This window comes from Saccoglossus kowalevskii, chromosome 9 (genome assembly GCF_978046115.1).
Source record: "Saccoglossus kowalevskii chromosome 9, keSacKowa6.1, whole genome shotgun sequence".
Classification (NCBI taxonomy): domain Eukaryota; kingdom Metazoa; phylum Hemichordata; class Enteropneusta; family Harrimaniidae; genus Saccoglossus; species Saccoglossus kowalevskii.
The window spans coordinates 25,451,811-25,523,899 of record NC_140649.1 but is presented as its reverse complement, the minus strand read 5'-3'; the positions used below and the strand labels follow the sequence as shown (position 1 = coordinate 25,523,899).

The 72,089-nt window shown below is 36.6% G+C and overlaps 2 protein-coding genes across 5 annotated transcripts in view; one reads left to right on the top strand and one right to left on the bottom strand.

The window, feature by feature from the left end:
• Positions 1–22,014: 22,014 nt before the first annotated feature.
• LOC102808514 (uncharacterized) lies at positions 22,015–52,497 on the bottom strand. Of its 4 annotated transcripts, XR_014930597.1 has the most exons (10): positions 52,447–52,497; positions 48,711–48,858; positions 46,351–46,506; positions 45,099–45,212; positions 44,396–44,509; positions 41,400–41,549; positions 39,994–40,330; positions 39,803–39,885; positions 36,927–37,079; positions 35,175–35,461 (listed from the first exon to the last, which is right to left on the bottom strand). XR_014930597.1 is itself a non-coding variant. In XM_085503793.1 (9 exons), exons 1-9 carry the CDS (start codon positions 52,492–52,494, stop codon positions 22,217–22,219), a joined length of 1,155 nt encoding a protein of 384 aa, XP_085359919.1. In that variant the 5' UTR covers positions 52,495–52,497; the 3' UTR covers positions 22,015–22,216. The 4 variants fall into 4 exon arrangements, 3 of the variants coding, with proteins under 3 accessions (XP_085359919.1, XP_077861666.2, XP_085359918.1); XM_085503793.1 differs by lacking the exons at positions 35,175–35,461; positions 36,927–37,079 and adding an exon at positions 22,015–22,221; XM_078005540.2 differs by lacking the exon at positions 36,927–37,079.
• A 13,783-nt stretch (positions 52,498–66,280) lies between these two features.
• The window catches only part of LOC146739018 (von Willebrand factor D and EGF domain-containing protein-like), an 11,293-nt gene continuing 5,484 nt past the window's right edge, over positions 66,281–72,089 (top strand). The window contains exons 1-6 of the mRNA XM_085504039.1: positions 66,281–66,728; positions 68,332–68,394; positions 70,664–70,956; positions 71,211–71,294; positions 71,612–71,935; positions 72,023–72,089. The exon at positions 72,023–72,089 is cut by the window's right edge and continues 7 nt beyond it. Coding sequence (XP_085360165.1) covers positions 66,281–66,728; positions 68,332–68,394; positions 70,664–70,956; positions 71,211–71,294; positions 71,612–71,935; positions 72,023–72,089 — 1,279 coding nt within the window. The remainder of the gene's footprint in view (positions 66,729–68,331; positions 68,395–70,663; positions 70,957–71,210; positions 71,295–71,611; positions 71,936–72,022) is intronic.

Sequence of the window (72,089 nt, the reverse complement as noted above, 5' to 3'; positions counted from 1 at the left end):
TATTTATGTTGAGAAACGACTGCCAACCTTACAGTAAAATTGTATAATTAGGAATATGACTATATGAGTTAAGATGACTAGTATTCTGAAATTTACCTCATGAATAAGTGCGATTATTGCTATGAGAACGTGCAAACGACGGAAGTTCATACTAAACTATAGAGCAGGCCACATCTTTTGTTTACTGTCGCATCACTGTTGGGTGTAGGTCAATAAACCCACGGAAAGAAACGCATATCGCGGACGATCCACTGCTACATTTATACCACAATCCAAAACAAGAACAAATTCGAGATCAGGCTGAAGTAAATCACTTTAGAGTGAACAGGCGCCAATATATGAACAGAGCAATACACCCCACCAAATTATTAATTAGTTTGAATTTTGTTGAAATTGCAGAGAGCGTGTTTGTCTTTAACTCGATGACTGTTGTAATTTCTTATTCGTTATTTTTTGTTCAAAATAGGGCAACGATGTGAGTTTGAACAACATAAACACATTTGCCTACGACTGGAAATAGCGGTTATGGCTGTAGTAAATAACAATTTGAACAACGTTTTTTTTAGAACGGCGTTCCATATAGTTAAATAAGCGTCACGAGTGCGCTCATATTGATTTGAAAGGATTTAGCCCACAATGCAAGCTTGTCTTTTTATTTTATTTTATAATTACGGAACATGATGAATGGTGTAGTGCTCATCATGTGACATTGGGTTTTTCAACAAATACGTCATTTGATTAATCATTAAACAAATCGTATATGTTGAACACTTCAAAGCGTTACTTCACTAAATTCTCGAAACATTCGGCGTGTGAGGATTTTTTCTTCATAAGTATACAATTAGATAAATCAATATCTGATCACACATTTCTAGCGCTTCGTCTGACGACGTTTTCTGGTTCAGTGATGGGCACATTGCTTTTTGAGTTAATTATTAGAACGTAGTAAACAGTTGTTCGCCCAGCTACCGGACAACCTTCACATGATATCCACTGAGCATTCTGTGGAGTAGTCACTGGTGTACATAAAATAAAATAACTTGTGAAAATGTTAATTAGCACTCATAGTTTTGTTTATCAAAATATGTTCAATTCTACGTGCCCGATTTTGTAAAATATGCGCATGGCGGTTTTAGTCTTCATGGTTTTTCATCTTCATGGTTTTAACTAAATAGATGTTTTCTAATGATTCTAAATGAAATGGAATACAATAGTGCGAGCCTTTCTTTGTGTGTGCGCGGCATTCACACGAAACGCGTCAAATCAAAAGCGCAGCCAGTGAAATGAGGCACAGCGGTAGGAAACTTGACAGCAAAGTTACCAGCACGCTGCTTTGAACCCAGCTATTGATTTTTCTATTTTATATTGAGAGGGTGTAAATTCCAATAATATACCACATTTTTTAGTTCGAGGATAAATAAGGTTTACCACAAGAAACGAGTAATGTAAAATATCCAGTTATGATAGTTGGTAGCGAAACTGCGTCATCTAAGGTGAAAATCAGGATTGATTCTACTTTTATAATAATTTCAACTGATTTGTGAGGACACAGTGCAGGTTATGTATAGTTTACAGTAACTTGAAAACATATCAACCTTATCTTACTGTAAACACCTTATATTTATTTTGAATAAAAAACACGAATATACCCTGTGAGTAATCATGACAGCATTTTAAATCAATGACCAATCAATGACATTATGTAATTTGAGTATACAGATTGTTAGTCCAAGATGCAAATATGACTAGGATTGAACAATATATAGAGTATACAATAGCCGTGGTGACTCAAAAGTAGATCTAAATAACAAAGTCACCTTTGCTCCAGAATATACCGCAGTCGACCTAGAAGATAAAAGAGAATATAATTCGCACTTCCTCAATTATTCACTCCAGGTTTAAGGTTATATGCGTAATGAGGTTTCTAAATTTATTCTTAGGTGCTTAGGCTCGGACTGGATTCAATATCAGTAATTTAATTGTAATTAGCTGATTGTGCAAATGATTGGCAAACAATAATGTAAAAATCCTTGTTATGTCAACGTTAATAACAAAACATGGCGGAAGGTATCGCCAGTTTATCTGGATCTGAACAGTCTTGCAGTGAATTTCGCTACGAGGTTTGTGCCGGCAGCAGAGCAACATGTTTTTGCCGACCTAAAACTCTCGGTCTATACCGCAGTTTACAAAATATATTTGTTATCATCATTGCTATCTGAATTATACTAGATAAACCAAGGATAAGTCCCGACCGCGTGTCTCTAACGCCTTAAGTAAGTTTGAATTATACCATGTATTCATCACTGAGCTTTGACGACGCTGGGACATCTTGTGTCACAGCGCTTCCATTCGCCCAAAATCTATATTTATTCATATAAACTAAATCCATTTATAAAATGCCATTGCGAGGTATAGCTTTGAATCGGGTACTAAGAGAACCAATCAGACTATACACATTATCTTTATAGTATGAAAGTTGTGCTTACATATCATGCACTTTCATATTCGGATTGGTGTAAATACACGATGATATTACTACATGATATTCGGTTGGATAGATAATGATTTGAATAATAGTCTGAGGTTGACACGTATAAACACGTCGTGAAGTATTTATTCAGTGGTAAATAGAAAAAAGAGGGACATTGCAATAAACATCGCTGTCTACAGATGATTCGTTAAAAACAACGTTACACTTGACACATTTGGCTTTATTATTATAAACACACAACCTTACAACAGAAAATGTCTTAGTCTTTGAAGTCCACGTTCCCTGAGAACCATTCATTACGCAACATGTGCCGGGACCAGATTTGTTTTAGAAAGAAACTATCAAATCAGATAACTGTAGCTTGCTTCCTAACATGACCCGCTTCTCTTACCTGAACCCACTGCTAGTTGAGATAATTATTAATTAACGGAAGCAGTTATCGACCGCCCTAGAGATAAGTATTCACTCCATATTTTTAGGTGAAATTTTAATTCTTTTAAACCTAAAATGTTTTTATTTGAAAAAAAAATAATATAATTTCCAGAAACTTCAATTACCGTGAAAATATATAACACATAGGAAGTGAAATGTGATATTCAATGACATGACATGACTAGATGAGTTAAAATGACTAGTATGCTGAAATTTACCTCATGAATATTCACGAAATGTTAGTTAATATTCAAATTCCCATGGAAACATTCGTATGTTTTTATATGTAAACATTCACTCCCTGGCGGTAATTAAGGCGTGGTAAATCGATTGTTGTTTACAAAGAAGTAAGTATTGTAAGGTGTTAATTGGCTTAATTATATAAGCTAAGTGTGCCACGCTCGGTAGTATTGACATAGACACCGTCGAAGTTGTGAAAATGTTAATTGACACGCATAATTATGTTTCTGGATACCCGATTTGGCGAAATATGCGCACGATAGTCACGTGGCAATCGTGAATTAGGGGTTTGAATAACTCAAACATTCTTTATTTTTGACAAAAATATTTCGTTTCGTGAACTACGATTTACAGTAAAGACTAAACAAATAAATATGTCTGCATAACGTGTCACACCTAGATACTTGTAATTGATATTTATAGTGATTGAGTTGGTTTTTATCTGGGGTAGCACTCTCAAAACAAGGGTGCGGATGGAGTGATCTATCATGCTTATGTTTGGGTTTTTTATTTTCGTTTTAGCCAGTCGCTAATGCGTTCAGGAGTTCAGCGAAGGTCAGAGAAAATGTTTTAGGTTCTATGCGTAATCCCCAATTTGTCTTCTTGCTTAGGCTCGAGCTGGATTCAAGATGGCAGCCGAATATAGAAAATATCGGTAAATTAATTGCAATTAGCTGAGTGTGCATAAGATTCGGAAACACAAAGTGAGCAGATGCCGTTGGCAAGCAACAATGTTAAAAATGTTGTTATGGCAACATTAATAACAAAACATGGTGGCAGGTATCGCCAGTTTATCTTGACCTGAACGGTCTTGCAGTGAATTTCGCTACGACATTTGTGCCGACAGCTGCGCAACATGTTTTTGGCCGACCTAAAACCCTCGGTCTCTACCGCAGTTTACAAAATATAATTTTTATCATGATTGCTATCTGAATTATACCAGATAAACCAAGGATAAATCCCGACTGCGTCTCTGACGCCTTAAGTGAGTTTGAATTATATCATATATTATGCACTGAGCTTTGACGACGCTGGAATATCTTGTGTCACAGACCCCCCCCCCCATTCGGCCTAAAATCTATATTTATTCATATATACTAAATCCATTTATAAAATGCCATTGCGTGGCATTGCTTTGAGTCAGGTACCAAGGGAAACAATCAGACTATACACTTTATCTTTATATTGTGAAAGTTGTGCTATACCTTACATTTCATGCGCTTTCATATTCGGATTTGTGAAAAGACACGATCGAGTCGTTACTGTATGATATTCGGTAGGATATATAGATACCGATTTGAATGAGGTTAACACGTATAAACACGTCGTGGAATATTTATTCAGTGGTAAACAGAAAAAAAGACGAACATTGAACTAAATATCGATGTCTACAAATAATACGTTAAAATCAACGTTTAATTCACTACGTAACATGGGTTGGGAACCGATTGGTGCCAAGAAAGAAAATCAGATAACTGTAGTTCTCTGGCATGACACGCTTCTTCTCTGAAGCCACTGCTTGTTGAGATAATTATTAATCAACCCACGGTAAGAAGTTAGTAAACCTCGACCGCCCTAGAGATAAACTCAGCTCGTACCTAGAAAGTATCCACTTCATACTTTTTAGGTGAAGTTTTAGTCCTTTTAAATTTTTGGAACAGACCAAAACAATGAAATGTTTTTGTTTAAAAAAAATCCAGAAACTTCAATTATCGTGAAAAATGTGATCTTCAAAGAGAATCATGATTAGATGAGTAATAATTAAGCTACAATTTACCTCATGAATAATTACGAAATGTTTGTGAAATGTTTTCATATGAAAACATTCGGTAGCTGGCGGTAATTAGAGCGTGGAGAAGCAACGTTGTTTAGCGAGAATTGTATAGATTTGTAGATTTGTTTCGTTCAAAATTCATAAAAGTTTTTGTATAATAGTTTCACGCAGTAATGAATATTCAATTGCGATAGTAAAGTATGCAATGGAAGATCAGGCAAAACTATAGAACATGACACGTCTGTATCGAAGTCGATCACTCTCGAGATACGGCTGAAGTAAGTCATTCTGGTGTGACCAGGCGCCAATATGTGAACAGAGCAATACACTATCGCCAAATTATTAATTATTCTAAATTTAGTTGAAACCACAGAGAACGTGTCCAATTGCAACTTGATGACTGATGTAAATGGTTATTTTTTTTTCGAACATGGCAACGATAAGTGTTTGCCAGTATAATGTGAATAGCGGTTAAGGGTGCAGTAAATCACAGTTTGAACAATGGAATTATTTTTATTTAGAACATCATTTCATATAGTGTTCGTATTAGTCGGAATAGTCAAAAACAAAAATAGTGAAATAAGCCGTCAGTTAATAATTCAGACAGAAAAACAGACAGATAGACATTGCATGGCATATGCACTTACTGTATTAGTCAATGTCTAAAATTTTATATGATGTACATACGGTAATAGTAGCATGCTTAGTTACTTTTAGAGACTTCCAGACAGACTGGTCAATTTTAAATTGATTTTCTGACTTTCAGTTTCTTTCACGATGGTTAAAAAGACACTAGACCACATAACTCTAATTCCATCTGGGCGAGTATGACTGTATTCATTGTGATTGTATTAGTATTGGTTAGTATGCTTTAGAAAGTGTCAAACACATGTGAGGTTCCATTAGATATACATTTTGAAAGAAACACTGTGTTTGCTGTGTACCTGGACATGCACTCACAATTTGACTGTAAGGATAGCAGTCGTTTCTCCAGTCAACACATATCCCAGCAAGTGAACTTGCAGGGATAGTCATGTCATAAAAACAATTCGAAGTAGTTGAATGTCCCATTTTACGACCAATAAACATGCCTCAGGACATCACTACCAGAGCTAGCGTGTTTTCAATCATTTGGATTTGAGATAAAATTTTGGGTTGAATAAAATAGATGATGCTTGTCCTACTTGTTAAGCACAGTATTTCATTTATATAATACACCTGTATCTATCGAACTGGCTAGTAAGCACCTTGTATGCAATCATTGATTTTAAGTTAATCATTAACCCAGCATAAATAGTTGTTTGCCCTGTTATTAGGATACCCCCGGGGATTGACTAAACACACAGCCATATAGCAGAAAATGCCATTGTCTTTAGAGTCCACGTCCCCGTGAACCGATTGGTGCGTAGCGAGAAACGATCAAATCAGATAACTGTAGCTCTTTGACATACATGATTTTTATTTAGAACAGCGTTCGATATAGTTAATACATATAATGAGCGTCACATGCTGCAAGCTCGTTATTTTGTTTTGTGAACTACGACTTACGGTAAAGACTAAACAAATAATTATGTCTGCATATAACGTGTCACACCTAGATACTAGTGATTGGCTTATTGTGATTGAGTTGTTTTTGTCTGGAGTAACACTCTTAAAACCAGGGCACGCATGGCGTGATTGATCATGCTTATGTTTTTTTTTTATTTTCGTTTTAGGCTGTCGCTAATACGTTCAGGAGTTCAGCAAAAGTCATGGATAATGTTTGAGGTTTTATGCGTAATGATGTTTCTAAATTAACTCTAGGTGCTTAGGCTCGGGCTCGATTCAAGATGGCAGCCCAATATAAAAAATATCGGTAATTTAATTGCAATTAGTTGAGGGTGCAAATTATTTAGAAACACAAAGTGAACAGACGCCGTTGACAAACAATAATGTTAAAATCGTTGTTATGTCAACGTTAATAACAAAACATGGTGGAAGGTATCGCCAGTTTATCTGGACCTGAACGGTCTTGCAGTGAATTTCGCTACGATGTGTGTGCCGGCAGCAGAGCAACATGTTTTTGCCGACCTAAAACTCTCGGTCTATACCGCAGTTTACAAAATATAATTGTTATCATCGTTGCTATCTGAATTGTACTAGATAAACCAAAGATAAGTCCCGACTGGGTGTCTCTAACGCCTTAAGTAAGTTTTGATTATACCATGTGTTCAGCACTGAGCTTTGACGACGCTGGGACATCTTGTGTTACAGCGCCTATATTCCGCCGAAAATTTATATTTATTCATATATACTAAATCTATTTATAACACGTCATTGCGAGGCATAGCTTTGAGTCAGGTACTACCAGGATCGGTCAGACTATACACTTCATCTTTATAGTATGAAAGTTTGTTATACCTTACCTACATGCGCTTCCATATTCCGGTTGGTGTAAATACACGTTACTACATGATATTCGGGTGGATCGATAACGATTTGAATAATAGTATGCGGTTAATACGTATAAACACGTCGTGGAGTAATTATGCAGTGGTAAACAGAAAAAAAGGAGAAGCATTGACCTAATTATCGTTGTCTACAAATAATTCGTTAAAATCAACGTCACACTAGATACATTTGGCTTTATCATTATAAACACACAATCATATAACAGAAAATGTCTTTGGAGTCCACGTTCCCTGAGAATCATTCACTACTCAATATGTGCCGGGACCCGATTGGTGTCAAGCGAGAAACTATCAAATCAGATAACTGCAGCTCCCTAACATGACCCGCTTCTCCTCTTACTTGAACCCGCTGCTTGTTGAGATAATTATTAATTAACGGTGAGCAGTTATCGACCGCCCTAGAGATAAGTATTCATTCCATATTTTTAGGTGACATTTTAATTATTTTAAATTAAAAACGAATCTAAAATGGTGATTTTTGAAACAAACCAAAACAAAAAACTGGTTTTATTTGAAAAACAAAAAATAATATAATTTCCAGAAACTTCCATTATCGTGAAAATATATAACATGCAGGTGGTAAAATGTGATATTCAAGGATATGAAATGACTAGATGAGTTAAAATGACTAGTATGCGGAAATTTACCTTGTAAATAAATAATAAGGTAACTAAATGTTAGTTAATATTTAAATTCCAATGGAAACATTCGTATGTTTTTGTATGTAAACATTCACTCCCTGGCGGTAATTAGTGCGTGTTAAAGAATTAAGTAAATATTTTTGACATACCTTTGAATGGATTTGTTTTTTCGTTCAAAATTCATAAAAGTGTTTGTATAATAGTTTCACCCAATAAATGATATTCAAAAGTAGGCAATGAAAGTTCAGAATAAACTATAGAACATGACACGTCTGTGTATCGATGTCGATAACTCTTGCAATGAGGCTCAAGTTAGTCTTTCTGGAGTGAACATGCGCCAATATATGAACAGAGCATTACACCACACCCAAATTATTAATTATATTAAATTTAGATAAAATCGCAGAGAACGTGTCCACTTGCAACTTGATGACTGATGTTATTATTTTTTTTATTAATAATAATTGAGACAGACATTGCATGGTATATACATGTCTAAACTGTTATATGATGTTTAGTCTATTATAGTAGCATGCTTGGTTACTTTTAGAGGCTACTTGACAGACTGGTCAATTTTAAATTGATTTTGTGCCTTTCAGTTTCTTTCACGATAGTTAAAAGACACATCTGGGCGTGTATTATTGTTACTGTATTTACAGATATTGATGTGATTATCTGAATATTGGATGGTTTGCTTTAGCTAGTCTCAGACTATTGTAAGGTTTTAATCGGCTTAATTGTATATGCTATGTGTTCCCCACTTGGTAGTATTGATATAGACACCGTCGAAGTTTACCGAACAACGGATATTCTACACACTTCGCGCTTCTTCGGAAATTGCGTATTCCTTTGTAAAACGGATCCGAACATTTTTAAAATAAAGAGAGATGCGTTTTGGACATTTTGACCTTTGCAGCTGTGTGAGAATTTTAAGAATCGACCAGCATTTAGGCGAGTTACAAGTAACTGAATGTCTTAGTATATACCTCAAATAGTTTTTGAATATATATTGAGCAACTTTGAAACGATATTTCTCAGTGTTGCAGATTTTGCGTAAGGTTTCCGACATTTTTTCGGGAAGGGCATATCACTGCGTTCGAGCGATCATACCACGTTGTATGTTAACAGTTTTGTTTTTGTGTTCAGGGGTGCCGAAACATGGGATAGCTAGAGTCACATACATGATATCTGTCAGTGTATGCGCGTTGGTCGATACTCCTGCTGTACTGTCTTTGTGCATACTTTGAGGTATCCTCGCAATAACCTCATATTACTATTATCGGAAATATTTACAGAAATATTAACACATATTACGTGATATCGGCATACAGTTGTTTACATTTAACATAGTCACTCTGTGGCTAAGATCATTGGCCGAAACGTCCAGGGCGGAAACGTCCATCCACCGTCAACATGGGACTCTGAATAACAGGTAGGGCCAGAAGATGGCGTCTCCTCACAGCATTAAATTCACATTACAATTTTATGTTTCCGAATAATCAGATATTTATCCTGGAGAACACAGTATACAAGGACTGGAAACTGAACAGTGTAGTCAAACCAGTAAGCCAAAGATACTATGAAGTTGACAAGTTGACAATCCCTAATATTGCTGAACCGTTGATTTTAAAACATTCTCAACTCAAACGAAAAACAAAGTTTCTGCCACTCACCGCGAAAGCCACTCATCGCGAAAGCCACTCATCGCGAGGCTACTAGTCAGGTCATAAAAACAATTTGAAGTTGTTGAAAGTTGCATTTTACGATCAATAAACATGCCTTAGGACATTACCACTAGTGCTAACGTGTTTTCAATCTATTGGATTTCAGATAATGGTTTTCGTATAATAAATGATATTCAATTGCGATGGTCATGTAGGCAACGCAAGCTCAGACTAAACTATAGAACAGGCCACGTCTATATCGATGTCGAACAATACGCGTTCATCAACCCACGGAGAGAAACTCATATCGCGGATGATCCACTGCTACATGTATAACACAAACCAATAGAAGAAACAAATTAGAGATGAGGCTGCAGTAAGTCGTTTTAGAGTGAACATGTGCCAATATTTGAACAGAGCAATATACCACAACCAAGTATTAATTATTTTAAATTAAGTTGAAATCTCCGAGAGCGCGTTCACCTTCAACTTGATGACAAAACAATGTTGTGGTTTGTTATTAGTTATTAGTTTTTTTTTCAAACTAGGGCAACAAAGAAAGTTTGAACAATATATACACGTTTTCCTACGAATATAAATAGAAGTTGCGGAACATGGAGAGTGGTGTGCTGCTTAGCGTGGGGCATTGGGTTTATCAACAAATACGTCATTTGATTAATTGTTAACGATCGCATCGTTTGAACACTTCATAGCGTTATTTTACTAAATCTTCAAAATATTCGATGTATGGACAACTTTCTAGCATAATTTCTAAGTATACAATTTATATGAATTGGCTTATATGACTGATTTAATCTACATATTTTAGCACTTCACAGCTAAACATTCGTTCTCAATTGTCTTTCCACTGACCGAGCTATCGAGTTCCCTTGTTCAGTGGTGAACACAGTTAATTATTGAGATTTTGAGTTAATACTCGTTAAGTCGTTGTTTGCTCAGCTGCCAGGGGATCTATAGAACATACTCTGAAGTAGTCAGTGGTGTACTTAAACAAAAAAAAAGTTGTGAAAATGTTAATTGACACGCATAATTTTGTTTCTAAATGCCCGATTTGGCGAAATATGCGCACGATAGTTTTCATCGGAATTCATCTTCATGGTTTTAACAAAATAAATGGTTTCTAAAGATCACAAAAGGAACGAGGACAACATGAAATACAAATCGTGGCAATAGTGAAGTAGGGGTTTGCATAACTCGAACATGTTGTGAATCTACTTTATTTTTGACAAAAATATTTCGTTTCGTGAACTACGACTTACGGTAAAGACTAAACAAACAAATATGTCTGCATAACGTGTCACACCTAGATACTAGTGATTGATATTTATCGTGATTGAGTTGGTTCTTATCTGGAGTAACACCTTTAAATCAAGGGTGCGGATGGATCTATCATGCTTATGTTTAGTTTTTTTTTTTATTTTCGTTTTAGTATACCGCTAATCCGTTCAGGAGTTCAGCAAAGGTCATGGAAAATGTTTTAGGTTCTATGCGTAATCCCCAATTTATCTTCTTGCTTAGGCTCGAGCTGGATTCAAGGTGTCAGCTATATCGGTAAATTAATTGCAATTAGCTGAGTGTGCATATGATTTGGAAACACAAAGTGAGCAGATGCCGTTGGCAAGCAACAATGTTAAAAACGTTGTTATGGCAACATTAATAACAAAACATGATGGAAGGTATCGCCAGTTTATCTGGACCTGAACGGTTTTACAGTGAATTTCGCTACGACGGTCGTGCCGGCAGCTGCGCAACTTGTTTTTGCCGACCTAAAACTCTCGGTCTAAACCGCAGTTTACAAAATATAATTTTTTATCATGATTGCTATCTGAATTATACCAGATAAACCAAGGATAAATCCCAACTGCGTGTCTTTAACGCTTTAAGTGAGTTTGAATTATACCATGTATTATGCACTGAGCTTTGACGACGCTGGAATATCTTGTGTCACAGCCTCCCCCCCCCCATTCGGCCTAAAAATCTATATTTATCCATATATACTAAATCCATTTATAAAATGCCATTGCAAGGCATTGCTTTGAGTCAGGTACTAAAGGAAGCAATCAGACTATACACTTTATCTTTATATTATGAAAGTTGTGCTATACCTTACATTTCATGCGCTTTCATATTCGGATCGGTGTAAATACACGATCGAGTCGTTACTGTATGATATTCGGTAGGATATATAGATACCGATTTGAATAAGGTTAACACGTATAAACACGTCGTGAAATATTTATTCAGTGGTAACAGAAAAAAGAGGAACATTGAACTAAATATCGATGTCTACAAATAATACGTTAAAATCAGCGTTTAATTCACCACGCAACATGGGTTGGGAACCGATTGGTGCCAAGAAAGAAAATCAGATAACTGTAGTTCTCTGGCATGACACGCTTCTCCTCTGAAGCCACTGCTTGTTGAGATAATTATTAATCAACCCACGGTAAGCAGTTAGTAAACCTCGGCCGCCCTAGAGATAAACTCAGCTCGTACATAGAAAGTATTCAATTCATACTTTTTAGGTGAAGTTTTTAGTCCTTTTAAATTAAAAACAAAATCCAAAAAATGGTGATTTTTGGAACAGACCAAAACAATGAAATGTTTTTATTTAAAAAAAAAGCCAGAAACTTCAATTATCGTGAAAATATATAACATGTAGGTGGTAAAATGTGATCTTCAAAGAGAAACATGATTAGATGAGTAGTAATTAAGCTACAATTTACCTCATGAATAATTACGAAATGTTTGTGAAATGTTTTCATGTGAAAACATTCGGAAGCTTGGCGGTAACTAGAGCGTGGTAAATCAACGTTGTTTACTGAGAATTGTATAGATTTGTAGATTTGTTTCGTTCAAAATTCATAAAAGTTTTTGTATAATAGTTTCACGCAGTAAGGGACGACGTCAAAAGATCGATGTCGGATAAAAAACTTAATTCCTTTAGTTTTTTTCCAAACCCCCCACTGAAACTTAATTGATAAATATTGATCATGGCGTCAGACTACATTAACCATTAAATGCAAATTGATAATCGGACAGTAGTATTGCATAGCAGTTGGTTGTCGGGTGGGTGTAACAAGATTTTACAAATGCACCTCATTTGACGCACAGATTTACACTCGAACCAAATCATTTTCCTGTTTTTTTCCCTTTTCGGTTATTTCTGTCCATGATTGGATAGAAAAAAACGAACTACAAATACTCCAAGATTTTTTTGACTTCATTAAAAAATAAAATCGTTTTTGTAGGATGGAAACTTTTTGAGGTCAAAACCCCCCACCCCCAAACTAAAGGAAATAAGTTTTTTATCCGACATCGATCTTTTGACGTCGTTCCTAATGAATATTCAATTGCAATAGTAAAGTATGCAATGGGAGATCAGGCAAAAATATAGAACATGACACGTCTGTATCGATGTCGATTACTCTTGAGATACGGCTGAAGTAAGTCATTCTGGTGTGACCAGGCGCCAATATGTGAACAGAGCAATACACTATCACCAAATTATTAATTATTCTAAATTTAGTTGAAACCACAGAGAACGTGTCCAATTGCAACTTGATGACTGATGTAAATGGTTATTTTCTTTTTCAAACATGGCAACGATAAGTGTTTGCCAGTATAATGTGAATAGCGGTTAAGGGTGCAGTAAATCACAGTTTGAACAATGGAATTATTTTTATTTAGAACATCATTTCATATAGTGTTCGTATTAGTCGGAATAGTTAAAAACAAAAATAGTGAAATAAGCTGTCAGTTAATAATTCAGACAGAAAGACAGATAAATAGGCATTGCATGGTATATGCATGTCTAAACTTTTATATGATGTATAGTCTGTTATAGTAGCATGCTTAGTTACTTTTAGAGACTACCAGACAGACTGGTCAATTTTAAATTGATTTTCTGACTTTCAGTTTCTTTCACGATGGTTAAAGACACTAGAGCACATAACTCTAATTTCATCTGGGCGAGTATGACTGTATTTATTGTGATTGTCTGAGTATTCGTTAGTATGCTTTAGCAAGTGTCAAACACATGTGAGGTTCCATTAGATATACATTTTGAAAGAAACACTGTGTTTGCTGTGTACCTGGACATACACTCTCAATTTGACTGTAAGGCTGGCAGTCGTTTCTCCAGTCAACACATATCCCAGCAAGTGAACTTGCAGGGATGGTCATGTCATAAAACAAATTCGAAGTAGTTGAATGTCCCATTTTACGACCAATAAACATGCCTCAGGACATCACTACCAGAGCTAGCGTGTTTTCAATCATTTGGATTTAAGATAAAATTTTGGGTTGAATAAAATAGATGATGCTTGTCCTACTTGTTAAGCACAGTACATGTTTTTGTATTTCATTTATATAATACACCTGTATCTATCGAACTGGCTAGTAAGCACCTTGTATGCAATCAATGATTTTAAGTTAATCATTAAGCCAGCATAAATAGTTGTTTGCCCTGCTATTAGGATACCCCCGGGGACTGACTAAACACACAACCATATAGCAGAAAATGCCATTGTCTTTATAGTCTACGTCCCCGTGAACCGATTGGTGCGTAGCGAGAAACAATCAAATCAGATAACTGTAGCTCTCTGACATACATGATTTTTATTTAGAACAGCGTTCGATATAGTTAATACATATAATGAGCGTCACATGATGCAAGCTCGTTATTTTGTTTTGTGAACTACGACTGATGGTAAAGACTAAACAAACAAGTAACCTGTAGAATGCTGTGTGGGTAATATTTTTATATTGATTTTTGTTGCATTTGCAGCAAATAGTTACCAAACAATGAGAAATCTATAGGATTGGATATACCTCTCAGCTGGCTTCACATGCATAGTTCAAGACTGCCTAACCGGTGCTTATACCAGGATTTAGTTGCAGCACTGTGGTCTGTGGTTACAGCTTCATTTTCCGAGTAATCACAAGAAATTGACATTACAATAGAAAATAAAAGACTGGCACTCCCATACAATTAATAGCAAGTGAAATTCCTGGAATTGAAACATAGATTTTGAAGTCACTGGTGTAGGCATTGAATAACTTCAAGTTGGCATAAAGACGAGGTAGTTTATTTAATCAGTGCTGAACTAGAGGTTGAAATTATAATTAAGTTCGTTGTCATATAATTTGTTTATTTAAATTTCTCCTGAATTCAAATAGAATACACTGGTGAAAGGATGTTTTTGAGGTATGGTTACATTGTGTATGGAGTGGTAGGGTTGTGTGTCATATAATTTTTTTCATTTTCAACTCTCATGAAATCACACAGAATTTCACTTAATTTATTTTCGAGGAAAAGTTTTCAAGCAAACGGTGTGAATCAAATTTTCACTGTGCTGTGTCAAGTCTCAATAGAGTATGAGGGAAATGGCATTTTCACTGGAATTTATTTTAGCGGAAAAATGTTCACAGTGAAAGGAAGTATTCCACATTATTACATATATACTGCAGTTTATTTTGATTCGTCCCTGAAATCAAAATCGGTACTTCCACACCCCATATGCAAATGAGGTCTGAGAGCGAATAAAGTAGTCCGTTCAAGAGTAGCGTTTTTCGAAACATAGCAGAAATAAACAATATTTAGAAGTACGATACTTTACGTTTGGGTACATGAATATATTTGCCGAGTGAAATGAAATTTGAACAACAGTAATGGTACTTCTAAGCAGTAACTTATTTTGACTAAAACTAATTTGCATATCACCCATGCAATGATGTTTTTGGTATTTTCACGGTCAATATGCAAATGAACATGGTATTGGCGATTCGCTCCACTTGGATTGCCCTTAAAATCACTTTAATTTTGTGTATCTGTGTGTGTGTGTGTGATTTCTAGTGTTTTCACGTATTAATTCTTCTGTGATTTGTTTGGCTTGGCCGATTTCGCTCAAACTTAGCAGGTAGGTCACACCTTCACCCTAGTTATCAGGAAATGTATCTCCTACAAATTTTGGATACAACACCTCAGACATAGCTCATTTTGCTCAGCTTGAGTGTGGGCACAAAATTACTATTGGTAAAATCTGAAAACAAATTCTGACCACCGTTTCCATGGAAACACCCAACAACTGAATTTTTTAATACCTTCACGCCAAATGTATCACACCCTACATTTCTATGATTAAAAAGCATGGACGTAGCTCATTCTAATCCGCTTGAGTGTGGGCAACAATTTACTGAGATTTTTGTTTGGCTTGGCTAATTTTGTTTATAATTGATAGGCAGGTCGTACCGTCACTAATTGGCAAAACAATCCTGGTCCACAGCTACCATGGCAACAGCCAAAAACTGTTTTTTGAATACTTTCGACCCCAAATGTATTACCTCCCACTAGTCTTGTATTCATGCCTTTTATTTTGGCTACGTTGCACACCGGTAAGAGATCACCGACACCGACATTGTTACACTGTATCAACGTAATCCCGACGCAACTTTGAACTTTGAATGAACTGTAAATGCTGCCTGCAATCTAGAAAATACTATCGGTTGGAAATAATAAATTTAAGGGATTGTTCAGTTACTCTGGCCTGGGGGGGGCGGCGGCAGATTCCATTTTGTCAGCTGTAAATCTCAGTTGACCCACCCCTATCAACAACAAAAAGTGGGCGACCCCCTAACATTATATTTTAAAACATGCTGACCCCCCCCCCGAAAAACAAAGAAACATTAACAGTTTTGGCTCTGACATGATTACAAAATGTATAATGTGCATTGAAAATATCGTGGTTTGCCGTAATTTTTAGTGTTTGCATTTAATAGACCAGTCACCTTAGGAGGGGAGGGGAAGCATAAAGCCAAAAAACGACTACAGAAAAGGCTGCAGGAAGTAGGGAAATCTATGCTGCTAAAGATAGTAAATAAAAACAAAGCTGTGGAGTACTCACTTGATAAACGCCCTTATAAGATAGGAAAAGAGGATTTGAATCTAGGCGGTTTGAAAACTAATTTGGATTTAATATATCTTTCATATCTTATAGACCAGGAAAGCTTTACACCTGAAGCACAGTCTGTGTTTATGAAAACAAAGGACACTTTGATTTTTGTATAAATTTGTGTTGGATTTTGGTATTTTACAGAGCAAAATATGCATATTTAAAAGTTAAAAAAACAAAAAAACTATTTATTTATATACATGAATCCATTTAACTTTTTTGATATGCTGAACAAAAACTGTCACTGCTCTTTGTACTAATTGCTGTGTTTTTCCGTCTCCAGCTACAATTGGATAAATCCAGTAAATATCTTATACAATGGTGACTTCAGACTTTAAATAAAATAATCTGATATCACATGGACTTGGGATGTGTTCAAAACTTAACTGTATAATTGCATGGGGCTTTGCCGCATTGCATAATCTGTTAGTTATTTTTCAACTTCAACCCCAAAATATTTAGCCTATAACATTTTTTGCATCAACAAATTTATAGGCAATATGGGTAATAGTTATTATTAAGAACACATTTGTACGATTAACTTTTTAATCTATTGTTCTGAAATAAAATTTAAAAAAATATATGCATAAGCGCGTGTGTGAATTGTGGAAAACAGGGTGACCCCCCCCCCCATTCGCAAAATCAAAAACCGGGTAACCCCCCTACTGATCCACCCCCAGGCCGAAGTAACTGACCAATCCCTAACAACAGCATACGTCCTAGCATGGAGGTAGAAAAGCATGGTCCTAGCAATAAAATAAAATGACTTCTAAGGACTGAATGTTTTTTTTTTGCGAACTATACGGTGCCCGGTTTTAGTTATAAACCGACGTTAGCTTCACGTTCATGTCCTACCATGGCAACAGCCGAAAACATATTGCTAGTTTTTTTTAGTGGAGTGGATCGCCAACCGGCTTGTTTTCATTGGCAAAATCGTTCAGCAACATGTTTGGCATAATAGGTGTACATCACATGGACTACTACGATTGAGAGAACTTTATGTATGTTGAATGAGTTTTATAAACCCCGAAGGGCTCTTGGAAGATCCACCCGCAGTAAAATTAGCGATTGCCATGGAGGCGCAACCATCAACATCAAAATCCCAGGAGGTTTCTGCTGGTGACGTTACCCAGTTCCATATAAAGATCACCAACGCCAAATAAGCAACATTTTAACCGGTAATCAAGATTAATTCAATCCACGGCTAACAAGCAACATCACAAGTGAAGTTGTAGCGTGAAGCTCAGCGACTACTGCTGACAACGTAAGTCATGCTTGCGTGCCTTCACCATTGTATTCAAACGAATCACGTGGTGTGCCGTTCTCTTTCAAACCCGGGATTCGATCAATAGGGGAGTTTCAGTAAAAAAAACACACATTGCAAATCATGCAAATTCAACATTTTCAAACCAGTATACTAAAACAGAAATGCTCAGCGATGCAAAAGAAGGATAGATGTTACTTTTCATTATACACATCTCTGTTGATACAATCCCTCACATATTCTATTCCCAGTTATACCTGCGTAAATGGATTAGCCTCTTTTGATGTTGACATTCAGACTAAAATCACGTGACAGGCTGTTAAAATTGGCTGTTGCATACACTTTCGCCGGTCTGGAAAATGTGTTTAGTTAGCTCTCATTCAAGTAACAATGCAGATTTCCCAGTGGGAGTGAAACTATTCGACTCTGCCATTAAAAAATAGGGGTGTTTTGAGCAAAAAACGAATAACCCTGGAGTGCACACAACACACTGAATTTCGGAACAAATCTTGCATTATTTACATCAGCAGAATACCACAGAAATATCAGACGAAACATGGAAACACTATATATATGTATTTCGGCCTGAACCCTCTCTATTGCAATTCCAGGAATTACCCCCCATATGTGCAACCATTTTCCACCTTGGTACCACCCAAGCCTGAAAACAAAATCTTAATACCACGCTGAAGCGTTTGGTAATAATTATGTCTGCATAACCTATCACACCTAGATACTAGTGATTGGCTTATTGTGATTGAGTTGTTTTTGTCTGGAGTAACACTCTTAAAACCAGGGCACGCATGGCGTGATTGATCATGCTTATGTTTGTTTGTTTTTATTTTCGTTGTAGGCTGTCGCTAATACGTTCAGAAGTTCAGCAAAAGTCATGGATAATGTTTGAGGTTTTAAGCGTAATGTTGTTTCTAAATTAAATCTAGGTGCTTAGGCTCGGGCTCGATGCAAGATGGCAGCCCAATATAAAAAATACCGGTAATGTAATTGCAATTAGCTGAGTGTGCAAATTATTTAGAAACACAAAGTGAACAGACGCCGTTGACAAACAATAATGTTAAAATCGTTGTTATGTCAACGTTAATAACAAAACATGGTGGAAGGTATCGCCAGTTTATCTGGATCTGAACGGTCTTGCAGTGAATTTCGCTACGAAGTTTGTGCCGGCAGCAGAGCAACATGTTTTTGCCGAACTAAAACTCTCGGTCTATACCGCAGTTTACAAAACATAATTGTTATCATCATTGCTATCTGAATTATACTAGATAAACCAAGGATAAGTCCCGACTGGGTGTCTCTAACGCCTTAAGTAAGTTTTGATTATACCATGTGTTCAGCACTGAGCTTTGACGACGCTGGAATATCTTGTGTCACAGCCTCCCCCCCCCCCCCCATTCGGCCTAAAAATCTATATTTATCCATATATACTAAATCCATTTATAAAACGTCATTGCGAGTTATAGGTTTGAGTCAGGTACTAAAGGAAGCAATCAGACTATACACTTTATCTTTATATTATGAAAGTTGTGATATACCTTACATTTCATGCGCTTTCAGATTCGGATTGGTGTAAATACACGATCGAGTCGTTACTGTATGATATTCGGTAGGATATATAGATACCGATTTGAATAAGGTTAACACGTATAAACACGTCGTGAAATATTTATTCAGTGGTAAACAGAAAAAAAAGAGGAACATTGAACTAAATATCGATGTCTACAAATAATACGTTAAAATCAACGTTTAATTGGTGCCAAGAAAGAAAATCAGATAACTGTAGTTCTCTGGCATGAAACGCTTCCCCTCTGAAGCCACTTCTTGTTGAGATAATTATTAATCAATCCACGGTAAGCAGTTAGTAAACCCCGACCGCCCTAGAGATAAACTCAGCTCGTACCTAGAAAGCGTCCACTTCATACTTTTTAGGTGAAGTTTTAGTCCTTTTAAATTAAAAACAAAATCCAAAAAAATGGTGATTTTTGGAACAGATCAAAACAATAAAATGTTTTTATTTGAAAAAACCACAAAAAAAAAAACAAAAAAAAAATCCAGAAACTTCAATTATCGTGAAAATATATAACATGTAGGCGGTAACATGTGATCTTCAAAAAGAAACATGATTAGATGAGTTAAGATGACTAGTGCACTACAATTTACGTCATGAATAATTACGAAATGTTATTTTATAATCAAATTGCTATGGAAATGTCATTTGTTTTCATGTGAAAACATTCGGAAGATTGGCGGTAATTAGAGCGTGGTAAATCAACGTTGTTTACCGAGAATTGTATAGATTTGTTTCGTTCAAAATTCATACCTGTTTTTGTATAATAGTTTTACACAGTAATTGATATTCAATTGCGACAGTAAAGTAGGCGAGGGGAGTTCAGGCAAAACTATAGAACAGGACACGTATGTATCGATGTCGATCACTCTCGAGATAGGACTGCTGTAAGTCATTCTGGTGTGACCAGGCGCCAATATGTGAACAGAGCAATACACTACCACCAAATTATTAATTATTCTAAATTTAGTTGAAACCACAGAGAACGTGTCCACCTGCAACTTGATGATTGATGTAAATTGTTACATTTTGTTTGTTTTTTTCAAACATGGCAATGATTATTGTTTGCCAGTATAATGTGAATAACGGTAAAGGGTGTAGTAAATCGCAGTTTGAACAATGGGATTGTTTTTATTTAGAACAGCATTTCATATAGTGTTCGTAACAGTCGGAATAGTCAAAAACAACAATAGTGAAATAAGCCGTCAGTTAATAATTCAGACAGACAGACAGACAGACAGACAGACAGACAGACAGACAGACAGACAGACAGGCAGGCAGACAGGCAGGCAGACAGACAGACAGGCAGGCAGACAGACATACAGACAGACAGACAGACAGACAGACAGACAGACAGACAGACAGACAGACATTGCATGGCATATACACTACTGTATTAGTCTATGTCTAAACTTTTATATGATGTATAGACTGTAACAGTAGCATGCTTAGTTACTTTTAGAGACTACCTGACAAACTAGTCAATTTTAAATTGATTTTCTGACTTTCAGTTTTTTCACGATGCACATAACTCTAATTCCATCTGGGCGAGTATGACTGTTACCGTATTTATAGATATTGGTTAGTATGCTTTAGCTAGTCAAACACATTCGAAGTTCCATTAGATATACATTTTGAAAGAAACACTGTTTGCTGTGTACCTGGACATACACTCTTAATTTAACTGTAAGATTGGCAGTCGTTTTTCCAGTCAACAAATATCTCAGCAAGTGAACTTGCAGAGATGGTCAGGTCATAAAAACAATTCGTCCCATTTTACGACCAATAAACATGCCTTAGGACATCACTACCAGTGCTAACGTGTTTTCAATCATTTCGATTTGAGATAAAATTTTGGGTTGAATAAAATAGATGCTCGTCCTACTTGTTAAGCACAGTATTTCTTTTATATAATACACTTATATATAAAGAACTGGCTACTAACCCCCTCGTATGCAATCATTGATTTTGAGTTAATCATTAAGCCAGCATAAATAGTTGTTTGCCCTGTTATTAGGATACCCCCGAGGATTGACTAAACACACCGTGAAGTATTCAGTGGTAAACGGAAAAAAAAGAGGAACATCGAACTAAATATCGTTGTCTACAAATAATTCGTTAAAATCAACGTTACCAGTCATCAACACTCGATATATTTGGCTTTATGATTATAAACACACAACCATATAGCAGAAAATGTCAGTCTTTGGAGTCCACATCCCCGTGAACCGATTGGTGCCTAGCGAGAAACGATCATATCACAGATAACTGTAGCTTTGAACAATGGGGTTAGTTAATACATATAATGAGCGTTACATGCTGCAAGCTCGTTATTTTATTTCCACTTTATTCTTAAGCAAATAATTGCAAATAGTGAGCTGGTGTGTTGCTTAACATCTGACTTGGGGATGGGGATATCAACATAAATTAAAAATTAGGATTGTCAGGAACCTTATCTTAACACCCCATATTTGTTTTGAATAAAAAACAAGACTATGTGTGTAAGATGAGAACATTTTAAATCATTGACCAGTCTATGACATACAATTTTAGTATACAGATTGTTAGTCCGGGTTTCAAATACGACTATATGAATCAGAAACAATATCCAATTGTATAGTATACAGTATCCATTGGTACGCCCTTGGTGACTCAAAAGTAGATCTAAATAACAAAGCCACCTTTGCTCCAGAATATACCGCAGTCAACCTAGAAGATAAAAGAGAATATAATTCGTAGTTTCTCAATCATTCCCCAAATGAAAAACAAATCGGGCTGAACATTTGAAGCAGGGGTTTGCATAACTCCAACCTGTTGTGAATCTTCATTATTTTAGACGGAAGTATTTTTTTTTGAACTACGAGTAACCGTGAAGATTAAAGAAATAACTATGTCTGCATAACCTGTCACACCTAGATACTTGTGATTGATTGATCTATTGTGATTGAGTTGTTTTTGTCTAGAGTAACACTCTTAAAACAAGGGCACGCATGGCGTGATTGATCATGCTTATGTTTGTTTGTTTTTTATTTTCGTTTTAGGCTGTCGCTAATACGTTCAGGAGCTCAGCGAAAGTCATGGAAAATGTGTGAGGTTTTATGCGTAATGAGGTTTCTAAATTTATCGAATTGATTAGGCTCGGGCTGAATTCAAGATGACAGCCGAATATAGAAAATATCGGTAAATTAATTGCAATTAGCTGAGTGTGCATATGATTCGGAAACACAAAGTCGACAGGCGCCGTTGGCAAGCAACAATGTTAATAACGTTGTTATGGCAACATTAATAACAAAACATGGCGGAAGGTATCGCCAGTTTATCTCGCCCTGGACAGTCTTGCAGTGAATTTCGCTACGACGTTTGTGCCGGCAGTTTACAAAATATAATTTTTATCATCATTGCTATCTGAATTATACTAGATAAATCAAGGATAAGTCCCGAATGCGTGTCTCTAATGCCTTAAGTGAGTTTGAATTATACCATGTATTCAGCACTGAGCTTTGACGACGCTGGGACATCTTGTGTTACAGCGCCTCCATTCCGCCGAAAATCTATATTTATTCATATACTAAATTCATTTATAAAACGTCATTGCGAGTTATAGCTTTGAGTCAGGCACTAAGGGAAGCAATCAGACTATACACTTTATCTTTATATCATGAAAGTTGTGCTATACCTTACATATCATGCGCTTTCATAATCGGATCGGTGTAAATACACGATCGAGTCGTTACTTAAACAATAATGAACGACCCGCCAACCTATAATGGGCGAAAGCTCACTTTGTGCGACATATATGGAGCACAAAGTGTGCTTAAGTCCATTATGGGTTGTCGGGGAGTTCATTATTGTTATTATTTTGTAGCGTTGTCATTACCAGTGGATTTGCTGCCTGTAAAAAGCGGAACAATTTGGAGAAAAATCTACAGTGAACGGTATAATTTCAAAGTCACTGGCCCGTGAATCTGAATAATTTAAAATGTCTTTCTGGAAATTGTTTCCACAATCTCATATGCCAAACTAAGAAAAAAACTAGTTTTAATCCATTAAATATTATTGTATTGAACTCATTTACATTGCGAGTGAATGATGTGTGGTGTGGAGTAGCATTACAGTGATCACCCGAGCGAACGTCACACCGTGACTGGTACGCCGCATCGGTGTCCGCCACTACGCTAGATCGCCGCCGTGGTCCAGCTGGATCGACTGTGCGTAGGGGTGCGTACCCGGGGTACATGTACGTAGTTGCATCGTTACCCCATCCCACTAGTGTTTTCAAACAATCAAGGTAGATATTATTGGCAACTGTCCTTTCTGTGTAATAGTTATTTTAAATTCCACGGGAGGGCGGGGATTTGACGAATACTTTGAAGCCAAACGTAGCGTAGCGGGCGAACGAACATGACCGGAAAGCTAGTGGGTGTTAGCCATCTATCATGATTTATATTTCAGTCAGTTTGACAGTGGTTGCCATGACATATACTGATAAATGTTAATGACAAGACCAGATGGCGAGCTGGTCGAAATCAACCAAAAACATCTTATGACTCTGCAGTTTTTAAGATACAAGACAGTAGCTGTAATTCTAAACCAATGTTGTTTGTGATTTTAAACTAAGGTAGTATCTTTGTGGAATGTTAGTGCGAGATTATTACCCCATCAATATTAGTTAGCGTTGACAATGTATAGAAATGTTTTCTCTAGACAGCTTGACGAGTAATTAATTGATTATGATGTGTAAGACTTTCATGTGATTGGTTGTTTGTTGGAAGGCAAGGCCTTGGAGTCTCTTATACTGATTGTAATTGGTTAATGGGTGACAAGAAATAAAGATGGATTTAATGCTGTCTCGGGTGAAAACCAGGGACTAGGCAGAGAATCGTTTTGGGAACATGAACGAAGCTTGTGTGTGTCTTTTGTTAGCCTAGCGTGGAAACGACCGAACGCCGGTTACCTAAGTGAAAGGTTTTAAACCATCAAAAATACCTATCACACATCCTAGAAGGAGGACCAACAGTGATTTTAATCTCACTGTATAAAATAAACAGATACACACCTGAGAACACGGATAGTTTCATTTATTTATACAAACTGTGCCCGGACTGTTACATTTACCGGGAGTCGACGCCGAGGAAATACAAGTCACGTCGGTCTTTCGTTGATCTCGTTTCGCAAATTTTGTAGTACAATAAAACAGAACAAATTCATCTCTCTGTACTCGTAGACATACACGGATCATATTTTCACCCTAAAAACAATTGTACATAAGTATCTAAAGCAAAATGGAAGATTATACACTTGTTTCATAGACTTCCAGAAAGCTTTCGATACTGTCTGGAGAAATGGTTTATTTTACAAACTTCTGAACAGTGGTATAGACGGGAAAATTTATAATATTATTAAATATATATACTTAAATACAAAGGCCTGCATACGATTTGGAAACAAGACTTCTTCTGTTTTTGAGACAACTAAGGGAGTAAAACAAGGCTGTGTAATCAGCCCTATGCTTTTTAACATCTATATTAATGACTTAAATGATGTATTACAGGATAGTTCAATAGACCATGTTTCACTAAGTGACACTAAAATTAGCTCACTCTTCTATGCAGATGACCTAGTTTTACTTTCCACAACAAACACTGGTCTTCAAAAAGCATTAGATATTTTATCAGACTATTGTTCTAATTGGAAACTTAGTGTCAATTTAACAAAAACAAAAATTGTTATTTTCAGAAAAAGAGGTTTAAAAACACATGATAAATTCCTATATCTTGGAAATCATATCAACTGTGTTAACTCCTATAATTACTTAGGTGTTACAATGCAGTCTAATGGGAAATTTACTGAAGCCAGACAAAACATGGCAGATAAAGCCAACAGAGCCTTATATGCAATGTTAAGACACATTCCACCTGAATGCAACTGTAAAACATTTATCTATCTGTTCAGAACATGTATTCTTCCAGTACTCATTTATGGTTCAGAAATTTGGGCAATTGAAGTTTTGGATGAAAACAAATGGGACAAAACTACAAGTGAAAAACTACATTTGAAATTCTGTAGAAATATTCTAGGCCTAAATAAATTTGGTGCAAATTTAGCTTGTAGGGCAGAGTTGGGCTGTTTCCCATTACTAATAGACACCAAGAAAAACCTTATCAAGTATTGGTTACGCATACAAGGGCTTCCAGATAAATGTCTTACAAAACAAGCATATTATGAACAAATGAAATTCAATTTACCATGGTGTTCATCGGTTCAGAATTTAGTTATTGACTCAAGAATTCAAACTAGTAAAACAGATTTGAATATGAAGAACATTGATAAGACTTTAAAAAAAAACTATATTACATTTTGGAAACAGAATGTCAATCAAGAAAACACAAAACTAAGAACATATGCAAAATTCAAAAACACTTATAATTTTGAGTCATACTTAAATTGTCTTCCGAAAAAACATCAAGTCTGCATGTCACGCTTCCGAACAAGTAACCATTGTTTGGCTATTGAGAAAGGAAGGCACACACAGCCAAAAACTCCCATTGAAAAAAGAATTTGTAATTTGTGTTCCCAGAATAAAATAGAAGATGAAGTTCACTTCCTTTTAGAATGTGAACTAAGGATGCAATAAAACTTGATTATGATTATGATTATGATTACATTGTACCCCCATTTCGTTTATCGCATTTGCTTGGATAAATTATCCTCGGTTAACCTCACTTCATCAACACGATAAGACGAACTAATCAGGAGACCACCAGGACAGCGGCATCAGTCGCGGAATCTAGAAGCGTGCGTACTAGATGGAACGCTTCGCCCGAACGCGCGTTAGCGTACAGAGCAGACGACGATGCCTTCAAAATATTGTCTGATTTCGATATTGAAATCCGCTGTTATTGGTTATGAACCGTTTTATTTGATGCCGATTTTGGTGTTAAATACTTGTTGTCTAACAATTTCTCTTCTTTTTCAATAGTTTTTCTTTATTCGTTTTCGAAATCAACATTGTATTTATATCCATGGGACAGGGCCTTGATGCTCAATAATGTAATACATTATCGCGAATAATCTGCTGCAATGACGACATAAAATCCATGGTATTGATAATGCTATAATATAATGTATGATATTCGGTTGGATATATAGACATCGATTTGAATAATAGTATGGGGTTAACACGTATAAACACGTCGTGAAACATTTATTCAGTGGTAAACAGAAAAAAGAGGAACATTGAACTAAATATCGTTGTCTACAAATAATACGTTAAAATCAACGTTTAATACACTAGATACATTTGGCTTTATGGTTATAAACACACAACCATATACCAGAAAATGTCATAGTCTTTGGAGACCACGTCCCTTAAGAACCATTCTCTAAGCAATATGGGTTGGGAACCGATTGGTGCCAAGGGAGAAACTATCAAATCAGATAACTGTAGTTGTCTGACATGACACGCTTCTCCTCTGAACCCACTGCTTGTTGAGATAATTATTAATCCACGGTAAGCAGTTAGTAAACCTCGTCCGCCCTTGAGATAAACTTAGCTCGTACCTAGAAAGTACTCACTTCATATTTTTAACTGGAATTTTAATTCTTTTAAATTATAAAAAATCTAAAAAATGGGGAATTTTGGAACATTCCAAAAAAAGTTATTTAAAAAACAAAAAAAACAAATATAATTTCCAGAAACTTCAATTGTCATGAAAATATATAACATGTAGGTAGAAAATGTGATATTCAATGAGAAACATGAGTACATGAGTCAGATGACTAGTATACTTCAATTTATCTCATGAATAATTACGAAATAGTTTTATAGTTTCACGCAGTAAAGGATATTCAATTGCGATAGTAAAGTAGGCAATGAAAGTTCAGACTAAACTATAGAACAGGACACGTCTGTATCGACAGCATTTTATCGGAGCCCTACGGCTCGAGCCGGCTCGAGCCAGCAAAAATGGCCGTGTATACGCGTTCGGCTCGAGCCGGCTCGAGCCAAGTTGGCTCCAATAAACCCTCGGGATTGAACTCCGATAGGGTTGAGCTCCGACATGGCCCCGACCGTGTATACGCAGGGCCCAACTATCGGAGCCCAAATCACGCACTCAATCGTCTTCTTCAACTTGAAGTAACCTCTCATTTCAATTATGGCGGAGACAATATCGTTCGTAACTTCACGCAATTTCCGATTTGACGAAGAGGTACGCGCCCTAATATCTATTTTGCAGAGTAAGGAAATACTGCGATAGATTGACAGGTCAACGGGAAACAGAAAAATGGCGTACGAAATTATGCGACAAAAACTTGAAAGAAGGACTGAACAGATCCAATGAAAATTGAAGATACTTTTTAAAGACACCAGAGATAAAAATCGTAGAAGCGGTCACGGTAAGGTGACATGTTCCTAGTAGGTTTAGATTGACAACTGTAACATATATCACAGCAGTTGAACAATGACAATAACCTTTAGAGAATAGGCTGTAACACATTTCAGCTGCCGTGTTTCCTGTTTATTCGAGATACTACATGTTGTATTACCTAAATCATAACACCAGACTCGATCGTGAGTGTTTATTTATCCCAGATCAACAAAATCGTGCCATGTAAAGAAACAACACAAGCTCGACACCAATATCGTTTTCAGCCATGTTTTTTCTCACACTAATTATTAGAGGGCACTGTTCCGTTATGCTCTGACCGAACTGAATCGATCTATGGCAGATCTCGACTCTTGTTCGGCCCCGACCGTATGAACGCATTGGAGATAATCTCCTGTTAATCGGAGCAGAATGATAGAATGATGCCGTGTGAACATAGCAGATGTCGATCACTCTTTTTTTACTGCTGCGCCACTGTTGCGATTTGGTCAATAAACCCACGAAATGAAACGCAAAGTAACGAGCACGCTATTTTGACCCCAGTTATTGATTTTTCAGTCATAACTGTTTAGGTGCGTAAATTCCAATAAACTAACACACGCTTACGTCAAGTATGCATCTTTTTATTAGTTCGAGGATAAATTAGGTTTATCACAATAAACGAGTACTACTGTAAAATGTACTGTTACTGCGTCATCTAAAGTAAAACTCAGGATTGTCTCTTCTTTCGAATAATTTCAACTGACTATGAGGACACTGTGTGGCGTATATATAGTATACAGTAATCTGAAACCATAGCAACCTTATCTTAACACCTCATATTTGTTTTGAATAAAAAACAAGACTATACGCTGTGTGTAACATGAGAGCATTTTAAATCAATGACCAGTCTATGACATTATGCAATTTAAGTATACGGACTGTTAGTCCGAGTTGCAAATAAGTATATAGTTTATAGTAGCTGTGGTGACTCAAAAGTAAGCCTACATAAAAAAGTCACCTTTGCTCCAGAATATACCACAGTCTACCTAGAAGATAAAAGACTGCATTATTGCAGGAGATTTTAATGTCCCCCTCGACCCGATTATAGACAAATACGGTAGCTGAATCGATAATAAAGGGCCTGCTAGAGGAACAATTTACAGCTTGATGAATAATTTGAAATTACTTGATTTGTATAGAAAATTTAACCCATCAAATTATCGGTTTACTTGGAGGCGTCAAATTCGGGTTCACGATTAGATTACTTTTTGGTCCCAGAACGGTTACAAAAACTGACCTTTGAAATTCCTGATTGTGGAAGAGGTCCCGGATTTTGGAAGTTTAATAATAGCCTTTTAAACGATGAAATTTATGTCGTGCAAATTGATGCTTTGATCATTGAAGTACAGAGAGAGTGTAACTGTTTGTGTTACAATGCTCAACAAACATTCGAATATTTAAAATTCAAAATCAGGGAGAAAACCATTATTTATAGTAAAAACAAGCAAAGGAATCTGCGTAACAACGAGAACAACTTAAATAGAAAATTACAACAACTGGAAGAGCGTACTGATGATCAAAGCATTTTGCTGCAATATGAGCAAGTGAAAAATGAACTGGAAAAGTTGATTGCGCAACAAATACAGGGGTCTATTATTCGGTCACGGGTAAATTGGTATCAATATGGAGAAAAGAGCAATAAATATTTTTCAAACCTAGAGAAAAATAACTATAAAAAGAAGTCCATTGACAAACTTAAGGATGGGGACACTGATATTACAGACTCCAAAGAAATATCGAACACCTTGCAAGATTTTTACGAGAATTTATATTCCAAACGAAATTTGGAAATTAATGAGAATAGTTATAGCTTCCTTGAAACTGCCCATATTCCAAGCAATCAAATATCTGCAAAGGAGAAATTACTAAAGACGAGTTATTTGAAGCTCTTAAGAGTAGTCCTAAAAATAAAACCCCCGGCTGTGATGGAATTCCGCCCGAATTCTATTTGCGATTTTGGAAAAATATCAGTGATTGTCTTCTGGCGTGCATAAATTTCTTGACTATACTAAAGCATTCGATTCATTGGAATGGTCATTTATGTATAAAGCCTTAGACGCATTTAATTTTGGGCCTTCATTAATAAAATGGGTACAAACATTCTATACAAACATTCAAAGTTGCGTTTTGAACAAAGGTGCCAGCACTGGGTGGTCTGAGGTACACAGAGGGGTCAGACAAGGATGTCCTCTGTCCACTGCTCTATTTGTTGTTTCGATAGAACTACTTTTAATTCATATTAGAAATAATGAACGTATTAGGGGTATTATATTACCCTCTGGATACCAGCGACAAATATCTGCTTATGCAGACGATACGACATTCATACTTAAAGACAGCTCATCCATTCAGATTTCCCTAAACATTTTATCTGATTTTAGTAATCAGTCCGGTTTGACTTTAAATTCCAGTAGGCGATCAGAATGGGGGATGGGTGCTTCCACGGGGCTTATCGCCGTCTTTGGGTCCCGTTAGGGTACTTGGGGTGTATGTAGGTCACGATTAATACGAAAATGAAAAACTTAATTTTTGGACAAAAATTAAAAAACATGAAAGATAAACTTCAGATATGGAAATCGAGGGATTTAACCCCACAAGGCAAAGCATTACTGGGCAAATGCTTCGGAGCCTCACAGTTAATTTACATTATGAATAGTATACCCGTACCAGTTAATGGTATTAAGGAAGCAGGTGCATATCTATTTAATTTTCTGTGGAAAAGGGAAAAAAACATCATATTAAGAACAATACCATGCTTGGCCACTTTTCTCAAGGTGGCGTTAACTGTTTAGATCTTGAACTAATGAATAAAGCATTAAAATTAACGTGGATAAACAGAATATTAGAATCACAGTCATCATGGTCTAATTTTCAAAACCATTATTTTAATAAATTGGGAGGGTTGGCCTTGCTTATGAATTGTAATTATTCGATTGACTCGCTCTCAGTCAAGATACCTATTTGTTGTCGTGAAATTCTTAGTCACTGGTCAGAGTTCCAAAAATCACAAAAGATTGCCGAACCTAAGCCAGGGATGCATATAATATGGAACAATAAGTACGTACTTATTGATGGAAAATCGATATTTTACCGAAATTGTTTTGACCACGGGGTGAAGTACGTAAGTGATTTGACTGATGAGAATGGGGAGGTTTTGTCATTCAATCAGTTCCAGACTAAATTCAATATCAAATCAGATTTTATTAAATATTATGGTTTAACGTCCGCAATCCCTACAAAATGGAAATCTGCATTAAAACGGCGTACGTCGCCAAAGGAGACGAGACTTATTTGCGAAAACTATAAGCGATATAGCAAATTCAAATGTAATGACTACTACAATGTTTTAAGAAATTACAAATTTGAGAAGGCCATTGCATTAAGCACGTTTGTTAGTAAACAATATACAGATGATGTTGACTGGCAGGAAGCCTGGAAACAAATTAAACAGATAACAATCAACGAAAAAATGCGCGGGTTTCAGTATAAAATTTAGCATCGTATTCTTGCGACAAATGTTTTTTTATACAAAAATAAGAAAATTGACGACGACAGATGCAAAAACTGTGACCTAAAAGAAGATTTGAAACACTTGCTGTGGGAATGTGAAGAAAGCCAGAAATTCAATACAATATTTGTAAAAAAGAGGTAATCTTTAATTCTGGTGGCAAAAGTAACTTTCAGGCCCTGTGGAAGAACTTAATTCTACTTAGGAAATACGAATTATATATTGCGAGATTCAATAATTCTAAACCGAACTTAAACTTATTCATTGAAAGAGTAAAACAAACCTTTAACCTAGAAAAATCGATCGCAGAATAATATAACAAACACGAAATATTTGTTAACAAATGGGAAAATATAATGAAATACCTCGAAAAATTATAATACTGTAAATATATACATATATAACATGAGCGACTTTTATTGTATTATTATTACAGCACATTGTATTATTATTACAGCAGATTGTATTATTATTACATCATATTGTATTATTATTACAGCACATTGTATTATTATTACAGTACATAGTATTGTTATTTCAGCACATTGTATTATTATTATTACAGTACATAGTATTATTATTACAGTACATAGTATTATTATTATTACAGCATATTTTATTATTATTACAGTACATAGTATTGTTATTTCAGCACATTGTATTATTATTACAGCATATTTTATTATTATTATAGTACATAGTATTATTACAGCACATAATATTATTATTACAGCACATTGTATTATTATTACAGTACATAGTATTATTATTACAGCATATTTTATTATTATTATAGTACATAGTATTATTACAGCGCATAATATTATTATTACAGCACATTGTATTATTATTACAGTACATAGTATTATTATTACAACATATTGTATTATTATTACAGTACATAATATTGTTATTTCAGCACATTGTATTATTATTACAGTACATAGTATTATTATTACAGTACATAGTATTATTATTTCAGTACATAGTATTATTATTATTACAGCACATAGTGTTACTATTACAGCACATTGTATTATTATTACAGTACATAGTATTATTATTACAGTACATAGTATTATTATTTCAGTACATAGTATTATTATTACAGCACATAGTGTTACTATTACAGCACATTGTATTATTATTACAGTACATAGTATTATTAAAAAATAAATAACAGAGATTAGCACACGGCCAACAGCCCTCGACCAATCAGAGTCGCGATAAAGTGAGGTTCTATTTCACCACGAATTCACTTAGATCACGGCTGAAAAAAACGGATTTTCATCGCTACAATTTATTTATAACAGAAAGATCAGATACAAAGTATCCATTAAGTTACGCTCGATTCAACTGACACTACTGGCAGCACGTAGGCCATCGTTGCAACATTTTGACAAAATGTAACATAATGTACTAAAATGTTATTTCACAAGTTTGATTGCTGTCTAAATGTCATCATTGATTGGCTAATACGAATCTTTTCTCGGGCTGATTGGCCAGTGCTAAGTCGGTTAGATCACGCCCCTTGATGACTATGAGAATTATTACTCGGGCCTACGGCCCTCGTTCAAATTCTTATAGTCACCTAGGACCGTGATCTAACCTATATATATATACCAAATCCGTACTTTCACAATCATTCTAAAAATAATTTTTAGATCAAAAATACATATACATTAGTATGTGACTAGCCTCCCCCCCACTGAAAAACAAATCATGGCAATCGTGAAGTAGGGGTTTGCATAACTCGAACATGTTGTGAATCTTCTTTTATTATCTTATATTAGACGTAGTATTTTTTGTGAACTACGACATACGGTAAAGACTAAACAAATAATTATATCTGCATAACGTGTCACACCTAGATACTTGTAATTGATTAATTGTGATTGAGGTGTTTTTGTCTGGAGTAACACTCTTAAAACTAGGGTGCGCATGGCGTGATTGAACATGCTCATGTTTGGTTTTTTTATTTTCGTTTTAGGCTGTCGCTATTCCGTTCAGGAGTTCAGCAAAGGTCATGGAAAATGTTTTAAGTTCTATGCGTAATTCCCAATTTGTCTTCTTGGGCTCGGGCTCGATTCAAGATGACAGCCGAATATAGAAAATATCGGTGAATTAATTACAATTAGCTGAGTGTGCATATGATTCGGGAGCTAAAAGTCAATGTAAAAACGTTGTTACGGCAACATTTATAACCAAACATGGCGCAAGGTATGGCTACGAAATTGGCTACGACGTTTGTGCCGGCAGCAGCGCATCATGTTTTGCCAACCCAAAACTCGCGACTACACGGCAGCCTTACAAAATTTACTATTTGTCATAATTGCTATCTGAATTATAGCCGCTTGGTATTAGTTTATTCAAAACTGTAAGTGTTGAATTGCAATTTATCTTGCTAACTGACTTTCTAATAATCCTCAACCACTGTATGTCCAAACGGTGGATAATACATTTTTATATGTGTAATTCAAAGTTTCAAATATTGGTGCTCTCCTTGAAAACCTTTAATTAGGTTTATCGATTATTTTGCCGGTTTTGCCATTTCTATTCACTTGTTTATCAGACACGCATCGTCATAATCTTACTTTTATGGAAAAAAAAATAAAAAGATATTTTCACTCGTGTCACATCATAAGCAATTATCAGTGCTGTAATCGAGAGCAAACTTGGGTCTCCCCCAACTGAGATAGAGGGCGCATAGTACATAAACATCAATTCATTCCTTCAAAAAATATACTTTATTACACTATTTTCCCATGTGCACTATTTTGTAAAAAAAATTTAAGAAATTTGTATGGTAAATCTTCCATAACATTCTGTATACTCCATCGGATTACTTTTTCTGCAGAATGAATATATATACGTTGAAGTAAAATATACGTTTAATCGGAAACGCAATAGAATAAAAGCCAGATACTGGCCATCTTTATGTTTTTTTTGTGCGTGTTTTTTATTGGTTCGTATGAATTGATTTTCTAGATCTGTTGTATAGCCTACGCCACGTGTAGTAAGTATGGCTGGTTCAGTTCGACTCGGAAGAAATTGCGTGTACTGAATGTACATGCCATGCAAGGACAGTTTTTTTACATAACTACACTGGTCTGGTAAAACAGCTATAAAATTACATTTTACAAATAGATATGCAGTAGTTTGGGGTTGGAAAACTGACACAACTCAAGGGCATACACATGTTTTCACATATTCTGTTTGAAACTTTTGTTTCAGCTAATAAAAGGATGTTTATATACTTTTTTCAATATCTTATCGTGACCGCAATTTTGGATAAATCACTAAATTATATTTGAGATAAAACAAGAATAAGTCCCGACTATGTATCTCTAATACCATGTTTTCAGCATTGAGCTTTCACGACACTAGAACATATTGTGTTACAGCGCCCACAGTCGGCCAAAAATACTTATTCATCCACAATATTCATTATTAAAACGTCACAGCTTTGAGTCAGGGAACTACACATTATTTTTATACTATGAAAGTTGTGCTATACCTTACCTTATATGCGCTTTCGTATTCGGATTGGTGTAAATACACGATCGAATCGCAACTATATGATATTCGGTTGGATAGGTTATTACCTGGATGTTCTATAATGGTTTTGCTTTCAGTTGTTCACCGAGTAGATGATTAGAAATAACCCATTATTTCTGATGAGGTGGACAGGGTACAACTTTTTTGAAGATATTGATCATGTTGCTTGTTACTCAGATGTGTAAGTTTCAATTCAGAAAGACATGAATTATTTTTATTCTCACCACTCCAGCGGAGTATTTTACTGATTTTGTGTCCTTTACTCGTCCTAATTTCATTTTGGTTTCATTGTTTTACAAACGGCAATTATAAATATTGTTTCATAACAATGTATTTATAAATATAAATGTTTTGAGCTGTCACCATTACAACCGTTGATTTAAAATCTGTGCACCGAGCTTAGAACATGTGGATTACTTCGTGGTCTCTGTCTCTGTATCTTCTGTATCTGTATCTATGACCAATAAAGTATCAAGTCATTGGTTAGAAAACTGCTTTATTTATTCAGATGTCGAGAAACTAACTAACAAACTCTAGTAAAGATGTTGAGAGTAAGAGTAAAATCACACCCACTAAACACTTTTAAGGTAGAAACCAACTCATAATTTCTGAGAAAATTGATTCGCATGACAATGTTCATTGGTTTATTATGTAAAATCATGAAAGTAATGTCCCATGGTACAATGAAATTATTCTGTGTGTTACGCTATTTTTAGAACAATTGATGGAACACAATGTTAAGGAAAAGTTACATTTTTTGAAATAATTCAGAACAACAAAAAGTACTCCATCATTAACAATATATGATTTTGAGATATTGAATAAAATTTCTGCCATAGGAACATATGGTAAAAGCATTATAATAGTGCCACAATGGCGACTTTCCACTAAAATACAACCATCAATTTCCTGAAAATAGAGCTGGTGAACTCCAACTTTTCTATGTTATTATACTTATATTGCCTTGGAGTACAGTTTATTGCAAAATGAATAAATTCTGGGTATTTTCATTCATGAGTAGGCTTCTACCTTAAGTTCTTACAATACATAAAAACTGTTAATATGCGAATACCTTTGTTTATAATTGCAATTGATGGCTTATTATGGTACACGCACATTCACGGTGCGTTTAGTAGTATGCTACTAAAATAGCGGGTTGCACTCTCGGTTCATTTCTAGTACAACTACAGTATGCAACGTTAAAATAAGTGGTCAGGCAGGTTACGCGCTTAGCGTGTCATAAAACCTCCCTAGATACTTGTTTTGTGTACACACGGCCCTGCCTTTTGTCATGTATTTATTTCCTCTTATCAATGATTGGACGAATAATACCACCAGACATGGTGTGGAGCTTTGGCTCAATATATGAAGAAATGCTTCAAAGGTCACGTTTCAACTGCGCATAGCTGTAGATATTGTGTATGCACAAAACAAATGCAACAGTCAAATATGACATTGCAGAATTTTGGTGTAAAATTTCAATAACAATTATAACTCATTTCCTCACATGGGTAAAAGTAATTGAGTCAAAATCACAGATTATAGAAATAAGCACCGAAACGTGAAATACCGAAGCTGTTCGACACGTTGCAAGCAATATATCGACTATTCTCAATTTTTCGATTCGTTGACTAAAAACCTCTTTGTTTGTGCAAATTTTAACATGCTTTAATTAGGAATTAAATTTGCAATTACCTAAAAATATTAATATATTGTTATACAAATATATAGTTTTCTCTAAATATCAGTGGATTTAAATTGAAGGCGGTATAAATACGTATAACACCTGTTTGGGGACGACGAAACGTATTCCTACACGAGGAAAGATTTATAATTTAAAACACAAAAACACACAAATAAAATAACATATTTGTTTTTGACGAAAAAAACGCAAATTAAAAAATATCGACGTCTCTTACATCTATTTACGTCACAGAAACGCTTTGTCGCTAGATGGCGCCATTCATAGGGACGGCGGTGTCATTATTTATGTCAAGGTATATATATCAACACAAACTGCCCTCACTGACACACGAGTCACTGCATGTGATCGGGTAGTATAATGTCACACTCTGACATGAAAAACAAAAATAACAGCATCAGTAGCATTAAAGTTATTTATAGTCCGGTTGATCGGCCACTCAATTTTATTATTACGTCATAACAACTTGCGAAGTATATGATTCATTTTTCATCTACCGTTTTGTTACCATGGAAAGCATTATATATTACCACTTATATAAACCAAATTTCCCCAGTGCCTGTATGTGTGGCCGATACGGTGATGGGACACAAACCAGACACTGTGCCAAGTATGACCACTACGATGATGCGACACAAACCAGACACTGTGCAAAGTATGACCACTACGATGATGCGACACAAACCAGACACTGTGCAAAGTATGACCACTACGATGATGTAACATAAACACAACACTGTGCAAAGTATGACCACTACGATGATGTAACATAAACACGACACTGTGCAAAGTATGACCACTACAATGATGCGACACAAACCAGACACTGTGCAAAGTATGACCACTATGATGATGCAACACAAACCAGACACTGTGCAGAGTATGACCACTATGATGATGCAACACAAACCAGACACTGTGCAGAGTATGACCACTACGATGATGCAACATAAACATGACACTGTGCAAAGTATGACCACTACGATGATGCAACATAAACATGACACTGTGCAAAGTATGACCACTGCGATGATGCGACACAAATCAGACACTGTGCAGAGTATGACCACTACGATGATGCGACACAAACCAGACACTGTGCAAAGTATGACCACTATGATGATGCAACACAAACCAGACACTGTGCAGAGTATGACCACTACGATGATGCAACATAAACATGACACTGTGCAAAGTATGACCACTGCGATGATGCGACACAAATCAGACACTGTGCAGAGTATGACCACTACGATGATGCGACACAAACCAGACACTGTGCAAAGTATGACCACTACGATGATGCAACATAAACATGACACTGTGCAAAGTATGACCACTAAGATGATGCGACACAAACCAGACACTGTGCAGAGTATGACCACTACGATGATGCGACACAAACCAGACACTGTGCAGAGTATGACCACTACGATGATGCGACACAAACCAGACACTGTGCAGAGTATGACCATTACGATGATGCGACACAAACCAGACACTGTGCAGAGTATGACCACTACGATGATGCGACACAAACCAGACACTGTGCAGAGTATGACCACTACGATGATGCGACATAAACACGACACTGTGCAAAGTATGACCACTGCAATGATGCGACACAAATCAGACACTGTGCAGAGTATGACCACTACGATGATGCGACACAAACCAGACACTGTGCAAAGTATGACCACTACGATGATGCGACATAAACACGACACTGTGCAAAGTATGACCACTAAGATGATGCGACACAAACCAGACACTGTGCAGAGTATGACCACTACGATGATGCGACACAAACCAGACACTGTGCAGAGTATGACCACTACGATGATGCGACACAAACCAGACACTGTGCAGAGTATGACCACTATGATGATGCGACACAAACCAGACACTGTGCAGAGTATGACCACTACGATGATGCGACACAAACCAGACACTGTGCAAAGTATGACCACTACGATGATGCAACACAAACCAGACACTGTGCAGAGTATGACCACTACGATGATGCGACACAAACCAGACACTGTGCAAAGTATGACCACTACGATGATGCGACACAAACCAGACACTGTGCAGAGTATGACCACTACGATGATGCGACATAAACACGACACTGTGCAAAGTATGACCACTGCGATGATGCGACACAAATCAGACACTGTGCAGAGTATGACCACTACGATGATGCGACACAAACCAGACACTGTGCAAAGTATGACCACTACGATGATGCGACATAAACACGACACTGTGCAAAGTATGACCACTAAGATGATGCGACACAAACCAGACACTGTGCAGAGTATGACCAATACGATGATGCGACACAAACCATACACTGTGCAGAGTATGACCACTACGATGATGCGACACAAACCAGACACTGTGCAGAGTATGACCACTACGATGATGCGACACAAACCAGACACTGTGCAGAGTATGACCACTACGATGATGCGACACAAACCAGACACTGTGCAAAGTATGACCACTAAGATGATGCGACACAAATCAGACACTGTGCAAAGTATGACCACTACGATGATGCGACACAAACCAGACACTGTGCAGATTATGACCACTACGATGATGCGACATAAACACGACACTGTGCAAAGTATGACCACTACGATGATGCGACACAAATCAGACACTGTGCAGAGTATGACCACTACGATGATGCGACACAAACCAGACACTGTGCAAAGTATGACCACTACGATGATGCGACATAAACACGACACTGTGCAAAGTATGACCACTACGATGATGCGACACAAACCAGACACTGTGCAGAGTATGACCACTACGATGATGCGAGACAAACCAGACACTGTGCAAAGTATGACCACTACGATGATGCGACATAAACACGACACTGTGCAAAGTATGACCACTACGATGATGCGACACAAACCAGACACTGTGCAGAGTATGACCACTACGATGATGCGACACAAGCCAGACACTGTGCAAAGTATGACCACTACGATGATGCGAGACAAACCAGACACTGTGCAGAGTATGACCACTATGATGATGCGAGACAAACCAGACACTGTGCAAAGTACTCACCGTCGTGATTAATCCCAGTTTCACAGAAATAGCGTTTTCCTTTGTAGCAATCATCATTGTCCCATCTATAACCGCTTCCTTTCCTGTAAAAAAAATGTACGATATTGTGACCGTTTTAGTTGTGTTTGTCACCGGTAGGCAGGTCTATTTCGAGCACATGTCTCAGTAAAATAAAGCGGGTTTGTTCTTACCACAATTGGACACACCGTTGAGCGGCCCATGGGGAGTTATCGTTAGGTTGACCGGGTGCCCAATTCTGATACCCAGTTAAGTCAGATCCATCCGCGACCCAGTCGTAGTAGGCCGGGTTGGCAGCGTTGCCTACAGAGTCACGAAGGCCTATCCATATATCGCCGAGGGTGGGGTGATTCATTTGTAGGTATTGTAGAATACAGTTCGCGGCCTCGGCATCCCGGATTTTGAATAACTTTAAACCGCTGTTTTCACATCCTTGTACTGCACCATCCCAATTGGAACCAGAGGGCGCTAATTCATACGTCACACATCTTATTGTAAGTATCGGGAAATCTGAAATAAATCGCATTTTCTCTATAATCTTAGTCCACTGCTCCCAGTACCTGACATGAAAGTTTCTATGACGATTTGATCTCACAAACTAATATGAGCATACAATATGTGTCTGTCCTTAAGCTTCCAGACCACACTTTTAAAACTATGTACGTTTGCATAAGTATTCTTTTTTTCTATATTATCAACTATGCATGGAACCCCCAGAGTTGTAGATATGTTGTTCTTTTTATGGAGTAAATTAAATATACACATCAAGAAGAAGTGTTCAAAAATAAATTACATAATTTACATGATTTGTCGAAGTTTAAATTAGTATTTTTTTCTACGATATTGACAACAACTGTTAATTTGTTGTTTTTGTATTTAAAAATATATTTTTATTGAGTGTAAAATGTGAAAAAAAACTGTATTTAAAGCGCTACAAACAATGTATTTTACACGCGTCGTATACGTCGCTATGAGTCCCATATCGAACAGGACGCGGCGCTTCAAATCTTTAGCTTTGAGTGAGATTGGCATACATAGACAAATTATTAATCAGCTCAAAAAAATATACCACTACTGGCAAGGTAGAACGCTGCGATAAAGACTCCCAATTTTCGATATTGTGAAATCCTTTCGTTTTTATGAAGTATTTTTACCAAGTAAAACCCTTATTAAAGTTATTGTTCATACATGAGTTTTTGAACACACTATATAGATTGCAATTTCATTCAGCTTCTTTCAGTCATAATTCAAGACAAATAAAATGCAATATTCTCGTGTAATCGGTAATTATGAAAATTATTTATAGTGCACAGGGAATTCCTGATATATATTTCTGAATTATCTTGTCAAAATCATATTTTTTCGAGGTTTTCCCTCACCAAAAAAACGAAAGAATTTCACAATGTCGAAAACGAAAAGTCTTTGTCGTAGTGTTGAAGTTGTTACAGGTTTTCTTCAGTGTATTACTCATAGTTGTAATAGTGTACTTCAACAGTTCACATAATCACGTGAGATAAATAACGTGCAATTCAAAAATACAATTACATTTATGTATATACGCATTGATTGAATTACATACTTTGTGTCTTGCATATCAAGTCGCATGCCATTTCGTCCAATTTCAGGTCATAGCCAGTGTTACACGAGCAATAACGTCCAGTGCCGTCATATGTTGGATGACAATTATGATCGCATCCACCATTATTAATGTCACACGACGGAGGGAGCACTGTGATAGGAGAAACAGTTAAAAGACGTATGTTAGTTTTGTAGTGAGCATCGTTAAACTCGAAAGTAGATAATTACTAGTATATACGACGCGCAAAACTTTCCTACCTACGTATAAAAAAGCAATAGGTCACACAACAGGTCAAAGACATCGAATAGTTTCACTTATTACATCACGCACTTATTTGTCACCTGACTCACAGTTCTCTGGGCCGGCGGCGGACGAGGCTAGATGTGGCACAGTTTTTAGCCGATTTTCGAATTTGATCGGGTAAACGACATTTTCTAGACATTCGTACTATGATATAACATTTGGTGTCTTTAAATTGGGGTCGTCTTTGTTGTACTTTAATAGTACAATGTTCAATTATTCAATCTTAAAATTATTTTTTGAAATCACGCGTGCCACCATAGTTACTCTTCATAAAAATTTGCTAAAAAAACATGACTCAAATCGCTGATTTTTTCATTTAATCATTACATGATATGGCTTTTATGACATGAGATTTAACGGAAGAACATCGACGCCATGGACCACCATTGTCTTGCGTTGTTGTTGTAAGAGAGTTCCATGTAAATTTAAAATCAACAAGTCATTGTGAATTACATAGTAACTGTTTACTTTCAGACTTTTAGTGACTGTGTCAATCAGCCGAGGCATGCCCGAGGAACATGCGGGACACAAGTGGGCGACAATTATGGCCATCTGTCGGCCAAATTTCACCAAAAGGCAAAACAAATTGACGTGCTTTAGTATACGAATATATTTTGTCTTTGTACCCACTTTTATTAATTGAATATAAAATGATCAAAAGAAATATATCTTGTAACAGTATTGCATTAGTGCCGTAAATAATTAGTGTGAATTGATATAATGTGCACATGAAATGCATGTCAGGAATGCGGCTACTATACGCATTGTATCAAACAGTATGGCGACCAGTTAGATGATAATGAATTGAATCCAATCAGGAAAAACAAATTACACACTACAGTGAACATCGATGACGTTCATTGTATGGACCAAATTGGAATTAAATCAGTTAATATTGTGTGATATATATGTGAAGTTTAAACTTGATTTGTCCAGATATGTCGGTGACGTGGATCGGACACTGCAATCTTTAAAACATAAAGGCCGCCTATTTAGCTTGATATGAAAAATAAAATGACGTGCATGAATGTCCCATTGTGTTTAATGTGTTTACCTTATTTAACCTAAATCCGTTCATACATGACTGAGATTTGGTTCGGGAATTTTGAAAATGTTTGATTTTATTGTATTTCTGGCCTTAAAATGGTTGCCATTCGGCCATCTTGAAACAAATGCATGAAGATAAGACAAATGTATGTGTGAAGTTTTAGCTTGATTGGTCCAAGCATGTGTGAGATATTGCTGAAAAAGGACGGACAAACACACGGACGCACGGATGTCAACCCATAAGTATACATTTCCGCCCGACAGAGAACTATCCACACATGCTATGCCATTACTCGTGATCATCTATATAGTACTGGTGTACAGAATTTCCACTTAATCGAACGATACATGATTAGTGAGGAAACGCATAGAAATGACTGAAAACAAAATGGCCACCGTGACTAATCGGTATTTTGTTACAATATTTAAAAATATGATGCGCACCTGTAACCATCATAAAAAGTGTGAATGAAATAATCCCAGTTCCATTTTAACAATGACAAATTATTAAATTTGATGACATAGTCCGGTGTCAGTCAGCCATATTTGACCAGATGACAAAGATAATGTGAGCGTATGATATGAGTCACCATACATTGTCCTTATATGAAGTTTGAATGGTCGTGCAATACGTTTGTTTACAACACAATTTTAAATAGCTGCATTGCTCATATGTTTATAAAATATGTATGCACTTTGCTTCAGAATCATCCGAAAGAAACGAGAATTCCGTAAAAAATACGTGTTCTCATGGTCCTCTTTTTTTAGCTTCATGGTAACATTAACGCGGATATATAATTGGTTCGAGTCCTTGTTTCATCGTCCGAATCGCACGGTCCCGTGTCTTCGACCTATATGCCTCTAGAAGATACTGCGCGCGATCGCATAGGCTAATTGCGTATCTTAAGTAGTGAGATATGATTGGGCGCGCCTCGAAACAAGGAGCCCAATCAGCTTGGACGTGCTAAATTATGAAACAAAATTCCACTCCCTGTTTTTGTCGCCATGAAGACATCCTTCCCACACAAAACTGCGTCGATTGCCTGTACCCGATGAGGCTTGAAGGCACCAACACCAACAACTTCGCAATTTTATCATCACAAATATCACGATTCATGGGCGCCGCCATTTTGTTTAAAATGAAACGCCAAAGAGGGATTTGCAACACGCAAACTGATTGGACAATGATTAGCCTCAATTGACTTGGGGCACTGTTAGAATACGCATATTTGATGGTCGTTTTGCCAAAATCTGTTTACAGGCTTGGCCGAATAAATTTAGACCTTGGCTAACGAAGATGCCTTGTTTGGGCTGAATTATTAATGAGCTGACAAGAGCCAGATAAAACAAAATCACACAGGGTAACACTTGGATTTTGTAAGTCAACGCAAACAACATATCGTCTGCATCTGAAGGTTCTATCAACACATAAACCCGCATGAATAATTCAAATGTATTCACTTGTATATAACATTGCGTGCCTTCTAAGGGATTCTGATTGGCTGACATTCACACTACAAAGGTCGTACACATTAAGATTTGTGGAATGCGAAAACACATTAAAGTATATTGTAGTAACATAGTAATATTACACTGATAACACCATCATGATAAATTTAGATAGTGTATTGGAGATTGGCACATACCTGTTTGACAGATGTCCCCTGTGTATCCTTCTGGACACGTACAAGTGTAGTCGTTGATTCCATCTTCACATACACCACCATTGAGACACGGATTAGGATCACAGTCGTCAATATCTAACAATAAAATAAAAATATTTACTGGTGTGTAAATGTTTCAACAATCCATTCCTTCTCAGGCGGCAAAGATTATGTTGACACAACAAAAATGTGAGAGGAGGTGTTGAGACTATGTCTTTCCCCTCTTCTTCATAATTTTCGATGTGCATATACGTATACCTGAAGGGGTAAATGTACTTGAAATTGTCTGTTATCATATAATGGCTTTGTTATAAACGAATATTTTGAAAGTGGGACAGTTTACGCGGAAACCCATTTTCACGGTAAAAAGGTCTCGTATCTCAAAATTTCGTTCGGTTACATATAGTGAGCAAATCACTTAAAATTTCTTATGAATGAGTCTACCGAGCGCCCTCGCATGACTACTCCCAGAAATCTCGTTCTGCAACTGCGAGGGCGCCGGACCTATATATTATTCATTCGGGGCCCAAGTTATGAACAGCAGCTTAAAATAAAATCACATTGTAAACTTCATTCAATGAGTATCTATCTTGATAGTAACCAACTACTTTAAGATACAGCAGAGGCATAATGATCATAAACTTTGCTTTCAATTTAGATAGTAATATTGGAGATTGGCACATACTTGTTTGACAGATGTCCCCTGTGTATCCTTCTGGACACGTGCAAGTATAGATGTTTATTCCATCTTCACATACACCACTATTGAGACACGGATTGGGATCACAGTCGTCAATATCTAACAATAAAATACAAATATTTACTGATGTGTAAATGTTTCAACAATCCATTTCTTCTCAGACGGCAAAGATTATATTGACACAACAAAAAAAGCGAGAAGGTGTTGAGACTGTGTCTTTCAGGAAATATTATTGTGAATAGTCGCAATCAAAATATCGACCACACCCCTAAAAACAATTTTGGTAAAATATAAAGTGGACGCGCACACGCTAGTCAAAATCGAACTCATTCAGGTCACATTAAAGAGTACTATTATAAAATAAATTCTATTAATTTACCGATTTACCGATTTGACTACTATTGTGTGGGGGCCATCTTCTTGAATACTAGTATGACCCGATTCCATCTTTTATAGATTCGAGTCGTATTCAAGATGGCGGCCCTATATAGTGAATATCGGTAAATAAAATGCATTTGATTTATTATCCATGTTTAAAACGTAAAGACTTATACGTACGTAATGAAATATCAGTATTTTAGTTCGTCATGCAATCGTCATGGTTCGAGAGAATGAAACATAGCGAGGGTCAAAAAACAAGATTTGCTGTGACGTAAAGCATTACGTTTATTACGGTACACATTTACTCTGTGTGTGTGTGGGGGGGGGGTATCTTCGTTCAACGTAATTGCAATATTTTTTTGTTCGTACAACCTAAATTGAAAAAAATAAATTCCGTAATTCTGTAATCACAGGCTAGACGTACAACGTAATCAATCAAATATTTTTTTCGTACACTGTAAAAATGTGTCATTTTTCTCGGTACTTACAAGAATATACATCCAAATAAAAAAGTCGTGAAGAATAATCCAGGGAAATTACATTTTCGAAACTGTAAAACGACTAGATGACACAATTCACTGCAAAATTCAATTTTCACTGTAAACTGTAAAAACGTCTTTTTTTCTTTGTAAATAAATTGTAAAAAGCTCTTTTTATTTCCCGTAAAACTGTACCAGCTACCCCCTTGCCCCCCTTCTTCTGTGATACTTGATTTACTTTCTATGTAAATGTTACTACTCTCTACTACGAGTTTACAATTATTTATCAAGTCTTGTAGTCGGTCATTTACGACTAAAGTTTAAGTCCCACAATTATTGCGTCACTAATAGCACAATACCACGACTCTTGCAATTACCTGTCTCGCACCGAATACCCTCGTACCCACTGACACATGCGCAGGTAAAACTCTGCGAATTGCCGGTACATGTACCGCCGTTAAGACACTCGTTACATATCTCTGGCACTACAGTCGTGTTGGGTTTTGTTGTAGTTGATATACGAATGCGACTTCCTGTGAAGAAAACAGAGTACGTTATAATTACATACTTATTTTTTAATTTAAAGCGGGAGGGTCGTCAACTGCGCACGCGCAGGAATTGAGTCTCAAGTGATGATAACAACACACGCTAAGAACGCAAAGGCTCATGGGTAGACGCTTGTTTGTAAACAATGGCACACTATGGCCACCTGACTATATATAGGTAGTTAAAAATATTCGTGTATTTTGGCAGTAGCGCATTCAATCTTCAATCAAATATTTAAGAATTTAATGTGATCAAACACAACTGTGGATTGCTATTCACCGTAAATAAAACATAAAACTGTGAATTAATAGTACGTACCAGCAATTAAATACGTAAGCACTTCAAATTGAAAGTACATACCATGAGTAAATATTATGCATGTACTTTGAATTGATACAACGTACCGTAATTAATAATTGGCCTAACCTCTTTAAATAAAGTGTTAACTAAATAAATAAATTCATCACACACGTACTCGGAATTAATAGTATGTAGCAGAATTCAATGCGCATTCATTGTGAATTAATAGTACGTACCAGTAATTTAATACGTAAGCACTTCAAATTGAAAGTACGTACCATGAGTAAATAATATGCATGTACTTTGAATTGATACAACATACCATACATAATTCAATACACATGCACTCTGAATTAATAGTACGTACCAGTAAATCAATACGTAAGCACTTCAAATTGAAAGTATGTACCATGAAAAAATAGTATGCAAGTAATTTGAATTGATACAACGTACCAGAATTCAATACACATGCACTCTGAATTAATAGTACGTACCAGAATTCAATGCGCATTCATTGTGAATTAATAGTACGTACCATTAATTCAATACGTGAACACTTCAAATCGAAAGTACATACCATGAGTAAATAATATACATGTACTTTGAATTGATACAACGTACTAGAATTCAATACACATTTCACTGTGAAATATTAGTACGTACCAATAATTCAATACGCATGTACTCTGAATTCATGTACGTTCCAGCATAGATCTTAGACAACTTGAACATGCAACTAATGTTTAATACATTGAAATGAATAAAATCCAACTCCCTGTGTGAAATCCCTCCCATCAGCGGTAACACAATGGCACAATTAAAACAGTAGAGAGAATAATGGCATAGTAAATAATAGCATGGACAATAATAGTGCAGTAGAAATACCCTGGGCGGTAAAAATAGCTACCTCAGCTGTCTTGTGGCAAGACATGATCAAATAAAAGTAAAGAATGTGTTTCTTTTAGCAATCATTGTGTAGTAGGAAATATCTGTATATTTGTAAACACGTTTAACATACTTTTTTCAAGGCTACAGAAACAGGCCCGATCTCCGATTTCGAGTGCCGAAACCTATCTCTGGAGTGTATCTAAATTCCCACTTTGTTTTGTTTTACATTTTGTTATTATTCATAAACAAAAAAAAACAGAACCTAAGGAAATAAATACAGAAATAAACAGCGTAAATTTTGTAAGCGCAATTAAAACTGTCTTCAGATGCATCGACAGGATTAACTGCATCCGGGAACTTTAAACCAAGCGACACAAATGAAGTTGAATATCGTTTTCTTCAGCATGTACGAGTCGAATGTCGCTGTTAATAAAGACTGTATTCAAACCAAACAGACACCCAAGCAGGCATAAACAGTAATAACTAATAACTATAAAGTGTATTTCCGAGATGAAATATTGCTATATCTTGGATGCACCAAACAAACACGAAATCATCCACAGTTGCGCAGTTTGTGTACTGTGTACAAATATGCACTTAGTAGTTTTACCAAGTACCTGAAGTATTATATGACTCCGCGACTTGCGTCCGGGTAACAACGGAATTTACCACTCGGCTCCGTAAACGTCATTTATCTCGCAGCAAATTCCTTGTGCTGAAACCGTAAATCTTTTTATTTATGGAGCACAACGATAGAGCTCTGTGGTCAAAGTTTCATTCAAAACATACCTGCGCATCAGATTCATCAGAACGTGGTTGTCTTCCACATTGCACCAGCAAACACATCAGACGGCAGTGCCGGTTGCACCGGGGAAGGGGGTTATCGCGTCCCCCCGGAAAAAATGCGCGACCACTTGCGCCTATGGAATGGTGGGCAGACCCCCTCCCCCTCCCCATGCAAAATTTAGTGCCGCCGCCTCTGGACGGCACTATCAGGTCTTACCTATTTGCTTATAAGCTGACGCTTCTGTTTCCTCGCTAGCAGTTGTACCAATAGCTCCTCCCAACGTCCCTAAAGCTGCTGTCACCGCCAATGATGACATCACCATGGCAACAACTTTTACTTTGCTAGTCCCCGCACTCACTGGAGGCTGTTGAAATTCAATGTATGCACGGTTATATATACATTTCCTATTTTATTTTGGTTTACTTAGTTAACGTTACGATTCAATGTGGATAATTGCCGCGTCGGTTAGGCATTTAAACAAATTGCAGGACAATATAGTACTACAACTTTTAAAATATTTTATGTCACGTCAAAGATTGGAGTTGATTGATGCTCTGAGCTGGATTTTGCCATTTATTGGCATGATGTGATGATCGTTGCTAGGGATATTCGACATTCCACCATGTTGTTCTTAAAATACCGGCGCTCGCAGTTGCCAAGTGCGCGGGAATTAATAAATGGTGCGATATAACCCTTCTGTATATTTACCATGTGTGTTGAATTGTTTTTATTTATAGCCCCAAATTCCCCTGTACTTCAAAATCCACCCACTTTTCCATTGCGGACATAACATCGTAACGCTGAGCCCAGCGTTGGCCATTTGTTTGTTGGCGATTCAATTTTGTGTCTACCTGTATGCATTTTTTGCGTATGCCGTCTTTGCGTATTCCTCTGTAATTTGTTTTAGCTGGGCCGATTTCGTTCAAACTTGGCAGGCATGTCACACCTTCACCTCAGTTGGGTGGTGAAATCTGAAAAAAAACCCATTGCCATGGCAACAGCCAAAACAAATGATTTTTGATATCTTTTTTCATTGCCGAGAAATTTGGCTCTGAATTTGGTGTAATTTATTGTCAGGAACGTTTTTTTTTTTAACTTTTCTGTGATTTGGGGGACTGGGCCAATATTGGTCTAACTTAACAAGTTTGAAAAAATAGTTCCGTCCTACTCTTGCCATGACAACAGCTAAGAACTTAAGGCAAATGATGATGCGCATTTTTTTTCATTTCTTTCCAAATTTCCGTGTGGCAATAAAATACAGTTAGAGACCGGGAATCTCAATTAAAGTAATCCGGGAATAGACTGCAATAAATATATTTACAAACATATATTACGTTGTTAGTAAATAAATATAAACTTACTTCGTATTTCCATATTGCTGAATTCTATCTAAATCCACGATCGACTGTTGTCAATTCCGGCTTGAAATATTTCTTTCAAGTTCTCTTTATATCTCAGAAAACTAAAATAATTCTATCGGTTGTTTTATATTATATTCAGATTATTTTATAAACATCTCCCGGGATAATTTCAAGAGAGCTATTTGAAGACCCGGTGAACGAACTTGAAACATTAGACCACAAAACACATGACGGCAGTGACAGGAACATTTCATGGGGTAGAATATCAATGTAGTGTAATAGACGCGGCCCGTGAATAATACTAGTATTACAAGGTTATAGGGCGGTAGTCGTCGCGCTGCGCATGTGCGACATTTTTGTTGATAAACATTGATTTTCCCATAATCCAATGCGCTCTTCTAATCATTGAAATCACATGTATGAGGTTTGACCTGGGTGCGACTTGCACTAATTACCGCCGGTGACTTCGATACCTTCCAATCACCTAACAATACCTAATTAAAGCTTGGTAACGCCTCAGTTTGTACTCGTTGATCTGCGCAACAGTCAAAGTCGCCATCTTTGTTTATATGCGCCCTACATATCTCGCGCTAGCATGCATGTCTATGACGTTGACGCGGAATATTGTGACGTCCACCCGGAATATTGTGACGTTTACCGTGCCGTATCCGCAGTGATCACGATATTCATATATTTGCCTTGGTCACCAGTATGATAAATATATATATTTCATAGATACCGGCGACCATTTGCGTCTGAGGTCAGCTGCTTTACAAGGTAACGAACTCACGTGCCATGCCATGCGGGAGAACGCGCTGAGAAATAACTGATGTTATTATACATCAAGTTCAAGGTGTTATAGACGCGTTTGAATGCTTTCCTTATTTGAAAATGTACGGTAACTTTTACGTCACATTCGAACCGGCAATCTCCCAGGCAGAGTTCTATTTCTACGAATATATCTCTGCCACCACGCGATCTTATGCTGGTTGCTGATTGGTCGATGCTTGTATGTAGATTCTGGCTGTTTTCGGAGTGAGAGACTCATTTTTTTATTTTCCGTAACACAAACGGTGTGATAGTAGGACGGTTTACCTGCCAATACCGCTAAGTGATTTCATTTCTTTATATGTCTTCGATTGGCAATCGACAGGACGGTCAGTTTGATGAACCGAGTAACACCTTAGTAACCGTTATACCGCGATGAAATTATTTTCTTTTGTAAATTATAACTATTTCACCCTTGACAGTGCATTTACAGAAAAAAAAAATTATCAGCTATCATAAAATATTTTAAAACTTGTTTTTCAGTAGGAATAAATCAGCACGAGAGCCCTCTAATAACAAAAATACGCGAATAATACGCGTAGTAAAAGTCTTGTGGTGTTTCACCACAAAATGGCGGTGTGTGATGGCAGAGATACTTTCGGTGATCTAACCGCAAGGAACTCTGGGAAGGAGAATAATTAGATCAGATGCTATAGCGCGTGACGGAAATTCCGTCACTTAACGCAAACATACGCAACAGCGCAAGACGTTTTTCGTTTTAATTTTGGGTTGTTCTTTCTCATTTAATGACTTCTACAATCAGAAAAAGAATGTAAAATAATTATATAATCACGAGGATACCGTAAATTATCCACTACGACAGTACGGCAACGCATGGAACTCCGCAACGCGTCGGTCTACATGATCGCCGTAACTTTCTTCGTTCACATTTTGCTGTATTCTCGTAATAACTTCATATTATAGAGACCTATAAATCAAAGTCGCGAGGCAGCGCGTTCGAATTTCAGGTTAACAAATAATATGAGGTTATTACGTGGATACCTCAAAGTATGTGCACGAAGACAGTACAGCTGGACAGCGCGTCGATCGATGTGACGGCGTACTGTCTGGTGGCAGCCATGTTTGTTTTTATTATTAGAGGACGCTTACGCGCGTAATCAACCCGTATTTGGAATTCGCATTTCCTTATATGGTAGGATGAAAATACCCCGTAAAATAACGCACAATTACGGCAAAATTACATATCGAAACTTATGAATATATATCCGTTGTTATAAGCACATACAGAGACTGCTTTAAATAAAGATCATTAAACCGAAATAGTCAAAGAAATTTACTACAGATTTTCTGTTTCCACTATTAAGAAATTCATTTGTTTTCATGCATACAAATCTGTATTTTTTCCCAGGTGAAATCATTTACTAAAAACACTTGCTACATAGTTCTATATTGATATCATCATCCTAGAATTTGGGAAATTTATCTTCCTCTGATCGAGATTGTAATGTAGCAATTAATAAGAAACCACTAAAAGCAGACGAATCAGAAAAAGTTGCTTGGTGTTATTCGAGTTGTGAACATAAATCTCCGTTGGAAGGACCACATTAAGAAAATTTGTAGGAAAGTTTGCGCTAAACTTGCACATTTTTGACGTAATTAATATTTACCAATTTCTACCAGAATACGTTACATATTACAACTAACATATTACCTAACTATAACATTATTAGGTAATATTAAATAGCATAATTAAACAAATCTGATTTTGATTTAAGGTGAGACAGGACATTTAAACTCTTTACCTCAGATGAAACCGGAGTTACCTCGCTGCTTGGGCGTATGCGGTTCATGGTTCCCGTGCAAAACTCAGTTTAGCTCTGTGAGTAATCAACACTGTCGATGACACCGCTGTGACTGCAACTGTTATATAGGGATTATTTTGACGTACCAGTGCATTATCTGCAATTGCTTAAAGCCTAAAAGTATTAAAAGTAGTTGTGTGAACTGGCGGAGAAAATAAAATTACTAAGAAGTCATAATCCAACCTCAGAGCATGAATTACTAATATGTAAAAACAGAGCATGGAGGCAAGTATTCGAAGTGGTATTGTATCAACATATTGTATTCGTTTATCCCCGAAACGTCGACTAATTTCACAGCTCACGCTCATTGCCCGCGGAGAATTGGATTTGTTTACTGACAACGGGCTAACAAAGTTCAATTTGAAATAACTTTTTTTTTAATTGTACATCAGGTACTGATATAGGATACAAGCCTTCAAGTTATCGCACGTTGTGTATCTTTTTCAAAAGATAGCAGTACGTATAGCTTTCAATGCCGCATCACACTTCTCAGTTAATACAACAAACATGAGTGCAATTATATAACTTGGTATTTAGAATCAATAGAATCATATATCTTTGTAATCCGTCACTAAAATAACCGAAACCGCTAAATATATTACCATGAACCACAGTCTCTTTATCACAGAAGGACTGTGCATAAACAAAACAAAATCATTCACTGTTGAACATTCGATCAATGCACCCACCCCAATTTGCTCATCCGCTGAATTCCGCCAAATAACACAAAATGTTACAAACGTACAGAAAATGTGATATGTTCAAGGATAGGTGACAGCAGAAAAAGTCGCCCAAAGCAGAGATTTACTTACCGCGTAGGCCATTTACACAGTGCTATTATTTCTTGTGCCATTTTTTTTTACCTGTACTATTTTTACAGCGCGCCAGGTTCGGCTACAACATGAACGAAATGTCCATTTTAATAACCTCAGAAACCTAAACAATTCAGTCTTCGAATACATCAAAACTAAAACACTTTACATTGAAATATTTACTCAGTATTGTGAATGAATGTGTGCACCGTGGAGCTTGCTGACTTGGCAGTGAATGGTTGTTTGTCCTGCGGCATTGCCAATAAAATACAAATCCTTCGTTACTGTTTATGTGTGCGTTTGTTCTTTGAATACAAAAGAAGCCTTTGAAACGCGTACAGAAGATAGATGTAATACCACTCTCCCTTGCAGAGTCTTCGTGGCCTAGCCACAGAGAACGCACTAGTGGGACGTTCCCTAGCGACTACCTAACTTAGTGATAAAAGACCCATAGTCTCTGCGACGAAGAATGATGCGGTACATATATATTTGTAGTGCACCTGGTCGGTGATTTAAATTATACATTGTTTGTTTAAAATCGTATATACTGAATTTAGAGTTTCTTATTTGTAGTTCCCACAACCTTATTCAAGCAACCTCAGATAACTAATATAACAGACTAGCAATGCTTATTCTTTAAGGTGTTAATCTCCTTAGCAACGGTTCTTTTAATTGTTCGAGCCAAAATGTTACAGCATTTCTGTTAGTCTGGAATCCAGACATTCCGAGTACGCTCAAGAATGGCCTAGTCGCTGATTGGGACTTTTGGCATAGTGAAACAACGCGTTTTTTGTCAATTCGTTATTCCAACTTGACAACGTATGAGTGAATCATATCGCCGTTGTCATTATCGCCGTTGATGGCATACTTTTAATATGAGGTTAACATTATAGAAAGGAAGATGAAGCAACAGGTTTTCTGATATATATGAAACTTTCTTTTGACAAGATTGAAATATTCAAAATTGTACTCGTTTTACTGGCCGACAACTGTTCACAAAAGAAACACGATATGTTCTTTGAGTAACCATGTCAAGTTGTCATACCGACAACATGCAGCCTCCAGGTGATGGTAATTAGAATTCTATTGTACAGACAAAAAGTGCATAAATACATTAATGGGATAATACTACCCTGTGAAATGGACATTATGACATTCTAATGGCTGAACGATTATGACTAGTGGGTGTTTCGTTTGAACAATTTTGAAATATAAGTTTACGCACGGATAATGTTGTTGTTTGAGGCACGATTCTTTAGTAACCGTGCTTGAGGGTATGATTTCATGTTTATTGTAATATTGTAAGGTGGTATTATTTTTTTGTTCATACCAACAATTGGTAAAAAACAGGCCAATGCGTGGTGACCTCAAAACATCGGTCTTTTTATTTGTACCAGTTGCGTATTACACGGTGCTTGCAAGCAGATACTGTTGACATCTTGGCTGACTATCATTAAAACGCCAACGCCTTTAAGGTAGCGGGACTATTATTTGCATACTTGTTTTCATCTTCTAATTGTGACTAAATGACTACAAATAGACCCGGGAAAGTATATATTTTTAGAATCGCCAGACTTCAAGCTTTTCACAAGTGTATTTTGCATGCCCGCATCTGCATTCTACGACGCGTTACTCAATCAAAGGTGAAAAATTACTTATTCTGTAAAAAAAAAAAATTACGCATTTATGCTGGCGATAAGAAGTATTTTTTTCACTTTTCCTAGTTGTTCAATAGTCTGGTAAATTGAATGTGTCTGGTTAGTTTTATTCAAGCAACGCGTTTTAAAAAATAGTGTCCTGAATTTCAATTACTGTTTTAGTCGCATTGCCCCCAACTCAAACCACAACTCGTTGGTAAATAATAGATGAAATAGTTTGTCTGGACACATTCAAGTTCCTCTCATTGTCACCTTAAAGCTGTGAAAATTTGGTGTTAATCCGACGACAATAAGTATACGTTATTTTTTGTTAAAGACCTTGTATTTTGAAAAACATAAACTCCTAGAAAACGTCCATGAAGTAACAGCAAAGATTTTCAAGCTTGTTTATCGGCACAATCAATTTGTTTTCCCATCAAGGTCTGTTTTACCATGTGTAGGGACATCCAAATGTGTAAGGCTATTGGAAACCAAAAAAAAAAGGAATGGGATAGCTATAATTGGATAAATTCAGCATATGAAAACACCAAAATCAATGATTTTTTTCAGTGGCTGTGTGACCTTGTGTCTGACACATTCATATGCGAATGACTAATCTGTGAAACAAACAGGGGCGGAGACAAACCACTCAAATGTTTGGAAACACTCATTGTGTGTCAGATAGCTACTGATAACACATCCTAACATTGCTTTGTCTTGAGTTTATCTTTGAAACTTATAGGCACACAGATTAAACCTGTGTTGTTGATTTTGGAAAACACTACTGAGGCTGCCTTGCTTCCCTTCAGAAAATCTACATTTTAACCAACTTACATGACATTCTATGTTATATTGACTTTATCATATGAAAGTTTATGGTGCATTTCATCAATTAATAAATAAATTTGAAAATCTTAATTTTCAACACAAATAATAGTCTCGCTACCTTAAACCACAAATCAACTATATAGTTTTATCTCAATAAGGCAAAATCATGGTAATCGCCGTATTAACGGCGATTTTTTATGCAAATCACTCAGGACGCTCTATGATGACTTGCATTCACAAATTACGATCACTGTGCGTCAGTTTTTAGCCTTTAGTAGCTACGAAACTGATACACGAATTAAACACGATATAGAAATCGTACGCGTGACCCAACAATACTAAATTGCTCTTCCCAACAACTCAAAACAAACGCAAAGGGTTACACTCGATATCATATATTCACTCAGGAGTTTATCCTCTATACACAGAATAAAACCAGCGATCTGAAATACAAAGTATTGCAAACATGTTATGATTTCATATAATATAAATATAGTACTTGGATTTATTCCAACGATCAATTTATGACGTGTTAGAAACATTCCCGTATCCAACATGACAGTTATAAATTTGCGCGTTACAAGCTAACAATAACTACACGGTAAACAATCAATAGAGCAGGATTTGTCTTGATTACGAGATCATAGAACAGATGTAATCATAAAAGACGCTACAACGCATGACAGAGATCATGCGTGCATACGACAAAAGCCATTTCAAGTTTTCAAATTGCGTACCTGCTGTGTGGTTTTCGGAAATTTGTTTTGAGTTCCAATAGGTTCATAGCCGTCCCTACGAACCAATGCATTTCCTTGTTAAAAAAACATTAAAAATTATTATTGTCAATTTTTTAATACTTCTAGACATTAAAAAGTACCTTGTAAGACACTATACAATCTTCTTCACCAAATGTCATCGAGAAAACTTACATAGGAAACATTAGGAAAAGTCCTAAAACATACAAATAATGCAATTTTTCCTCCATTTCACATCGATTCTCCCTGAACGGATAACGATCATCGTGATGACCCCATAGTTCAAATCCATGTTTCCATCATTATGATATATCAAATAAGTAAATGACAATAGTTTTTAATTGTGTGTACCGTTCTACTTTAACTGACAAAACATGCTACTTTGTGTACCCCTTCTCATGGAAACCCACCATGCTGTAACGTCGTGTTTATTTTACCATGGAAACGAACCAGAACGCGCGCCATTGTGTTTGATTTCGGCGACAGCGAATACAAGTTTTTACTGAAGTTTAAAGTGGGAATTCTGCCAAGGAATAATGGTCAGACGACGGCCGAATACATGAACCTTGGCTGAGAAGACTCTGAAGCCCGGTCCCGAAATTGCCAGGTACTGGTTATGTCATTTTTTACATTAATGTTGAATTATTACCAAAGACGGTCACTGCAGCATGGCCGCCTACCCATGAAAGAACTTCAACTCCGAACAATTGTCATAGGCTCACTCTCGCATACACAAACATCGAAATATAGTTTATTAATCCCCATACTAGATAGAAGGAGCGATCTGATTAGCTTAACATTTCTCTATTTTAACTGTGGTGGCGCAGCTAATACAATATACGCCACTTTCGTATTCGTATTAATTTCGTATACTTGTAATACGTGGCGGGAGTAAAATGAAACATGCTATGAGACTCCAAGATGTAATGCGTTGGCATGAACGAAAAAGAATCAACAGTGAGCATATATCGATTCTAGCTGTCTAGTTAGTGGTACTAACACTGCAATAAAGATTTTCCGTTTTTTCGACATTGTGAAAAGTACAGTACTAGTATTTTTGCCAAGTGAAATCATATTTAATAAAGTTATTGTTCATACACAAGTTGTTGAACACACTACATAATTTGTAATTGCATTCAGCTTCCTTCAAAAATACAGAGAAAATAACAATTTATCGTTATTATTTATAATGGAAATTAGTTATGGGTGCATGATTTTGCTATAAATTATTCTTAATATAAATTTCTGAATTATCTTGTCAAAATCAGTGTTTTCAGGGTTTTTTCTCCCCCCCCCCAAAAAAAAACGAAAGAATTTTACTAGGTCAAAAACAGAAAGTCTTTATCGTAGTGTTTATTTCACTCGGCACTTAAAGCATTTAACACGAAGAGTGGGAACAATCAAAATGGCCAATATCATTTTCACGGGCGCTACTAGCGATTTTGGTGTAACAAGGTATACGGCGGTACAACGTTATTCGGTGCTATCATCAAAAATACATTTCTTTTGAATTCTGTACAATGAAACGGAAAAAAAATGTATAATAATAAGGTTATTACGAGGATACCTCAAATTATGCACGAAGACAGTTCAGCGGGAGTATCGACCGTCACGCATCGGAGGTCGATGCGAAGGTGTACTGCCTGAGTATTACACCTTATATTACAGTGGCGACGGCACAGGGGGTACGAGGGGCGGTCGTCCCCTCGAAAAAATGTTTGGGGCGTCGCCCCTCCAAAATCAAGTTTAAACCTTTTGTAACAGTAAAATTTGCACCTCAAAATGAAGGATATAGGATTTTAGAGGGTCTAGATTGCAAAATTATTAAGGGGGAGCGTAGTCCCGGTCCCATAGTAATTGGCGCGAAGTTGGTTATCAGATATCGCCCAACGCAAAATTTTGTGCCGCCACCTCTGTATTATTTCCAGGCTTAAAATTTTTGCTGACACTAACATGTACTGATATAGAGTTTGTAAAGTCGGATTTTTCAATGTGTACATTTTTACTGGTAATTATTAAACTTCAGGTAGCATAAACGTCGAGATATTTATTTTGTACCCGTACCCCCATACACAATCAAGCTTGTCTGGGTTTGAGTGATTACATATTACAGACTACATATAGTAGGACTACTACCTTCCACGATGTGACCATGTTTGACAGTTACAAGCTTCACAGAATATCTGGCACACATAAAAGTAAAATCGGTGCTGATAAGATAAAATGAACTTCATATTTACCATATACATCTTCAATAATTACCCGATAGGCAGCTGTTAAAACGGAAAATGGTAATCCAACACTGTTTACTATTTTCGCCAATATATATCCAAGCAGTCATAGAAAGAGTTTAATAACAATGAGTCACATGTATCACATTATGCCTTGTTTCGACTAACTAAACTTTCGAGTGTACAGAAAGTTGGACCATACCAGAATGGATTGGTTGGCCAGATTGATATGCTACACGTGGATTGAGTTCTCTGATAGAATATGGAATTGATAGTATCCCAATGTGATGAAAGGAAGTATTCAGAAGCAGGTGAAGAAACAGCACCATGCGAGAAAGAAATTTATTGTTATGGGTTAGAGCATCTTGAAAGTTCAAGGCGAATGTTCCGAGAAAGCTCTCAACATGATGTTTTTTAGCTTTATGTGTATGTGCCTTTTCAGTTTAGAATCAGTTTATCAACAGCAAATAAAATCGCCTGTTTCATCGACGCGCTTGACCAAGCTATCAAAATAAGTATGGCTGCGCACAGAGAAAGCTGTGTTGTTAGTCGCACTGGAAGTGGTAAATGATTACGTTAATATGTTTTACTGGCTTGACCGAGCGTAGTAATACTCTTGTCACCACTGAGTATAATGGGGGAGCAGGTGTTATACCCCAGAGCTTATGGCACTCCATTTATATCGGCAGAAATGTAGCCAAAGATGAAGACATCAGAAAGTCCAAGTGATTTTTGGCAGTCATTTGTACGACGCTTTGTATTGGTCATAACACTTTCTATTGCGCAACCACGTGACATACACGGTTATGAATGAAGTACGTGAACAATACGTGGTAGTATCTGTGCTCATGAATATTCATTTATTTATGAGTCTAAAATGAGTGACATATTATTTTGGGGGCAAGAGTTAGAAAGTGGGAATTAGCAATTTTTGGGGGGTCAATACAAAAAAGGATCCCATTTGGAGAACAGGAATATTTTTCATGTATGTTGGTCGTTTGCATGTGATTTGCAGCTGTTCATACATCTGCTTTGAATGTGAAGTTAAGTTGTTATCATTCTGAAGCTTTTGGTTGTATTTGTCTTTAACATCTTGCATAAGAGTTATTCGAAGTTGTAATCTTTGAGTTTCCAGGGCATTGCCTTATTTTATAGATAGGTCAACCACAGGCATGGATGTGATTATAACCCAGGCCCGTCTTATCAAAAAACAGACGAGTGACCCACAAGACCATGATAGACTGACCGCTTGTGCATATGATAAGAGTATATATATAAAGATATACTACATATTTCAAATATTCATTCACAATTGTCAACAGTACTGCTAATTTGGTGTTTTCTGCTTGTGTAAACTAAATGTATGCCAAAAATCCGATAGTGCACATCTTGGGTATGAATAAATTTAGTGTTTGCAATAAAGATATTCTCTTCTACATTGTCTGCGGGTAAGTTGTAATGTTTCGATCATTACAAGTTCTTACACTGAGAGAAAACATGTCTGAACAAATATTGGTCTTGTATTTGTGAGTGCCCGAGGACGTTAGTACCAAACCAAGATTCTTGGGTAACAAGCATTCCAAAGTAAAATAGGCCGAAACACTTTTATAACGCTTGATCGGGTAGCGCTTGGTCCAGCAGAAAGGGTTAAGCATGAAATTGCCCCACGCTAGGGACTCAGTCCTCTATTTCGCACGGGTCCAATGTCCGCCCATCAACACCGTCTGATGAGTGTTCCCACTACGTCCATCACTTAGACGAGGAGAGTTATGCAGTCGATGTTGCTTTTGATCCCGCTCCCTGGACCCTGGAAGCGACAGCACTACCGAGAGCGACTGCTTCAAGATCGAAGATGGGGGTATGTACATCGGATCACTAGGATCGATGTTCCCCACATCACACCACGGCGTGGCGTATGGATTTGTTACGAAAAACAGAAAAAAGTGAGCAAGGGTGTGTCCGAGACACCTCTGGTGGCTGGGGCGTCCTTTTCCGGAAGCGTCTGCAGGTCCTAGAAGGGGGGGGTACCTATAATGGAGGGAAAACAATTCCTTGTCCCTGGATCGGCCAGACGATCCCTGGTTGGCAGAGTGCTGGGGGGGGGTACAACACCAACGTCCTGATGTGCTTGTTCCCCTTTCGAAATCGGAGGATTGACACCCCCCCCCCCCATCAGCGGTCTGTGGACTAGGTCTCGGTGGACTCGGTATCACTAGAGAATCCACATAGGGACCGGCAACAGACAGGTGCAGTCAACGAGTAAATTTTCAAAAATGTTTGGTATTTATGTTTGATCAACAGTAACTTAATTTAGGAACATTATTGAGGCTTAATTTAATTTGAAGGGGAGAGGTCATTCTGTTCGCAACTTCCCTCCCTCTCAACCAAATTAAATTGCCCTCCCACTGTTTTTTGCTCCCATTGCCCTCTCCCCACTCAGTTTTTGTTCCCCGCTGCCTTCTTTCCACCTGGTTTTGCTCCAACTTCCCTTTCCCCACTCAGTTTTTGTTCCCCATGACCCATTTCACCGGCAACACTCTTTATTAAGAGAGTTGTACCCAAGTTCAAATTTTGCACTTCTGAAAAATACAATGTACAATCAGTGATTTTGCCCTCACTCGCTCAATCTAAAAATGGAACTTGCCTGCACTCTGAATAAAAATCTTCTCCTACTGGAATTCCCCTCTGAGAAACCCTATTTTTAATTCCCTCTCACTGAAGATGTTTTATTTTGCCTGCCCGCTAAAAATACCCTGCGAACACATTTTTTCACTAACAGCTCCGTTGACTGCACCTGAACAGACCCCATGAAAGTAACAATCTCCATGGGAATAGCCTCGCCGTTGCCGGCACGATCGGGCAGACTGCAAGGATGCCCTCCAACCAGCAGTCGGAGCTCTCAATCGTCGGAGCAGTACCAAGGTACCGGTAGACAAACGGGAGGACTTTCGCCCATTCTAGCACTCCACTCACACACGCCCACAGGGCCCGAACTGAACGCACGATCAACGTGATCAGTCTTGGCAACACGCACACGGTCCTGAAAAAAACATCCCAGACTTCGGAATCCCAGTTGGCGTACACGATCTCGTGACAAAACCCTGAAAGCCCAGATGACATTTGCTATGGGGTAACCAACCTAGGAGCTCTAGGAGGCAATTGCCGTACGACTGAAATGGTTCTAGGAGGTGAGGAGATCAACGGTACATTTTGAAAACCACATCAGCAAAATAAACAAGGCAGGCATGAGTAAAACAAATTAAGTTTTTTTTTTGAACATTGTCCAGTGTTCCAGCAGCTGCACAGATCTAAATACATTCATGTACATGGTACGCGTGCCTTAGCAACATATAGCGTTCTGTGACATAGTCCGCCTTGAGAATTGTAAATATCAGTGGATTTATTGCATTTATCTTGTTATTACTTGCACGACAGAAAATCGCATGTTTTGATTATATATACTGAGCTATATAACAACTTTAATAATGAAAGTATTCATATAAACTTTATTTGATTTACGATTTTTACGGTAGCGCTGACTCGAACCAACTGTCTTTTCAAGGTAATTTTCTTTGTGTACAGGCCACGACGTTGATCGTTGGGTTGTGTTCATTTTGCTAACTACTTCAATGTTCAACGTTTTTTTTTTTGGGGGGGGGGTCTGGTGAGTGAAACGCCATGACCTAGTTTCAACAACACATCCATGTTTCAAAAAAGTGTTTGACCATTGGCGTGACCGACCGGCGTTACTATATGATCCGTTATTACAGTATTAGCTATTAAGCGAGGATTTATTACCGTTATTATATTGTCACATGCGTATTGGGTGCCCGCACTGCTAGTATACCTAGTATATTTGTATCAGCATTATGTCGTTGCAATTTTGTATTTGCACTCTACTGGTGTTTTGGGGAGGTAAGTATTGCCAATGTAATTGGTTTCAGTATTATTGGATCGTTCTTTTAAAATTGACTTTGCTGCCGTCCTCGACATTCAAGAAAAGTCCGATTGTAGTATTTCAAGTGTGCTATGTACGTTGTTACCAGGACGTGTCGCGGCGTGGCAACAACTACAATGAAATATTTATTTATTTTTCGATATATTAGTCATTTAAGAAGTATTCTTTTTAATAAATCGGTATATGTATTGTCACAGTTTTGCTTGAGTATTTGTCAACCCCGACATTGTAGTCACTGTATTGTTTTAAGATGTGTCTTCAAGGTGTGTGTATTTTTTCACGCAAAAATTTCGAAGGTGTTCGAACTTTTCTAGCGATAGCTCAATGTTAGCTTATGTAAAGTTTAGCTATGAAAATTTGTAATTTCTTTTATTTGCAGAAATCTGCAAAAATCGCGTGGCCCCTTATTCTCGGTAGCGTAGTTTCATTTTCACCACCTGGCTATCACAGTCAGTAAAAACAACGTTCGGAAACTTAAAAAAAAAACTGTATATTGGGCTGGTTGTTGAGACTCTTCTTGGCAGTGTTAGAAGATAACTCTTACATGTGCAGCATATGTAAATTGGTTGTTCGGGATTGTCTTCTAGTTGTGTGTGTACCGTTTTCTGGATTTTCCTGGCTGTTTTCCCCGGCGTTCTAGTAGGTACACAGAATCTAAATACATTCACGTAGTACCTGGTACTGGTTTGCGCGCCTTAGCAACACATGGCGTTCTGTGACATAGTAAGCCCCCAAATATAGTAAATATCAGTGGATTTATTGCATTCATCTTGTTATAACTTGTATGACAAACAATCGATTGTTTTATTATATATACTGAGCTATATAACAACTTTTAATATAACAGTATTCGTATAAACTTTTATCATTACTGTCGACGAAATCAGACATATGGTGCGCATGCTCATGTGCGTTTCCATGGTAAATAGAACATGAAATATTGTGATGCGTTTCCATGGGAAATCGATCGCCAGTTTAATTAGTTTAATTTTAAAAGTCGACAGAGTTGTTGTCAAAGGAACGCTGAATGGTTGATCCAGTTCCTTGGCATGTCTATCAAATCATTCAATTTAACTGAGATCAAAAATAACGTTTCCTTACACAGTCACGCACAGGTTCGTACGGACGGCCTTAAATCACGTGGCCTTAAATAGACTTCTGCAGCGAAAACGTGCGATTCGGACGATGACCGAACACAAGCGAAACAGAAAACATGCATTTATTTACATTGTAACGTGAGCTACTCCTAGAAACAGTCCGATTCCATTTTCTATGCAAATTATTTGTTTAATGATACAATAATTTGTATTCTGTAGCCAGTCTGTAGCCTCTCGAACGCAATGAATGTTGTCCGGGTATAAATAAAATAAATGACAATGTATAGGCAAGCTTTTACTGATATAGTTATATTTAGTTACACAACGACTCAAGAACAGCAGAAATCTATAAGTTTAAAATTCACCAGCTGTACTTGAATGTGTTTGAACCTTTGGAACTCTGTAACAGGACTTTACGTTGAATAATGTCTTCCTTACGCGTAATGCCATGACCTTTATGAGTTTGGTTCTTCTACACAGTTCACAGTTCACATCCACCACGTGCACGGTGTTGTATTATCAGGAACGATGGCGATATATACAGTTGATCGTCGGCTAGGAACTCGAATCTTTAACTTAATTGTTACACCATGTGCATTTCGAAACAATCTGATCACCGTGTGTAATTATAATTTTAAATGCCGTATTTGCTCTGAAAAATATAAAAACGTATATAATAGCTTAGTTCGCATTGTTCACGTACTTTCGTGTTCATTTCATAACTTGTTGTATGTGGCAAGTTCAATATTTTGTCCATATTAAGACAAAGCCGAATTTAAATTACCCACAACTTAGCTTACACTAATATACGCATTTATCAATGTATTATAGAAAACTTACTACTTACTACTGCATATAATAAAAACTGGTATTATACATTGACATTATATAGAAGTAATAATTTGACCATAACAGCCAGTGTTGCTAAAATAATAAAATACAATCATGACCTCAACATGTTTGGTGGCATCAAATTTGCCTTTCATCCTCGGAATCCAAATGACATTAGACCAGAAAATCATGTAATTTGCCTGAAACTCTTTATCAGTAGAATTGTCAATAATTTAAAATTCAACACAGTCAATTTCACAGCTAAATGAAATGATAAAGTTTGATTCCCTACATGTTGCAAATGTTGTAGTCATGAATGATCCTGTTTTGATCATAATGTAGCAGATGCGTATTTGCAGAAGCAGCGGGGAGATCCGATGTTAAATAAGATATGTGAGTTAGGATACAGCCCTCTTCATGTCGATTGCAGAACTACAGAAAGCATGTTTCGTATAGGATTTATTCAAGTTGACGTGTGTGCAGTCAGAAACTATATATATATATATATATATATATATATATATATATATATATATATATATATATATATATATATATATATATATATATATATATATATACGATCACTCACGATCACAGAAAAATCGTTTTCAATTTGTAATTAATGTTAACTAAAAAATGTTAACTATTTTCCCACATAGTTATATTATTTGCTTCTCTCAATGTCTATCCAATAATACAGTTTTTGCTGTATGTAGTCTTCACACCTATCATAACTCAGTTCAATCGTGGTTGATATCGATGATGACGTCACGCAAAATTGTAAACATATCATCACCCAAAACACAATAAGGAGGCACAGATGGTGTCTCAGAGAATTCTCTCGAATTTGAGAAGGGAATTCTTAAATGTGTTGAATTCTACCATACTAGTACAGTAAAAATCGAAAGTTTCACCAATCTTATATTTTATTAAGTTAGCCACATGATACATAATATCAATAAACAAATAATTACCTCTACTCTATCAAGAAACCGCTGTAGGAAATAAAGCTCTATAAAATGATAAAATTGAATGCGTATTATTTGTAGTGATGTGTACGTTACAAGACAAATGTTATAAAATAAGCCTGCATACTCCATGCAAAGAAAGTGCGACTGCCCACTTAATCTAAATGTTCTTTCTGATTGGATAATGTTGAACTCAAAAATATCAAGTAAATCTCTTATAACAGCCATTTTGATTTATAAAAATATTTATTTATTTATTTATAAATTAATTATAACGTTCTAAATCTCGAGTGTGGTTTATTGTATCTGCGATTGTATCAGGTAGTGGTTGCATCTGTGATTCTTTTGTTGCAGACTGCAGTGTGTATAATGTGATAAGGTATTTGATATATTTGAATAAGAAATTTGTTCACAGGTGTTATAAAGAGTTACTGCTGAATCAGTTGTGTAGAAATTCCAAATTCCAAATTAGGCTATGTTGATAATAGTTTAAGTTTGTAATACAGAAGGCATTACCCCAGACATATCCACAGTATGGCAGTTGATTTTTTTCTTGCTGAACCCCGTTTGTAAGAGGTTCTTTGATTGGTTGGATAGTTTGGACGGAAAATCTATGTTTATAGTTGTTCTCATTAAATCTAGTTTTTGTTCACCATGCTTTTTGACGTATACTCAGTGCCACTGTTTAATCTCCTGATATTTTTAGTGAATATTGCAGTAACCAAGGCAGAGGAAGACCCGTGTTTTATCTACACCCCGATAGACCAGCCAGAGAGAAGTATTAACTACCACGTTGACCCGAGTGACCCAGGAATACTTTGTGATATTAACTTATCATTCAAGTGGTACAGATTTGTCAGTAAGGCTGGTGGTGAAATGACCACAAGAAATGACTTGCCGGAGTACAGCTGTGGTACACATATTCCCCTTTACCTGAATGGTACACACCCAGTGGGAAATAAAACAGTACTGCGTATTGCATGTGGTAATCAGTATGGTATTAAGTGCGATTATTATTACTTTATTCATGTTAAGAATTGTGGAAATTATTTCGTGTATAAGTTAATGAGTACCACGATGTGTACGAGGGCATTCTGTGCAGGTAAGTAATTGTTTATTAAATATATATATATATGTCATCAGACAAGATCTCTTTATCTGTAAGAGTATCAGCGTTGTTGCTGCATGCCATTTGTTTTAGATTGTTCCTGACTGCTTCCGAGGTATTTACAAGCCATGACAATTTGTGTGTCTATGATGTAAGGTTTCGCACCTCAACATACATCATACATGTAATTCTGAATTGGTTCTTCCAACTATTGATTGCGATTCTATTGAAATACTGAACATATCATAGTTATTTTAGGCCCTACGCGGAGGTTGTTACTGCAATAAACCCCGCCTACCGAAGTTACATTTAAAATTGCACAGCTCCTGCTGATCACTGTAAGCACTATATAGTTAACGAGAAAACGTATCAAAATTTTCTTTAAACAAATTTAAAAACAAAGTTTCCAAAAAAGCTTCAATGCTCAACTCGTAAAGGAATTGCTTCCATGTCAACTAGTATTATTGTGTTTACGTTACTCATTCTGTTCACAGTTTCTAACATGAGATATATGGCGACATTTTCTGTTGCGAATTTGATCACGATTTTGCTATATAAACACAGGTGTGATCATATTTGGTTGACAAGATTGCTATACTGATAAATTCGGGTTCTTCTTTGTTGTGTGATTTTTTAAATGTTTGTAGCGTAGTCTTGAACGCCTGTGACCGGAACTTAGCATTCATGATTATTTTCCAAGTTTTTTGTTCTAAATTTCTTCCTAGAACCATTGTAATGCCCATCATATTGACTTATTTACATATATAAACTTTTACATTTTAAGAAACTCCCCGAAATGTTTTAGTAAATATTTGGCTTTCAACTTCTTCATATAAATCACCAAAGCGACTGCTTTGTATATGTATATGTACATGTCAGAGTTAGTCATTTTAAGTATGTATCTCAAACTGAGAAGCCGCATAAGCAGGCACTTATAATCTTATGAATATTATAGCACAAGTATAATTTAGAATAACATAACACTAAGGGATTACATACAAACTAATGTGTAACGTACAACCCTAATGTAAATTGTACAAACAACACATCGCAATATAACAAAACGCTAAAAAATGTGTAAAGTTAGTTTTAAAACAATATTTGAACTTGACACGATGGGCAGATAAAATGATCTTTTATTATATTGTGTGTTAACGACTTCAGGTTATATTACCATCAACCGCCGTGACCTAAGATTATGATCTAGGTCACATCAAACGTTGCTATAGTGACATCACCCAAACATGACAATAAGGTGATGATAACGATGATAAATTATACTGTGTGTTAACGACTTCGGGTTATATTTCCATCAATCGCCGTGACATATGATTTTAACGCAGGTCACATCAAACGTTGCTATAGTGACATCACTCAAACATGACAATAATGTGATGATCAAGATGATAAATTATATTGTGTGTGTCTGTGTGTGTGTGTGTGTGTGTGTGTAAAATTACGGGGTTTTGATAATGTAAGACCAGGGATCAAGGCTTCAACATATGAATATGCCTGATGCATTTTTGTAGAGGCCACCTAACTATACTAAAATGTCTACCATTGATGTTAAACGGTTTTATTGATATGTGTCTTTCAGGGACTGAGGTGAGATGCCCAGAAGGGCAGACGTCTCCCAATGGTTTTACCCCAAACTGTTCCGGTGAGTACATTATGTGTATCTTGAAATAAATGTCGATTTTTGAACAAATACTTAACGAAGTGGATGTAATTATTGTGTTCACATTTGTTTTTGCTACGTCTACATAAGAAAACAAAAATAGCGTAGTTAAACCTCCTTGCAGTGGATATCAGGACCGGTGTAACTATTACATAATAGTTACATCGACGTAAAACAGAACACGTTGCGACGACGTAAAGGGGTTAAATATGATGGTGCCACGTTTAAGCGCATTGGCGTCCAGGCTCAACTGCAATAAAAACTGCAAGGTGATGGCAGTTACGTTGCCGTTTGTCACGATAACTTCAATCGGTATTGCAGGACAATAACATCCATGGGAGCCGACAATATAGGACTTTGCTAGAAAAGATAGAAAAGCGTGTAGAAATAATCAAAGTTAAAATCCTAAGTTTATGTTGAGAAAACATGCTGCGAAAACGCGATCACATGCTTTCTTATTCCACGTGTTATTATTTTGACCAGTTGCAGAAATAGAATAAAGATTCGGAGGGTAATTGGCAAACACGAAAAACTTTTTTTAAAGTGAAATAAAATGTAGTTTAGGCTAAAACAAATGATTAACAGTAGATATCTTTTGTTTTGATGTATATAAGCCATTTACAACTGTGTTATAATGATTATAATGTTGAAAGTTGTTACGATTGGATTGATATGAGCGGTTATACTGGCATACTTACTACATCAAGCTTGAAAAGGACTTGGATATTTCGGACCAATAAGCAGTTTGTGAGAAGTTATCTCGCGTGAATGCGAACTAACTGTTCCACTAATTTTTAAACACAATCAGTGCTTGACTCAAAAAGTACAGCTTGCGCTGACTTTGATTGATTGACAACGCAATAGACCAAACGACTGAATATCAGATGTATTGTGTGATGAACCAACGAACATTGTGCTTTAAATCAGCACTCACTGTGACGCGTCGATAATATGGACGTAGTAAGTAACCATGAAAGACGTACTAACAAATTATAGATCATTCAAGTGGCAAACATCATAAGTACATGAGACGACCAGGAGTATAGAAGCAAGACATTAAGACGTTGCGAGTTACTTCTACCGTGACTTATATGAATTAGTTATTCACCGGGACAATAAGTTTGAGAGACAAGCGAGAATTATCTAGTACGAAGTTACAATCGATATTATCTGACGTGCAAACATTGAACTATGTAATGGAGGAGTGTATGTTATAGCGGGCGTTATTAGATAACGTAGGGAGTACGTTGAACATCCCCCATAAACAGATGACACGTACGCTGATTAGGACTCAAGCGGAAATCGTATAGTTGCTGGTGGGAGTATTTGTTTTGTTGAGCCTGGGGTCACGATTTTGCCTCAATGAAAAAATCTCAGTGGTAAATACGCTTATATACCCCAGCCATCCGTAGCTCTTCTGTAGACATTCATGGTGGGTGACAGTTCACTGCTCAGTGTTAATCGACGTTTTTGAATCCTGGACAGCGCCTGGATCACAATTTCTTGTCGGATTTCACTTCACTGTGAGCAATATACTACGCGCTCCAGGCTGTCTTTGAGACTATAGAACAACTATGGAACAGTGTGAAAAAGAAATTTAAAAGGATCATTCTATATAGAATATTATCTTTTTGATCGCTGAATAATATTTACAAGCATTTTGAAAACAAAACATAAAAGACGGCATCGACAAAAAAGACTGCTACCCCGACAACGAACAAAAAGTGGGGTTTCCTGATTATTAGGAAACGTAATTTGTATAAACTAATAACTATGAAACTAATAAACCATGAGTCAGAATATCATATTGAAAGTTTTCACCAACGATTGTTTAATGTCCAGCAACTTTAAAGCGAGTAATGTAACTCTCACTTATTTGAGTTGACTGAACTCTATATGCCTGAACACTCGTTGTATGTTATTCTATTCCTTAATTGTATTGTATTGAGTCAGTTATCTGAAATAAACCTCCTCATGAACGTTTACTCAATCTAAGCCATTCCATACTTAGTTTGTGAACATCAGGGGTTTACTTTGGTCTTTACTGATTTTTTAAGTAGTTTTGAAATACAAATTTGATCTTCAAACCAAGGGTAAAATTCTATAAAAAAAAGAAACCTGTCGCTCTGTGTAATTAGGTGAAAGATCAACATAACTCAATTCATAGGAAATTATTTTTATTTGAGAAGTGAGCCGAAAAATAAATCATTTACCTATATGTCTGTCTTTCTCAATACAATGATATACACAGATACCCACCCGACACTATCGTCTGGGCCCGTTGTGTCAATATCTGTAGAAGAAAGATACTATGATGAACCATATCAACATTTGATGACACCCGTGTTTTATTGTGAGTTTACTCCCACGAAATATGACGACCACACGACGCTTTTCAATGTAAACTGGTATGTTGACGATGAACTTGTGAGAATAGTCAACCTAACACTTCATCAAGGCGAAGCTAGAGAATTCAAATTATCCTTAGATGACTATGACCACCCATCGACATTAGATAATGGTTTATACGCAATGGGACAGACGGTGAGTAATACATATGCCGTTCAATATCAATTTCATATCTTATTTCAGACTCAGCCCCGCAAGAACAGTACACGAATTAAACTTGTAAGTAGCATCACATGCTTTCAACCGTTCTGAAAAAATAAAATCAAAACCTAAACACTGACGCCACTGTGCACTGTGTAATTTTAGAATTGTAAGCATTTTTAGATTGATTCATTCATTCATTTATTCACTAACTCAAATTTTATGTTTTATTTTTAATCGTTTGTCAGGTAAAATGTGGTGTTGTTGCAAGATTTGAAGGATTGGAACCCGTCAACCCAGAAGTATTTGACTCGTACTTTGCTGGAATAACGGTAACAATATATATATATATATATATATATATATATTATTACATTGTTCTATTGTTACCTACATTAATGTTCTCAAGTTGCTTACTGTAACGCATAATACTGTCCATAATTTGTACATATAAACCGATATTATTGTTGATTATTTGCCTGTGGTAGCCTATTATGGCGACTCACATTAATCTGTATTATTTTATAATATTATGAGTTTTTGATGTTAATCATTATTCACTAACTAATAATAATTGTTGCAATTTCGTTTTTTATTAATTTATTCAATTATTACATATTATGATGAGTCGATTCGTTCCTGTTTACAGATTATCGACACCGCTTTTAAACTCGACAAAAACAGTTATTCACATCCTATTCGCTTCATCAGTAGTGTTCCCATTGTCTGTGATCATGGGCAAGAGTTCTGTCGAACAACAGTTGGAATTTATAGTACAGCGACTGAACTTCAATTTAGCGATTGTTATGTTCACCTCAATAATTCTTACACCGTGGGAGCAATTGAGACAATAGTTGTGACACGCCGCCGTGATGAACCGGTACATAAAGCTGAAGAGTACATATTACAATTTGACACATTCCAGAGCACGAATCCTTCATACTATGTGGGGTACGCCCCTGGAGAGGTCAGGGTAAGCGGCTATACTGAATATCAAGTTATTAATATGCGAAACATAATTAACCCATCATTGATATTTATATTTTGAATATATTTGTAGGTGAATGTAGATGACGACAATGCTGGGCAATGTCGAGCCACGGGTCTCTTTCACTACCGTACTTTTG

What these genes read in the sequence shown, in the direction of transcription:
- LOC102808514 (XM_078005540.2), bottom strand. Translation starts at nt 52,494, where the DNA reads ATGAACCGCATACGCCCAAGCAGCGAGGTAACTCCGGTTTCATCTGAG. An exon ending in AGGGGACATCTGTCAAACAA is followed by an intron (nt 44,510 to 45,098) that starts GTATGTGCCAAT and finishes TTTTATTGTTAG; the next exon opens with ATATTGACGACTGTGATCCT. An exon ending in CAACGGTGTGTCCAATTGTG is followed by an intron (nt 39,886 to 39,993) that starts GTAAGAACAAAC and finishes TTTTTTTTACAG; the next exon opens with GAAAGGAAGCGGTTATAGAT.